Raw genomic sequence first — 72,089 nt, forward strand, 5'->3', positions numbered from 1 at the left:
ATTGTACACTTGTAGCTTTGTTAGTTCCACTTCACCCCGCGGGACTTTTTAAAAACAAGGGGTGAATGTGGTAAACCACTGTAATGTATAGTTATCTGATCAAGCATACCTATTGGCCGGTTGTACCTCTGGCCCCTCCCCACAGGCTCCCATATAAAGGTGACTGTTCCACAACCCCCCTACAACTCAATGCAGGACAACTGAATGGCAGGGACATGCTATGTTTTCAAATGAATTTAAGTCTATTGGTTTCTCCACAATAATCTCCTGAGTGAATGATGGGGCATCAATAAGTATGAGCACTTTGTCAAGGAGTACAAAATAATATTTACTTCTATCTTAAAAAATCTTGGCTGTCAGATAAATCTGTAGAATAGATTGTAGATATAACCTATGGTTTTGTAATACACATGAAGTGCTTAGGAAATGTTCACTAATGGAGAAGACATAAAGGAACATGAATAGGTCAGCAATGGGATCGGAGGAGAAAATAAAGAAGATTATGGATGAAGAGTTTGGGTTGTCAAGAGTTTATTGGAGAGGATATTGTAAGCAAGGGGAGCAAGTGGGATGAAGGTGATTGGATCGAAGGTTATAAGTATGGGTGGCGACTTTAAACCTCAAATCGGGTTGGTTTCCCATTTTGATTTTTTAAAATCCTTTACTCCTGCTCTTGTTGAGAGCTGAGCCCTCTCCCCCTCCTCTCATGTCTGCAGTACCCAAACCTCTGTCTAATGACAGGGGAAGTGCAGTTATAGCACCTGAATATGAAAGGAAAAGTAAGACTTTTTGGACTCTTAAGCAGTCTCAGAAATAATAATGTTTTACTGTACAGAGCTTCCAAATAAATCAACAGAAAATATTTATCTCATTTACATGAATATAGTTTTAGACAAAAGAAAATTTTTCTAACATATTAATAGTTGAAAGTAACAATTAATAGCTATTGCACAACTAGAAGCAAAAACTAAAAAAAATTTGTTCAATGAGATTTTCTTAGACCCATTACAAATGAGAGAAGTTAGCCCCCAGCTCATTTGCAGCCTGAATTCATTAAAATTATGTAGCATTTCATTTAAATGCACCTGAATATGTAAATTTTATGGCATGTTTGGTAAGACTTTAAACTTTAAACACAATGACAGCACCTGCTGGAATTGGTTCTTCATTTGTCTCTGAGAATTTCTGTTAAATGCTCCTCTTCCCAGAATCCGCTTTCCTCTCCACTGCTAACATTGGATTGAAAATCTGTCGTTCTAAGAAAAAATTATGATAGTTTTCATATTATATGAAGAAAATGTTCTTTCTGCGAATTACTGATGTTTTCCAACAGATTAAAAACAAGATTAATCATAAATTGGTGAATAATTTCCATTAATGGAAATTGGCTGCAGTCCTCAAGGTGAAATGTATTTTTGGCTCTTTTTCCTTTCAGTGCTTTGTTAGTCAATAAAATTAAATCCATCCTTATTTAAATCATAAACTCATGAATCTAGCACCAAAATATCTGATTCACTGAAAAAGCTCTTTGCGATTATCTGGCTATTCTCTGATCACATGTATATTTCCAAGAAAAGATTTTACTAAAACTTGGGATTATCAGCTAACCTTAAGATTATCTGCATACTTCAAAAATCGAATATATTTAGGTCCTTTACACAAATGTTTAAATATCTATATCCCCTCAAAAATTGAATAGCTAATGATGCCTCATAAGGCAACATAATTTTTTCCTGCCTATATCTCACTGATAGATTAATTTAAGTACAGTCAAGGTCAGATATGGATAAAGAAGAGCTTTTGAATTTTGAGTATCACATACTTAGATATGAAAGGTATCTTTGTCATCTAACTGGCCTCACATAATATGGCACAGTAATTCAGATAATTATATTCAATTACATTTTTGGAGAGGAAAAGATTGCCATATAAAATATCCACTTTCTCTGTCAGCTCATCTACATTTAGCTCATGTATTTAGTAATTTAATTATGGGTGTAATATGATAAAATATTTTGGCAATGTCTTTCTATGGCCAGAAGGAAATAGAGTGATGATAGCTGTTTTATAAACATTTCAGATTTCAGATTTATTGTTAGAGTACATACATGACATCACATAAAAAATCCTGAGATACATTGTACTGTGGGGGCAGGCAGAATTACCACTAATTGGTAGTCAAAAAAACTGTACACAATGTACACATGTAAACAAATAAAGAAATGTAAAATGGATAATGAATTTAAACCAAATTGCAATCCAGAGAAAATAAAAATAAATCAATAAAGTGCAAAACTTAGAGTCCTTAAATGAGTTCTTGATTGAGTTGAGGTGTCTGATGGTTGAGGGATAATAGCTGTTTCTGAACCTGGTGGTGAAAGTCTTGTGGCACCTATACCTCTTTCCCAATGGCAGCAGTGAGAACAGAGCATGTGCTGGGTGGTGTGGATCCTTGATGATTGCTGCTGCTCTCTGACACCAGCATTCCCTGTAGATGTTCTCGATAGTTGGGAGAGTTTTGCCTGTTATGTCCTGGGGCCTGTCCACTACCTTTTGGAGAGCTTTATGCTCAAGGGTATCAGTGTTCCCATATCAGACTGTGAGGAGGCCAGTCAGTGCACTTTCCACCACAAATGTGTAGAAATTTTCCAGGTTTTCTGGTGTCATACTAAACCTCCACATAGGTGTTTTGTTGGACCCCAGCTTTTAGGTACATGTAAATCGTTTATTTTCTTTGATGTGTTGAAGAATTTTCAGCACCAAGAATGTGATTTTTGGTTAACTTAACTCCTGAAAAACAATGAGTAAATGCTGCAAATACTCAGCAGGTCAGGCCTGCATCTTTGGGAAGAGAAACAGGGTTGACGTTTCAGATTGGAGAGCTTTCGGCAGAATTGGAAGTTTTACAAATATAAAAAAAAACAACGGTTGAGAGGCTAGTTGACAGGAATATCAATAAACAAAAATGACTCTTTAAGAGACTTCTGAGTAAGTAGAGGTGCTCAAGTGCTTTCTTCACGATGCCATTCATGATTTGGGTCCAGGAAGATCCTCCAAGATAGTGACTCCAAGGAACTTAAATTTGCTCACCTTCTCCATCTTCGATCCCCCAATCTGGATCGTATACCTCTGATTTTACATGAAACGTGATTATCTCACTGATTGCCTTGCAGATTGCATTTGTCCTTTTTCATCCTCCCACCCTCTCACAACCACCTCTCTGCTGCCATATAATTAATGTCCTCTCCAATCATCCTCTCATTTCCTTGAGCTGTTGATGTCAATAATTATTTTCTCCTAATTTAATATCAGATGAGTCTGCAGATTGTTGGATCAAGTGCATTCCAAGAGATTGAAATCTAGGCAACCCTTCCAGAGCATAATCTCTGTGGATTGTCATCTTGTTGTGGTGGAGAAGCTTGTGAGGTTGTGAGATCCTGAGAGCTATGCTCCTGATAGGGCCACCCATGGTTGTAAGGTTGAGGGTGAGGTCTCTGACAAAGAACAATCCAACCAAGTCCTCAACAGTGGAACAGGCAGATGAACTTACTTCAAACTCAATGGCTGTGAAGGCAACAAATCCATCAGCTCCAATCATCATGGTTTCTATACCATTGGAATTAGTTGATTGATTTTTAAAGTATCGTGTGCTTCTTGGAGCACAACGTTAAACAAATACACATGCAGGCACCTTCGCTCCGTGGACAATGGAATGATGTCTATCATCCTCAACCCCGAGGGATAGCCATGACTGACCATGGTATATTGAAGGAGTGATGCAGTCTTAGTGGTGCCCATTGAGATCGTTCAGGAGTTTAGATATTTTGTATGTGATAGAGAGGGGTATAAAAGGGGTGAAGTGTAATGAAGGATTAAGGAGAATGCCAAAGATGCATATCTTAGAGCGCTCATCCAGTGAGGCCAAATGGATAAAATTCAGAAATAAATAAGGTGCAATCAGAATGATGGGACAATACCAGAGGTCTCCCAATAGTCAGCAGGAGTGTGAGGAAAAGACGTACAGGCAGCTCTGGAAGAATGTAAAAAATGGGATATTTAAGGCAACAATTTTAACTTCCCAAAATTGACTGGGACTTGTTTAGTACCAGGGCTTTAGATGGGGAAAAATTTATTTGGCATATCCTTTTCTTTTTAAAATATTTTTATTGATTTTAATAACAAACATATACAAGAAATACAATTCAATAAAATGGTATGGATAGTTACTCAAACTTAAGAAAACATTAAATATATCAAAACATACATACATTTTGAATCATATCCATAGTTCAAATTCCAAATGGTATATATTAAAAAGAACTAATAATAAAAAAAGCAAAAAAAAGAAAAGAAAAGGAAAATAATAGAAAAAAATCAAAATTCCAGCCATTTGCTATATATGATTAATATTAATATAAAAACAAATATATATATATATATATATATACATATGTCTTTATATATATATTTTTTTAAAATAAGTCAGACAATTTAATTACATTGAAGTGAAATTGTAAAGTAAGATAGTGAGTCATAAATGACTCCATAATGTCTGAAATCTTATATCTGAATTATTAACTGAAAAATGAATCTTTTCCAGATTCAAACAAGACATGATGTCACACAACCATTGATCATGAGTAGGCAGGGCAGCATCCTCCCGTTTAAGTAAAAGTGCATAACTCACCAAAAGAGAGGCAAAAAAGATAGCATGACTCAGAACCAAAGACAAAGAAGAATCATTCCCTCCCACTGAACCAAAGAGGGCCACCAAAGGGTTCGGTATTAAATCTATATTAAAAAGTTTTGACAAAGTATGGAAAACCTCTCTCCAGTATTTTTCTAAACAAGGACAAGTCTGTAACATATGATTAATGATACTTCTCTGCACTTACACCCGTCAGTACAAGAACTCATAGCAAAATAAAAATGAGACAATTTAACCTTTGACATATGTGCTCTGTGTACCATTTTAAATTGTAATAAACTATGATGAGCACAAAATGAAGACCTATTAACCAACAAGAATTATGTCCCAATCCACATTTAATATAGTCAAATTTAAATCCCGATTTAAACATAACATAGTCTCATAAATAAAAGATATTCATCCTTTACGAGAAGACATTAAACCAAAAAAATCATCATAAAATTTGATTCAGACTCTCTTGTGAAATCAGATAATTGTGAGTCAAGAAAATGCTAAACTTGCAAATATCTAAAAAAATGAGATTTAGGTTGGTTAAATTTAGCAGAAAGCTGCTCATATTATGCAAAATATCCATCAATGAACAGATCCTTAAACCTTTGAATACTCTCTTTATACCATCTCTGAAAAATAGCATCATGTAAAGAAGGCTGAAAAAAATGATTGGATAAAATAGGGCTTGAAAGAGAGAAATTATAAAATGCAAAATATTTTCTAAACTGTGCCCAAATTCTCATAGAATATTTAACAATTGGATTATCTATTAATGTAGTTGAAAATGGAAGTGAAGACCCAAGAAGCTCAAAATTATAAAGGTTTTGGAGGTAATTCAGCTCCATTGATACCATTAATGGGCAGGCAGAATGATTATGAAAACAGGACCGATACATAAGACTTTGTATAATGACTGTTCAATAGTAAAATCTAAAGTTAGGCAGAGCCATTCCATCATCTCTCCTAGATTTCTGAAGAAGAACTTTATTAAGAAGAGGATGTTTACTCTTCTGTATGTAAAATGATATAGCCAAGCCAATAAGTAAAAAAAAAACAATTTTGGAACAAAAGTTGGAATAGATTGAAAAAAAACCCCAAAAAATAGGTTAAATATTCATTTTAATAGAATTTAAACATCCAACTAAAGTTAGAGACAAAGGTGACCATTGGGTTAAAGAATGCTTCACTTATTTAAGAATAGCAAGATAATTCTATTAAAAAGATGTTTATGATTCTTTGTAATTGTAATAGCGAGATAGGTAAATAAACTTTTAACAATTTTAAAAGGAGAACCATCAGTCAATGCTGCAGAAGAAGTTCACTTTTATGCACATTCAATTTATATCCTGAAAATTGACTTTGGGAAACTAATAACATCATATGGGGGAGGGAGACAACTGGATCCGAGATGAAAAGTAAAAGATCATCTGCATGGAGGGAGACCTTATGATCAATCCCTTTCTTCTGTATCCCAAGATGTCCTTACTGTCCAGAAATGCAATTGCCAATAGTTCAAATGCCAGATCAAATAATAAAGTACTTAACAGGCATCCTTGATGAGTGCCACATTGCAGATTGAAAAGCAGAGATTTTTGTAATTAGTAAGAATTGTGGCAGATGGCCATATAACCTATGTAATAAAATCAGAACTAAAATTAATTTTTTCAAGGGTTGTAAATAGAAATGCCCATTCTATTTGATCAAAAGCTTTTTCTGCATCCAATGAAAGATTACATTCAGGAGCATTTTGTGAACAGTGATCAGCATTCTGTAAGTTTTACGATAGTTATGGTGAAGGGGAGAGAGAACGGATGTGTATGAGAGCAGTTTGCTGTTCTCAGTGTCAGATGTAGGAGGTCCTGGAGTGTTCTAGCCTCCTGGACATCCACGTCTGCACTAGGTGTGCTGAGCTGCAGCGTCTCAGGGACTATGTTAGGGAAATGGAACTGCAGCTCAATGACCTCACTCTGGTCAGGGAGATCGAGGCCGTCATAAATAGGAGTTATAGCCAGGTGGTCTCACCAGGGCCATGGGAGGAGTATCAGTGGTTAAGTTGGGAGAGGGAAGGGGAAAAGACAGCTACAAGAGAAGGCCCTTGTGTCTGCAGCACTCAAAAATAGGTACTCCTCGAGGAGTCACGTGATGGAGTAGTGGCTGGTCGAGTAGAACCGGTCCTTTCCAGAGAAAAAAAGTTTTAAAAAACAAGCTCATTAAACATAAAATACAGAAGTGAAAGATAAAGTTACAGAGAAGAGACAGAAGATGGCACCCAAAAAGAGAGAAAGTAAGAATGACAGAGAAAAAGGAAGAAAGAAAATCACCGGAGAAGAAAGAAGAAGGCCTTACCTGCACGTCGGAGCAGGGAGCCACCGTGGAGAGGAGCAGCCAATATCCAACGTTGGTGAGTCCCCGGAGGTGCGGTGTCCTCCCATCTGGTGGACTTCAAAAATGGCTCTCAGAGCCAAGCAAAGGTGCACAGTGTGCAAGTAAAAAGAAGGTTAATGGCGGCGGGAGGGGGACTCAACTGAGGAGCGGCCAGCTGAGAGATGCCCAGCATTGGGGCATTCGGCTGGGGGAAGGAAACAAGAAAGAAGAAAAGAAGAGTGGTGAGAAAGAGAATGAAGGGCTGGGAGAAGGTGAACGGCAACGGGGCGACCTGCAAGGGGATGACCTGCAGCAGGGGGCCCAGCAATGGGTCAACCTGCAGCAGGAGGCCCAGCAGCAGGAGGCATAGCAGCTGGAGGCCCAGCAAGGATACAGAAGCAGCTCATCAGAGAAGGATGAAGATACACAGATACAAGATTTATTGTCACAAAAAATGACGTATTGGAAAACTACAGTAGGCGAAACAACATAAAAATAGTGGGCCTGAAAGAAGGCGATAAAGAGTCAGATATGAAGAAATTTATAAAAGGATGGATCCTGAAGGTTCTGGGAACGACAGATTTACATGAAGAAATAAAAATCAAAAGGAGGCATAGAGCACTAGTATTGAAACCGCTACCACGTCAAAAACTGAGATCCATATTGATAAAACTTCAAAGATATACGACAAGAGAGAACATACTAGAGCAGGCAAGTAGGAAAGTTAGAGAAGACAATAAGCCATTGGAATATAAGGGACAAAAAATATTTTTACCCGGACATAAGCATCAAACTTTTAAAGAAGAATAAGAAGAAATTCAATATGGCAAAAACAATCTTATGGAAGAAAAGTTACAACTTTATACCCAGCAGTACTCAAAGTGTTTATTCCTGGGGAACAGAACAGACTGTTCTCAGACCCAAAGAAAGCCCAAGAATTTACTGAACATTTGCAGGACCAGCCCTTACTGAAGAGAGAAGAAGGAAGACTGGAAAGAAAATATGCAAAATATGTAATAATAATATGAAGTAATGTACATATAAAGATTTAAAGATGGAAAAGAAAAGGGGAAGGAGGGGAAGAAGGGGAGAAAAAAGAGAGAGAGAGCTTTGTTATATGTATAGGAAAATAGTGTTCTCTGGGGGGACTGGGGATGGGAGGATAACGGTCACTGCGAAATCAGTTGACACTTGTGAGTAACTTCACAAACCAAATAGAAAGGGGAGTTGTGGTTGCCCATCAAGGGACAAGGGGCAACCTAAGGGAGGGAGGTGGGTTCATTTGGGGTTAAAGGGTTATTGCTTGTGGGGATTGTTGGGGTATTTCATGTCTTAAGTGCATTGTCATATATTGAGATTAAAAAGGAAAACTTAAGGAACAGTAATGGAAAAAAGGGGATGGAGGTGGTGAAGAGGTGGAAAAGAAGTGAAAATAAAGATATAAGATGGCCACGTTGAACTATATGACTATAAACATTAATGGAATACTTAACCAGATTTAAGTGTATTCCATTGGAAAACATCACATATAATTTAAAAGACAAAGTTACAATGTTTGAAAAAATCTGGGAACCATACATGGAGCATAACAGAAAGGGCCGGCCTCGGACCACCACCACCTAAAATGGTAAGAAGGCAAACACGGTCAGATTTAATGTGTATAAGTAGATGACACATCTTTTTTGTTTGTTTTCCTTTTGTATAAAGATGTTGTTTTATTGTATTTTATATGTTCAATATTCACTGTTTTTGGAGGGGGATGGAAGGTGGGAGGGAGGGATGGGGAAAAAGAGAAAATGTCATTGTGTATATTTAAAGAGATGCATATGTAAATATTTTGGTAGATATGATTCATAGTGTGATAAATAAAGAATTACAAATCAAAACAAAAAAAAATAGGTACTCCTCCTTGAGTACTGCTGGGAGGGGACAGTCAGGCTGGGGAAAGCATTCGTGGCTGTTCCCCTGGCACAAGGTCAACCTCTGTAGCCCAGAAGGGTAGGGAAAGGAAGAGGAGGGCAATAGTTATAGGGGATTCAATGGTCAGGACGACAATAGGGGATTCTGTGGATACAATAGAGAAAAGCAGTGGTGGTTTACCACCCTGGTGCCAGGGTCCAGGATGTAACTTCTCATGTCCAAGACATCCTAAGGGGGGAGGGTAATGAGCCAGAGGTCGTGGCACATGTTGGTACCAATGACATAGGGAGGAAGAGTTCAGTGGTCCTAAAAAATGAATATAGGGAGTTAGGTAGGGAGCTAAAAAAGTACTACAAAGGGAGTGATAATCTCGGGATTTTTTTCCTGAGCCATGCAATAGTGAGGGCAAGAATACTACGCAATAGTATCAGGTGGAAGAGGGGTGGAGTAAGGGGCAGGGATTTGAGTTCTTGAATCACTGGCACCTTTTTTGGTGGAGGTAGGACTTTACAGAATGGATGGGTTGTATCTGAATCCCAGAGGGACCAGGATCCTAGCAGGGGCATTTGCTAAAGGGCTACTAAAGGAGGGTTTCAACTTGTACGGTTGGGGGAAGGGGTCCATATAAAGGAGAACAAAGAGAAGGCTTGTCCGCAAATAGAGAAGGCTTGTAGACAAAGTTTGGGGGTGGAGACAGGTGATTGAGAAGGAAAATAATCGGTGCAATATTGGAGAGTGATGATGGCAATAAATAATAGAGTTGTCGGTAAAGATAGGGACAAGCAAAAGGAAAGATGTGGGAAATCTCTGAAATGCATTTACTTTAATGCTAGGAGTATTTTAAGGAAGGTGGACAAGCTGAAGGTGTATGTCGTGGTAGCAATTAGTGAGACATGGTTGCAGGAGAGTTGTGACTGGCAGCTAAATATTCCGGGATTTCACTGCTTTAGGTGTGATAGAATTGGAGGGGTAAGAGGGGGTGGTGTGGCATTGATTGTCAGTGAAAATATTACAGCGGAGCTGATGCGAGAGAGATTGGAGGCAATATGTGTGGAATTAAAAAATGGAAAAGGAAAAGTTACAATTATAGGGGTGTATTATAGACCACCTAGTGGGGAGTGAGAAATAGAGGTGCAAATGTGTAAGGAAATAGCAAAGATTTGTAATAAGTATAGGGCAGTATTGGTGGGGTCTTTAATTTTCCTAATATAGATTGCGAAACACATTCTGTCAAGGGGCTGGATGATTAGAATTTGCAAAATGTGTGCAGGATTGCTTTTTGCAGCAATACATTGAGGTACCCACTAGAGAAGGGGCAGTGTTGGGGAATGAGATAGGGCAGGTGACTGAGATGTGTGTTGGGGAGCACTTTGGATCCAGTGATCATGGTACCATTAAGTTTCAATATAATTATGGAAAGGGATAGGTCTGGTACAAAGATTAAGGATTTTGAGTGGGGAGAGGCCAGATTTGAAGAATGAGAAGCGATTTGCAAGGAGTGGTTTGGCTGATTTGTTTTATGGGAAGGAGATAGAGGAGAATTTTTGGTCTTTTAAAGGTGAGATTTTGAGTGTGCAGAATTGTTATGAGAGAGCCGTGGTTTTCAAGGGAGATTAGAAAGTTGGTTTGAAATAAAAGGGAGGCCTACATTAAATATAAGAAACAAGGTATAGACAAAATGTTTGGAAAATCCATGGATTGTAAAAAGAAGCTTAAGATAGAAATTAGGAAAGAGAAAAGAAGGTATGAGGTGGCTATAAGAAACAGGATGAAAGTAAATCTGAAGGGTTTTTAAAATACGTAAATAGCAAAAGGAGAGAGAAGGATAAAATTGGTCCTTTAGAGAATTAGGGCGGACAAATGTGTGCGGGAATGAGATGGGGGAGATATTGAATGAGTTCTTCTCTTCGGTATTCACTAGGGAAAAGGATATGGAATTGTGTAGGATAAGAGAAGCAAAAGCGGTGATTATGGAAAATGTAGGGATTAGGAAAGGGGGGGGGTGTTTGAACTTTTGAAGCAGTTAAAGGTGGATAAGTCTCCGGGTCCCGAGGACCTTGAGGGAAGTCAGGGAGGAAATGGTGGAGGCTCTGAAAGTGATTTTTCAAAAGTCACTGGAGAGGGGCATGGTGCTGCCGGATTGGCGAATCGCCAATGTGGTTCCTCTGTTTAAAAAATGGTACAGGTGTAGGCCCAGCAATTATAAGCCAGTAAGTTTGATGTCAGTGGTCAGTAAACTAATGAAAAGAATTCTTAGAGAAAATATGTATAAGTATCTAGAGAGGCAGGGATTGATCAGGGACACCCAACATGGGTTTGTGCAGGGAAGGTCATGTTTGAAAAATCTTGTTGAATTTTGTGAGGAGGTGACTAGGAAGGTTGATGAGGGTTGAGTAGTAGATGTCGTCTATATGGATTTCAGTAATGCCTTTGATAAGTTTACACATGGAAGGTTCAGGTGCTAGATATTAATGTTGAGATAGTTAGATGGGTTTAATGGTGGCTGGAAGGTAGATGCCAGAGAGTCATGGTGGATAACTTTCTGTCAGGATAGAAGCCGGTGACAAGCGGTATGCCTCAGGATTCAGTATTGGGACCCTTACTGTTTGTCATTTATATTAATAATTTGGATGGTGGAGTGGTAAATTATGCGGACAATAAAAAAATAGGGGGAGTTGTGGATAATGAAGATGGTTTTCAGAGACTGCAGAGGGATTTGGACTGCTTAGAAGAGTGGGCTGAACGATGGCAGATGGAGTTTAATGTAGATAAGTGTGAAGTGCTTCATTTTGGGAAGAATAATCAGAACAGGACGTATGCAGTGGAGGGGAGGGTATTGAAGAATGCAGAGGAACAGAGAGATCTTGGAGTAAAGGTTGATCGTTCTTTGACAGTGGAATCTCATGTGCTTAGAGTGGTAAATAAGGCTTTTGGTATGCTGGCCTTTATAAGTCAAAGCATAGAATATAGGAGTTGGGAAGTGATGTTAAGACCGATGGTGAGGCCGAATTTGGAATACCGGTTCCCAAATTATAGGAAGGATATCATAAGGTAGAGAAGGTTCAGAGAACATTGATTAAAATATTGATTGGATTGCATTATCTAGAATACAAAGAAAGATTGATTAGACTGGGTCTTTATTCATTGGAGTGGAGAAAGTTGAGGGGGGATTTGATAAAGATATTTAAAATTATAAGGGGGATAGATAGAGTAGATTCAGATAGGCTCTTCCCCTTGAGGGTAGGTGAGATTGGAATGAGGGGTCATAAGTTAATGGTTAGGGGGCAAAAGTTTAGAAGTAACATGAGAGAGAGCTTCTTCACTCAGAGAATGGTGGCAGAGTGGAATGACTTGCCAGAAGAGTTGGTTGCAGCAAGGTCAATTCTGTCATTTAAGAACAAGTTGGATAGGTGCATGGATGTGAGGGGATTGGAGGGTTGTAGGCAGGGTGCAAGTAAGTGGGACTAGAGGAGATCACTTAAATCAGTACTAGAGGGGCCAAGTTGGCCTGTTTCTGTACTGTAGTTGTTATATGGTTCTAAGAACAGGACTGGGCCAAAGATGAAAATGCTGAATTTGGGGAAGGTTGATTCCAACAGTATTAGGCAGGAATTGGAGGAAGTCAATTGGGAGTCAATGCCTGAGGGTAAATCCACATATGACATGTTGGAGTCTCTTAAAGGCTAACTTGTTAGAGTTCAGGACTAACATATTTCTGTGGGAATGAAAGATAAAGATAGCAAAATTCTGGAATTGTAAGTTCAGCCAAAGAGTAAAAGAACACAGATAAAAGGTTTAGAAAGCTGAAAATGGACATGGGCTTAAAACATGTCATGAAGGAAAGAACATAAGCAATTGTCTAGAAGGGCTAAATGGAACCATAAAATGTTCTTGGCATAATGGAGTAATAAGAATCATAAAGTATTTTATAGGTAAATTAAAAACAAGAGGGTAGCTTGGGAAGTGCAGGACAAGGAAGGAATCTCAAGGACAAGGAAGGAACCTATGTCTGGAATGAGAGGAACTGAGTGAGTCATAAATGTTTAACTCACATTAGTATTCACCAAGAAGGACAAGGATGATGGTGAGATCAAGGCAGAGTATGTTGATAATGAAAAGTGTGATGATTTAAAAAGTAGGGGGTGTTGGGTCTCTTGAAAAATTTTAAGATGGATCAGTCCAAAAGCCTGATGAAGTTGATTCCAGGATATTGAAAGCAAGAAGGGAGTTTGCTGGAGCCATGACCAAGATCTTTGAAATCTTTATAGGCACAGTGATGTCCCAGAATGAAGAATAGCCTGTGTCATTTATTTGTTTAAGTAAAGCAACTGGACAAATCAGAAAATGATAATTAGTAAGACTTACATCAATGGTTGGGAAATTATTGAAGAGGATTCTTTGGGACAAAATTTACTCACATTTATTAGAAAAGGGCTACATGGATTTATGCAGGCAAGATCCTATGATGTGAGTTTGAATGCAGTACTGTCTGTAAGGAGTTTGTTTGTTCTTCCCGGAATCTGCGTGGAGTTTCCCTGGGTGCTCCAGTATCTGCCTACCCTTCAAAATGTAAGAGGTTGTAGGTTAATTGGGTTTAATTCCAGCCTCCAATCAATCCATCTCCTTAGCCACTTCTGATCCTGAGAAGATAGTTGGAGCCTTTATCTACATGACCATAAGTTAGGTTTCCAATACTATTAACCCCACTTCTCCATTGCCAAGATGACCTTCATCTACATCAGTCACATTGCCTGTATTTATCCCTGTACCCTCTCATCTGCTACTGCAATCTTCATCTCAAGAAAAGGTCCAGACTCGAAATGTGGCTTATTTTTTCTCCATGGATACTTGCTGGCCTGCTGAATCATCTTAGCTTCTCTTTATTTCCTCATTTAAACCTCTGATACCTCTGGACTCAACTGTTTCTAGTCTCTACCAAGCACGTTCATGTCTTCTGCCCATCACAACTTTGAACATCCAAAGCACTGCTTTCTATTCATAAGTGAACACCAATTCCTGCTCACCCACCACCCTGGGCGTTGATCTAAACTGACTCTAAATCCAGCTGAGCCTTGATTTAAAAATAAATTATCCTTATTTCAAAGTAATTTTCTAAGACCCTTTCTCCCTGCTGTTCTCTAAGAAATCTCTTGGCCTTCTTCATTCTTCCAATCAGCTCTTCTGTAGATATCTAAGCCCCAAAGGTTCACCATCCATTGTTTGTCTTCAACTTCTTAGACCTAAACTGTCGAATTATTTCTTTAACCTTTACTACTTTTTTTCTTCTTTTCAGCCCATCCATTTAGCCCACGTCTTCCTATGTATCTTTGTGCAGTAAACAAGTCCCTTTATAGTACTCCTACTAAGTACCCTTTAATCAGTTTATGTTTAAAGTAAGGTACTCTCTCTCTCTCTCCCTCCCTCTCTCCACAACACAAACACACACGTGTGTGAGTCACATTTGGAGGTTGAAAATTTGTTGTGATAATTAAAACTTGCTAGAACCATTTGCTCGAAGTTGGCAAAATGCAATAGATAGAAAAGATGGTTCAAAATGAGAATAAATTGTTACGATGCGGCACAGTGGCTGGGAACCTGGGGCACATAAATCAATAGTTCTGAAAGGCTGCAGTGAGCGATACTGCCTGTAACGGCCAGGAATATCCCCACCTCTAGAGCAGAGATTGTCTCTCGAACCTTTTCTTCTTGTTGTTGCCGCAAGGCAATTATTTGAAGAGGTTCATTTGCAGTAACCACGCTCTGATTAGAAATCGTTTGGAGTAAAGGCGATCGGTCCTCCCATTTCAAAGGGATTTTCCTGCCTGGTAGAAGGATCGCCAGCGTTGACTCGATTTGACAAAAGAAATCGACAGTTATTTCTACACGAGGAGGGGTGGCCGCAATTTACCGCGGAAAGCAGCAGGTGCCCTTTATTTCGAGGAGATCGAGGTCTCCATTCTCAACACCTGCAATCTGTTGAAGAACTGCCGTCCTTCGAGAAGTATGACTGTTTTCTGGAAACAAAAAGGTGAAATCCTACTGGGCAAAGCGGGACGAGACGCGTCCATCCTTCCCAATTTGTGCGTGGAACAAGCGGACCATGGCATACAATTTGCCGATTGAGTCTCACCATTGTGTTGAATTGGTGAGAATGCTTTGTTAAGCGGTCGTTGGATTTCGAGCACAGGGGCACTCGTTCTATTTCTAGCTGGATATTGCAATGAGCTCTTTTTTTTGTGCATTCTGACAAAAATACTCGGAATATTTAGGGCGTGATTATGACAGTTGAAGAAACTATTGCAGTTTCCAGCGAGCGAGACAGGGACGATCCAGATCCTTATTGAACAGTAAACTCTTCATTGGTCTCTGTCGTTTCCCATTTGTTGACCACCGTGAAGGTACGATGTAAACTCACCTTGCATTTGGCGTCTGTGATACAATGAATACGATGAGCCCAGCTTTCAGAGCAAGTGAGCCAGAAAGGAAGGAGAAACCTTCATTTAAAAATATATATTTCTGCTAAAAAAGCGACTTTGTATGAGTGCATCAAAGGAGGATTCAGATATTAATCGGCAAGGGAGGGAAAAAAAATTAGACAGGTCTCTCTCATTCCTGCTATTGGCACAGGGTCAGAATCTGGCCCTGAAAGGTCACATTCTCAAATCCGTTCATGGTGGAAGTATCAATAGATACTGTTGAGTAACCTATTGCGTCACTTCGTGGCATATATATATTCTTGGGGACCAGCTGCATTGCCCGGTCTTCCTGCAATCGAGGTGGCAAGGCTATCGTGGGGTGCGATCAACGAGCGGCTGGGACGGGCAGACCGGAATCCTTGGTCGGAACCTCCATACCCGTAATGTTGAAGCATTTTAGTTGGGCGGTTCTCCTAAATGTGTAGGTTGGTTGGTGGGCCACAATTTCGAAAGCTTTAGTTTGTATTCGCGAAGACATTGTGTGTTTGACCAAATTACACGTGCTAGGGGGCTATGAATATGTTGACCAGATAAAACGAAAGGTAATTGGAATACTACAGTAATTGTTTAGGAAAGAAATGTCACTGTTACATGTCACTTAGTGTTGTAACTGTGTGGTTAAACTTCGCTGGCAAGAGACTGCTTTAGTTTGAAGTATGTCTAACTTTTCAACGCTCCACGCTTTTTCTTTTGGGGTCAAGGGCTTCGACGCAGGCGTTCCCACCACAATCTCAAGGAACTGATGATGAGAAGGAGAAAAAGCTGTGAATATTCGCCCGGAGTATGGAAAGTGGAACCTCGTCGACTTTGCCGCCAGGGCTCGACCCAGCCTACCATGGTGTGACACTGGAGCAGAAAACCACCTTCGCTTTTGTTATCTTCCTTTTTATCTTCCTGGGAATCCTCATCGTCAGGTGTTTCAGGATCCTTCTGGATCCGTACAGGAGTATGCCCACGTCCACATGGGCGGACGGGCTGGACGGTTTGGAGAAAGGGCAGTTCGACTATGCATTGGCTTGAAAAACGATCATTCCGTGAGAGTGACCGAAGGAGATGAGAAATGCAATCTCTACCCTCTCCTTGACTGCAAACACCAAATGCTAATGGGATCTTTCACGAGCGGTGGGAGCGAACTCTCTTCAGAATGTTGCAAACGATTGAACAAGTTGGTAGCGCCCGAATCATTGATTTAATTGATTACTGGCGCGTTTTCAAACCTGGTCATGAGTCGCTGATCCTTTGCTCCAATCACACTGTTCCTTTCTCGCGCCGGAGAGAATTACAGAACTGAAAATAATTCTGCAACAGTAAATGATAAACTCCTGGATATTTCAACATAGCTGGAGCGAGGAGATAATTAAGGAGATTCCATTACGTCGCTATTTAGAAGAGAAAGGCGTGTTACACCCAGGCAAACATTTATTAGCGGGTTTTAACATAAAATTTAATTAACACATTTGATGGGTAATTTAGTCACATTTCCAAGTCCTCCTGAGGCTAGTCTTGAATTTGACTAGTTGTGATGAACCTTCAAACCGATTTAGAATTTGTGTACCCGTTAATGAAGATAAATTATAACTTAATTTCAGTATGTAAACATTGCTTTATTTTGTTCCATGAATCAATAAATATAAAATAAAACCTAACATCAATCGTTCAAGTTATATAAATTCTGCTTTGATTCTGACCTCCAGCTCTTGAATTCTACTCATTAACACACTAATGTTTCCCTCCTCTTTAGTAACTCCCCCCCCAAACAGAAACATATCACCCCATCCAAGCTGATTTCAGGCAGTTAAGGGAGGTTGGCACAGCAAACATTTAGAAACCCTCTAATTTACAATTTACCGTTGATGGCCCGCTAAACTTTGCAACATTGCAGCGAGATTTTTATAACCTGACCCAAAAATAACTCGCCCGGTCGTCCGTTGGTTTTCAGTTTACTGGTGGTCAAAAGCAAGAATCACAGTCTTAGAAGCGTGTTTAAACCTTTGATATTTTTAGCTGTCTGGTTAATCATCAACTATGCCTCAGCCGATAATGTGGTTTAGTACCCCATAGTATTCGCTCTGAAGTTCCATTGTCGTCCGCTATCTGGAGTTACTTTTGTGCCCAAGGAAACCCTATGAATCAATTCAAGGGCAACCCATTTTGCCACCACAACTTCCACAGCCCCATGAAGTCTCTCTCTCATCCCTATGCCATCGGAGCTCTGTGATTAGTAAGGGATATGAGTGGGAAGGGAAAGCAAGGTTGAGAATCACTGCTCTGGATCCAATTGTTAGTGAAATATTTTGTTTCTAGAAAATTGTCATTAGCCCATTTCCTTTGGAGTTATGAAGCCATGAAATTAGGTACAATTAAAACAGTGGGTTTTCAAACTTTTTGTTTCCATCCACATACCACCTTAAGCAATCCCTTACAAATCACAGAGCACCTATGGCATAGGGAATACTTCAAGTGGTATATAAGTGGAAAGAAAAAAACGCTGTAAGGATATTGACTGAACAAACATGAGGTCTGATCATGTGATCAATACTACAATAAACATTTTGGTACAATGTGGGTCCATACCCCGAAACAAACATTCTTTTGTTGCACTGTACAATATTTGTAGCATATTAAAAAAAATCAATTAGATTCAGTCAGAATGATTTTAAAAAGATGTCTAATTGATTTGTTTGAGCAAGTTTCTTGAATTTGACTCCAGCCTTGCAACAAAAACTATTTACATCACACCATTATTATAGCAAAACATCCCATGACATTTCACAAAAGTATAATCAAATAAAAGTTTGCACCTGATCTTGAGATTGGAGCAGGCAGCTGAAGGTTTAAATTAGCCTCTGAAAGGGAAAATGAGAACTAAGATTTTTGGAGAAGTTTTGATATAACCCATAAACTCATGGTCATTCAGCCAATGGCAGTGATTACCTTTGGGAATGAAGGTATCTGGCCTTTTATGAATTACTTTTAAATTCTAGGGATAGTTCCCTGGCCAGAATTTAAAAAAACCCAATGGGAACAAGATTTTCAACAGCCATTTTCTGAAACTACATGGGACTCTTCTGAAGTAAGTGCATTCATCCTCTCTTTGTGCTACACACTCAATTGGCCAAATTCTATTCCAATCTCTCTTCCAAATGTGATAAATGTATGCTATTTTAATGCACAACTGATGGCCCAAGCATAGATCACTCCTCTGTCCTTGCTGCCTGACCCATTGAATTCCTTCAGAAATGTGTTGTGTTCCAGTTTATAACACGTGCTTGTTGTCTCTTTCTCCAAATGTTCTCTGATTTTATTTGAGATTCATAGTAATTTAGTGAAGTCAGCATGCAGACTTTGAAAGAAAGTGAGCCAAGTAGCTTGTCAGAATCTAGGGGAGAGTTTCAAAGAGAATGGACGATTTTTTATTTGTGACTAGAATAAGAATGCACTACATCTGAGTCCATTGATTCGCATCAATGTTAAATCCATCTCCAATAATGGTTTGAAGGTATACTCTAACACAAGCTTGCCTGAAACCATGTATCCAGTTAGAAAAACAAAATGACTGTCATGGAGTATCATTGCCAATGCAACAGGGCAATATGAAATTAGAATGATCAGGTGAAATAAGCACACTGTGTGAAGTAGAAAGCTGACAATAGATGGCAGTAGTGCTTTATTAATGATGATTACTGATTCTATTCAGCAAACACACCTGTTTTTTTCCACTTCGTCCAGGGAGTTCTGTACTCATGTGTTCTGGATTTTTCACAGTGCCGACTCTTGTATTTACATGCTTTTATCCAGATGCATTTGCTCATCAGCTGGTGTCAAGTCCAATGAACAGTGTCCAAAATTGTTTAATACTCAATTGGATTGAGTCGAATGTATACTACATTTCTTCTTCTTTCTTTGGCTTGGCTTCGCGGACGAAGATTTATGGAGGGGGTAAAAAGTCCACGTCAGCTGCAGGCTCGTTTGTGGCTGACAAGTCCGATGCGGGACAGGCAGACACGATTGCAGCGGTTGCAGGGGAAAATTGGTTGGTTGGGGTTGGGGTTGGGTGTTGGGTTTTTCCTCCTTTGCCTTTTGTCAGTGAGGTGGGCTCTGCGGTCTTCTTCAAAGGAGGTTGCTGCCCGCCAAACTGTGAGGCGCCAAGATGCACGGTTTGAGGCGTTATCAGCCCACTGGCGGTGGTCAATGTGGCAGGCACCAAGAGATTTCTTTAGGCAGTCCTTGTACCTTTTCTTTGGTGCACCTCTGTCACGGTGGCCAGTGGAGAGCTCGCCATATAACAGGATCTTGGGAAGGCGATGGTCCTCCATTCTGGAGACGTGACCCATCCAGCGCAGCTGGATCTTCAGCAGCGTGGACTCGATGCTGTCGACCTCTGCCATCTCGAGTACTTCGACGTTAGGGATGTAAGCGCTCCAATGGATGTTGAGGATGGAGCGGAGACAACGCTAGTGGAAGCGTTCTAGGAGCCGTAGGTGGTGCCGGTAGAGGACCCATGATTCGGAGCTGAACAGGAGTGTGGGTATGACAACGGCTCTGTATACGCTTATCTTTGTGAGGTTTTTCAGTTGGTTGTTTTTCCATACTCTTTTGTGTAGTCTTCCAAAGGCGCTATTTGCCTTGGCGAGTCTGTTGTCTATCTCATTGTCGATCCTTGCATCTGATGAAATGGTGCAGCCGAGATAGGTAAACTGGTTGACCGTTTTGAGTTTTGTGTGCCCGATGGAGATGTGGGGGGGTTGGTAATCATGGTGGGGAGCTGGCTGATGGAGGACCTCAGTTTTCTTCAGGCTGACTTCCAGGCCAAACATTTTGGCAGTTTCTGCAAAGAGGGCTGGCGGCAAAACTCTGCATGCCAAACTGCATGAGTTTTTCAAGCTTTGTTGGGACCAAGGTAAACTGCCTCAGGATCTTCATGATGCCACCATCATCACCCTGTACAAAAACAAAGGCGAGAAATCAGACTGCTCAAACTACAGGGGAATCATGTTGCTCTCCATTGCAGGCAAAATCTTCGCTAGGATTCTACTAAATAGAATAATACCTAGTGTCGCCGAGAATATTCTCCCAGAATCACTGTGCGGCTTTCGCGCAAACAGAGGAACTACTGACATGGTCTTTGCCCTCAGACAGCTCCAAGAAAAGTGCAGAGAACAAAACAAAGGACTCTACATCACCTTTGTTGACCTCACCAAAGCCTTCGACACCGTGAGCAGGAAAGGGCTTTGGCAAATACTAGAGCGCATCGGATGTCCCCCAAAGTTCCTCAACATGATTATCTAACTGCACGAAAACCAACAAGGTCGGGTCAGATACAGCAATGAGCTCTCTGAACCCTTCTCCATTAACAATGGCGTGAAGCAAGGCTGTGTTCTCGCACCAACCCTCTTTTCAATCTTCTTCAGCATGATGCTGAACCAAGCCATGAAAGACCCCAACAATGAAGACGCTGTTTACATCCGGTACCGCACGGATGGCAGTCTCTTCAATCTGAGGCGCCTGCAAGCTCACACCAAGACACAAGAGAAACTTGTCCGTGAACTACTCTTTGCAGATGATGCCGCTTTAGTTGCCCATTCAGAGCCAGCTCTTCAGCGCTATACTACATTTAATGCAGTCGAAAATATAGAGGCACAAGAGAAAAACAATATATGAATATTTGTAGTCATTTTGGGAGCTGGTTCTCATACTGGTAAGTGGGTCGCCACATATTAACATAAAGCTACCTTTTCATTTTACTGATTTATTGGAACTTTTTCTAATCGAAATCTCTTTATTTTAAGTAATAAAAGATTTCACATTCCAACATGCCAAATCAATGGAAGATAGTTAGGTATGAACACAGAATTAGCTTCTGGAACCAAATCAATGGCTGGCCATTTCTCTCCATGATGCTGCCTGACATCTCTTTGTTGGCTCAGGACTCAAGCATCTGATATTAGGTGTCAACTTTAGCTTAGTGGCTGATTAATGGGCTTCTGAGACCTAGAATGGTGGGGTCAAACTCCACATAGAGCAGATTATCAATCTTGGTCTGCACTCCTTTCAGAGAAATATTAATGTTGCTAATACCATTTGAAGAAGAGTTTATTCAGAACCAACTAAAAGTAAAAGTCATTAACACCCGCTTAGCCCTGCTGTAAATTAGCTTGCACCTGTGAGGTGATGTGCAATGTGGGTTGGGCAGATGCTGGCAAGTGTTATACAATGAAAGCTGAGACAGGAAACTGAGGAACGGTACCTAACACCTGCCCTGGAGATCTTGCTGCACAGATAGAAAGGAAGACCAATCTCCTTTGATGATTGTAAGAGATTATACATATAAGGTTGAAGATTGAGCCAGCAGAGGGCCATACATCAGGGGTGAAACCCCGAAGAATAGAATACGATTGGATGATAACGATGATGAGAATTTATTGTCATATACCTACACATAATTACAAAGGCCAAATGCAATGAATTCTTGCTTGCTGCATCTATACAGGTATGCCTTATTTTTCAACATAATAAATACCAAAAGATAAATCCATAAACATATATTCACTGTTACAGAAATACAAATAATGTACTGTTTCAATAGTGCAGACAGACCTTTGGAGGTCTAGGAGTAGTGTTTTCATTAGGGTAACACACAGAGATTCTTGTTATGTTTTCCATTGTACACCTGATAGAGATAGAAAATTTGATTACATGCTGAATTTTCACAAACTCTAAGGAAGTTAAGGGATGGCATGGTTGGCTTAGGGGGGCACGCTTGGCGTAATGGTTAGCACAACACCTTTACAGCACCAGTGATCAGGACCGGAGTTCAAATTCCACGCTGTCTATAAGGAGTTTGTACATTCACCCTGTGTTTGCATGGGTTTTCTCGGAGGGTTCGAGTTTTCTCTCACCATTCAAAATGTTCAGGGGGCGTAGGTTAATTGAGTGTAAATTGGACAGCACAGACTTGTGGACCTAAATGGCCTGTTACTATGCCTTATGTCTAATTTTAAAAAAAAATTAAAATTCTGTTCCTCCAGGCTTGTAGTCCAATGACCTCACATGAGTAGTAAAATACAGTGAATACATCTTTCAACATCCTAACAACACCAACACCTGATTCAAGTAGTGATCAATTCATCACATTTCTATCTCCCACATAGAACAGTCTTAATCCATTGGAGTCTATACATCACATTCATAGGCTCCAATTGACCCTAACTGGGCACAGCAACAGCCCTAGTAACCGTATTTGAGAGATAAGTTCCCAGTCTTGACAAGCATATCACCCAAATGCAAACATAAATCTTGCTGAGGTCTCTTGTGCTGGACATTGGTTTCAAATCAACTAATAGAATATGTGCTAGCCTTCACATTGTGAGCCATTTCTGATGCTGCTTTCAACCAAATTATTGAAGAAAATGCAAAGGGAACTCCAGAACTTAAACCTGACCAAAAATATAACAGGAAAGTTTGCCACAATTAAAGAAAATTAAGCTGTTCTAATCATCCATGTAAATATGCTCCCAGAATAATAGAAATCCTTGCCACCACACATCCTGTGGTTATCTTGGGTCATATGCAAACTTTGAAATGATTTGGAACAATACAGTATTGATGCCACCATTACTAGCAGACATTTCTAATTACTTCCCTCTGAAATATGAACTCAGTCAACAGCTAAGGAAAACAGTTTTTAATTTACAGTGTATTACTGAATACAGTTCTGTTCTCTTCATGAAAATAAACTATGTGCTAAGTTTGTCATTTTATGTCTATGGTCCTAAATTTATTTTAATCCAGAAATTGGTAGCCTTAGAGAAAAGGAAGTCCACAATAACTAGATGTCATTTTTAATTATGCTACATAATGGGCCCATGGTGCAGCTAATTAAAGACAAAATAAAAATGTTGCTCAATAACGAATGCTTTATTTTAGAAAGTTTCACAATTGATGTTTACTTCTTTGCAACTGAAAGAAAATAGAAATTTAGTATGTGCATTGACTATAGATTTTCCATTATTATCCACATTATACGCAAATGCTTGTGAAAAAATTTAATGCATCTGAGGAAGTATGTTACATTGGGACTGTGAAGGATTTTGCAACATTTGAGTGGGTCCTCCAAACAATAATGCACTGCCATGCATCAGGTCCTATGCATTACATTACATCCAATTGGTCCAGCACAAAGGAAGTGGCGCAAAAATCATCTCCCTAAAATTCTCAACATTGCTGAAAGTGGAGCTCATAGATTTGTGTAGAGGTGGAAGGGGATGTTATTAATTTCAAAATGGATTACAAGGATGGGAGTGCAGGAACTAGATACTGCCTTGGATATTATTTGGGGTAATGATTGGGTAGTTGTCGATCAGAGAGACTCTCAGGAGTTATTGGGAGATGATTTCAGGGGAGTTAATAATCATGGCAATGTCAAAGATATATATTCAGGAAAGCCCCTTCACTATTGCTGTTGGCTGAGGGTAGGAACAGGTGAGAAGGTGTGTGTGTGTGTTTTAAAAGGGCACCTATATGGAAGAAGATGGGTTCCCTTGGTTCGCAGTCCCAAGAAAGGTAGGACTGACTCAATGATTAAACCCTGGTTCTGTATGAAAGTTTCACCTCATAGAACATAATAACATAATCAATAGTAGCAGGAGTCGATTCTTTAGCTTCTCATACTCTGTTGGCTATTCATTAAGATCATGGCTAATCTTTTATCCTAAGTCAGCTTTCTGCCACCAATACCATGTTACTTAATTCCCATAATATCCAAAAATCTATCAACCTCTGCCTTGAATATTTTCAGAAAATCCCAGTGATATACTGACCTGTCTCCTGTACCCATGTAGTAAATTTATGATTTGCATACAAGACCATCAAAAAAAAATCCTGTTTCTTTTTCTTTAAAACAAAGTGGATTGTTTCAAACTTTCCACATTATATTTCAGATGAATGCCCTCATTCATTTATTTAACATTACCATATTAACCCAAAACCTTTCTGCATCCCCTTCAGAGCCCAACTACTTCTCTGGACTATGTCATAGGCAACAAAAAAAAATGTGGTCTAGCCCTCTCATCCAAATCATTGATATTGATTATGCACAGTAGGGTCTGCAACCCCCATTCCTGTGATATCCCATGAGTCACAACCTCTCAACCAAGAAACATAGACAGCCGATACTGGAACCTCAAGTAAACAATGAATTGCTGGGAGGAACTCAACATGGTGTTACAAGATCAAACCAGCAACCACAAAGAAGGCATATCACACAGGGGTAAAAGATGAACAATTACTTTATTAACAAAAATTCACCTTCAAACTTTAATTCAAAATCCCCCCCTTTATAACAATATAGTAACCCTCTGGTTACTATGCAAATTTCTATAACAGTGTAAAACTAATAAATTCCCCAGCCTAAATGTAACATATGTAATTAAAGTAAGTTATATTTCCAACCAGCCCACAGAAAAACAGACACAAAACACACAAGACTCACAAAACTTCGATCCCAACCAAAGCAAAGATCATAAACAAAATTCAGTTTGTTTGGTAAATTGAAGCCAAAAGATCTTTGTGAGAGAGAGAGAGAGAGAGAGAGAGAGAGAGAGAGAGCACAAAATTCAAAGTTGTCTTGTGTTGCTTGCAGAGAGGAACAACGGGCTTGGTCCAGATCCTTCTGGCTGCCTTCGGAATGTTCATCCTTTTTGAAATCCCAACATTCAAAACTGTCTTCCAGACAATGACTCCTGCTCTGGGCCTTCTTCCACTTCACAGCACCCCCAGTGGTGGTTTATCATCCAAGACCAGAAATTTTTAGATCATTTTCTGCACATGCCCAGTCCATCTCCCACTCTCTCAGCAGTCCACCTTCACCTTGGGTCTTCAAGGCAAACTGTCACTTTTTAACATAAAACCACACAGCACATAGGTCAATACACAACACAGAACTCTGCAACAATGGAGACTCTATAAAGGGTTCAGACCCAAAATGTTGACTCACCATTTCTACCCATAAATGCTGAATTCCTCCAGTGATTCTTTGTTTACTTTTCATTTCTACACTTGGTTATCTGTTTGTAATCAGTCTTCACTCCATACCAGCTTACTATCCCAAATCAGTTTGCTTTAATTTTGTTTCAGTTGTGTGGAACACTGCTTGAAGATCTAAATATTCCATATCAACAGGACTGTCATGATCTATTTTGTCAATTTGTCAAAAACGTTGGCATTTTTTAACATGATTTCCAATTGTAAAGACCTATTCAAATCATATCATCTCTTCAATAATATATTCTAGCATTTTCCCTACTTACTGATGTCTCCTCACACAACAAATTCATCATCCTATGAATCAATCAGGTAAACCTTTGCACCACTCTCTGTCACAAGTAGTTCCTTGTTTTGTCATGGTATGTGGTTCCCAGGGCGGCACGGTTAGCGTAGCAGTTAATGGAATGCTGTTAGAGATTAGCTACCAGCGTTCGAATCCGACACAATCTGTAAGGAGTTTGTATCTTCTCCCTGTGTCTGTTTGGCTTTCTTCCCACCGTTGAAATTGTACTGGGGGTGTGGCTCAGACTCGTGGGCCAAAAGGTTCCATGCTGTTTGTCTAAATTTAAAATTTAAAAATCTTGCATAATGATGTCACATCAAGCTTTGAACAACATTTGGCATCTCTGGCCATACCTAGCAACTCTCATGCTTATCTGGAATTCTCAGAATTGAGCTACTGATGTTTGAGGAAACATTTTCCTTTAGCAATTGTTAAAAAATATTCCATTATATAGTCCATAAGGACATTGCACTACGAAGTTTAGCTCAGTCTTTCTTATATTTCAGCCACTGAAAACAACATCTTCCAATTTATTATAAACTAGTGCCACTGAACAGAGAAGGCACTGAATTATTTCTAACACATTTTATCTGCAAGTTCCAAAAAGACTGAAGGTTAGTTCTCACAAGCAAGGAGAGTATACATAAAAAAGAGAACAGATGGAAAAAAAATAATTAGAATAAGATAAAGCCGATGGACATCTGTACAAAGTTGTTTTTGATGCTCAATGAATATATTTTGAAAAAAATAGGAGAAAGCTCGCTTGAAAATAGAAATATTAGTTTGGAAAATTAAAAGTTAGCCAAATCACCCACAGAATGATTGACAAGATCTAACCATTAATGATTTATAGCATCCCAGCAGGGATGAACTAATTTGCATCACAGTAATATTTTTCATGTTTTTCTTGTAAAATAACATCAGTCTCTGCGACAAATTTGCATTCAAACATAGTGATGACCTGGAAAGGTTGGTGGAAGTAGAGTTTTGATAAGCACCAGAAAAAGGAATATTTGAAGGGTCATTAAAAAAAAAACAGATGGCTCTTCCAAAGAACCCCATAAATAATGGGCCAAATAGCTCACTTCCAAGCTATGTTCTAGATCATAGAACATAGAAATCTACAGCACAGAACAAGCCCTTCAGCCCACAGTGTTGTCCTAACCTAATGACCTTCTCTAAAAACTGCCTAGAATTTCCCTTCTGCATAACCTGCCATTTTTCTCAGTTTCATGTACCTATCTAATAGTCTCTTAAAAGATTCTCATGTACACATTCCATGTGAAAAACATTCTGCGTGAAAAACATAACCTCTTACTTCTCCCTATATTTAATCCCAAGCACTTTCAAAATAGGTCCCTCATGTTAGCATTTCAGCCCTGGGAAAAAGCTCCTGGCCATCCACACAATCAATGCCTCTCATCATCTTATATTAACTCTATCAGGTCATCTTTCATCTTCTTGCTCCAAGAAGGAAATACTATTCTTATAAAGTAGACTCTCCAATCTAGGCAGCATCCTTGTCAATCTCCTCCGTACCCTCTCTATTAGCATCCACATTCTTCCTGCAGTGAGGTGAGTAGAACTGAACACAATATTCCAAGTGAGGTCTATGGTTGTATATAATTGAAACATTACCTCAAAGCTCCTGGATACAATCCCACAGACACCAAACACCTTAAAAACACTATCAACCTGTGCAGCAGCTTGGAGTGTCCTATGGGGATGGACCCCAAGATCTCTCAGTTCATCCACACTTCTCAGATTACTCCCTGATTTCAAGATAATTTGAAGACTAATGTTTATGTCTTAAAATTAATCAGACGACAGTTTTATTGTGTGTACAGATGAAGTTATGCTGTGAAGCATTTTAACTGTGAGGTTCATTTCAAACTTTATGCATGTTAAACAGACTCCCAAACAACTTACGATTGTCTGCAACTTGACAAGTTATTTGATTTAAAAGAAAAAAAAAGACAATCTCATGACATACTTGTGGTTTGTTTGGTTTTTGTATTTCAAAACACAGAGTGCACAGAGAAGCTCAATAATATGTCATCAGCTAAAATAGTCCACAATGACTCTATGGATATTGAAAACACTTATTGAGATTTCACAATTTCAAAGTCAATATCAGGCTAAACTAATTTTCATGGAAGATTCATAAATGAATGTTGGTTTGCTCTTTAAAGCAATTTAGAGAATTTAAAAAATCAAGTAATGATCCTGCATGTATGATGTATTTTTATTTGGCTTCTGCAATTTCAGGGTGTAAATGAGCATTTTATGTGTCCCTAATAAAAGTACTTTAGAGTCACTAGGAGTTAATTTATTATATTCAGGATCTGATTTTTAAACTTTCATTGAAATGATTATGCAGCAGAGAATAAAAATACACAAATTCATTCATAATGAACTTTGTTTATGGGAGATGTAATCTCACTTTGAGTTGAAATCTATCAAAGCTTTGTCTTTCTCTATGACAGTAGAGCATTACAGCAATCATCGAACTGTATTCCAAAATATTGGTGCAGGAATTGGTTAAATTGTCTATTGATTGCTTCAGCAAACAATATCAAAGATGCAATTCCACATTGATTACAATTCCATTAGTCTTTTGAGGGACCAAAAATCTCTGCTTTGATATTTTCCAATGATTAATCACCCATAGAGTTCTGGGATGGAAGATTCAAAATATTTATAATTTTTTTGAGTGAAAACTTTCTCCTCATCTTGATTATAAATAGCTGATCCCAACTTTTAGACCTTGAAAGTAGTTTCTTCTCAACATTTATTGTCAACCCTCTAACCATGGTATATATTTTAATTAGATTTCTCTAATTTACAGAGAATATGGACCCATGTTATTTAATCTCTTCATGCAACAGAGCTGTCGACCTAAGACACAATCCAGTTTGCTATGGATGCACGCTGTAAGATTGATACATAACTCTTAAGCTTGAGAACTGCCTACCTAAACCTTTAAACCTTTCCACATTCAAGCATTCCTTCTTTAATCAAACTTATCCCTTACTTTGCTTGGTGTTTTTTTTTACCTTCTCTGCTCTTTTGAAGCATCTTGGTCCATTTTCCAATGTTAGATATAGGTTGATGTGTCTAAAGACATAAACATGAGATATATAGGAAGCCACTTATAATTTGCTGTTCCATCTTAGCATCCTATCAGACAATAGACAGTAGAGAGGAATAATAATAAAGAAAGGAAAAGTCAAATGGAGGAAATAAATTGCAAAGAGAGAAAACAAAATCAAAAGCTGGGATGAGTAAGGAAAATAACCTAGGGATCAAAAGATAAATAAGTATTGGGATAGTGGAGAATTCAAATTTTATACATCATACATATGGGCTGTATTTTGTGGTCGATGGTGAATAACTTGTGCTGGTCCATTTGCAAGTTTGCATCCCCGTCAAGCAAAACCACTTACAAGCATCCCTGGATCGGCACAATGACAAATAACAATAGAACCAACCAGAATGAAGATCCAGAATTCCAGATGTGGGACTTAGAAGTGTCAGAAAATTTAATTCAAGTCCAATCAAACAACACAATGAATATGAAAGGGGTTAAGACAGAGGAAGTGAAAAGAGTCCTGACTGAAAGAAAAAGAGTCCTGTTTCGTAGAAGTGGGGGATTTAAGTCTTAATACTATGTAAAAAACTTACAGGAAATTTAAAGAAAATAGCATGAAAATGGTAGTATTAAAGAAAGCTATAACTTTGCACTGGTGAAGGATCATCTAACTGAGGGGCCAAAGATAGAATCTATTCACTTAAAGATAGGGAAGAAGAAAGGATCTTTACATTACTTAATTCACCAAAAAAAGTACTCAGGAGTTTATTGAACAAATCCACTGAGGAATTCCAGAAGCAAGAGAAAACTGACAAGGAAATGAAATGTAATGAGAGATTTCAATGGCCCTAATGCAGACTGGACATGTTGCTGTAGCAAGGCAAAAAGGGAAATATTTTTTTTGAAATCAGGTGTTTGAGGATGAGACCAGCATTGGATCTAATTTTAGGTGAATGAAGCAGTTTTAATGGGAACATATATTAATCATTATTGTTTTAATATGTTCTGATTTAGAACAAAGATCAAAGCAGTATATAAATAAATAACTGGAGGAAAGATAACTCCATGAAAGAGGCACATTACCACAACCATTAACAACTTTTACAGGAGCACCATTGAAAGCATCCTATGTGGATGCGTCAGAGCGTGGTACGGGAACTGCTCCACCCAAGTTGGGAAGAAATTGCAGAAGGTAGTGGATGCAGGTCAGAACATCACACAGACCTCCCTCCCTTCCATCAACTCCATCTACATTTCCTGCTGCCTCGGAAGTGCAGCCAACATCCTGTAGAACCCGTTCCACTTGAGCCACACTCTCACTTCCTGTTGAGTAGAAGGCTCATGTTTATTAATATTCATTCTATTCAATTTAAAATTATATTTTTTCAACAAGCACCCGTTCAGCTGCAGCAAGTAAGAATTTTGGTGCCTATGTACATTGTACAATGTATATGACATCCAGCACATTCTACCCTGCAGCCATCTGGCTCCTGAATGACCCTTCCGACGGTGATCTCATTTTATGTTTGCTACTGTATTTACCAACTGATCTTTCACTGTGACACTACACCCTGTAATTGTGCTCTTGCTGTTTTATTTTGTACTGCTGTATGCACGTTAGAGCTGGCACAAAAGCAAACCCTTCTCACTCTATAAGAAAATGTGACAATAAGCTTAAAGTTGAAACTTGAAAATAGAAAATGTTTGAAAACAAATCTGAGCCAAGTGTCCTGTAATCAAAACAAAAATCACAGAGGAAGTAATCGAATGACCTTCTGAAATGATGATTTGGGATACAAAGTGGGCAAATTTTCTTAAGTGGAAAGGAATGCATCAAAAGCTAAATTTTCCTAGGTAATCAAGGACATGATGGTAAAAAAAGACTTTATTTGTGTAATACCTATCTAATTTCTGCACAGCATATCAACCAGGCAAATCAAAAGAATCAATAGAGAATCAATGAGTAGCTTGTCTCATGCATAGAGCAAATGAGAGACTGCCGAATCAGTAGAAGACTAGATTTGTGCAGATCATGTGGCCAGGGCTGGATTAAACAAGTGCGGGGCCTGTCGCACATGCTGTAATGGCCCCCCTCCCTGGCCTTAAATTAAAAAAAAACTCAAATATTAAAACATCTAGCAGTTTAAAAGAGAGAACAAATAGGACACAAAATGCCAGGGGAAGCTAAATTCAGAGGAGAGAGATGAACTCAAAGCGATAAAACATTGCGAATGCAGCCAGTAGCCTTGCGCATTTTATGAATGGATACAAAGTTATGTGGGGTGTTGGTGACTTGAGGACATAGGTCCTTCAGGCCCGGCTTTCTTGCCACTTGGAGAAAGTTTGCTGTGGTCTAGTCTAAGCACGGGATGGCAGCGTAACAAACGGTGTGCTATTGTCTTTTTTTCGGATTGATGGAGTGAGGGGGTGCGCGTGCGCTTTAAGTCCGTCAGGCAGCAGGCAGATAAATTGTTTTCCCTTAGGGGGGGAGAGAGAGAGAGAGAGAGAGAGAGAGAGAGAGATAATTAGAATGTAACTCATCCAATTAAATTCCTTTTTTTTTGCAAGTTTTGATTTGTGTGGAATCTCAATTATTTTTATTTTGAGTCAACATTGATAAACATTTTTACTCACCCAACCTTGCCAACCTCATTTATTACCTCTTCAAAACAGTTGAACTTATTCTTAACAAAATGATGCTAGCTTTCTCAGATAACTTTAATTGAACTGTATATTCAGTGATTACATCATTGATGAAAGGTTATAATAATTTTTGTTACCACCCCTTTAAGCTTTCATACTTCCCACCCATCCCCCAACCCAAACAGCCATTATATAATATAACACTGATAGTATTACTTACACTTTCATAGAAATATATTTTAATATACCCTACACCATCACATTCATCCGCTGATAACATGAAAGTGGAGCATTGTGGTACCTCGTAGCTTCTGCGCAAATTATTTAACCAGTAAGCAGCATTGTCAATATGACTTGTCACATGTGATTTTGATGGATTGACATAAAAATGGAGAGGAGTAACATTTGAATCAGCAATGATTTTCCAGGGAAGGGGGTTTGAAGGATGATTTTACGTCCATACACAGGCTAGTCTATACAAGCAGCCTCTTCATCGCCTTCTTAATAGCTCAGCAAATCGATTAGTTCATGGGGCAATAACAAATATCACTGAGCCGATCACTCTTACACCCCTCGAGCCAATACATCTCGTGATGGTTCCTTCAGGATTATTCTGCTGCTTGTTTGCAAATGACGGTTTGAGCTTGAGAGAAATGAGCAAAATTCCAACACACAACCGAGAGTGTCCCCGCGAATCCTACAACACTTCATCATCGCCTCACTGATGTAAGCATAAGACTTCAATAGGTACTTCTCTGGAAGAAAATAGTATTGCTGTGAGAATGAAGGATAGGTTTCAGGAGAATTATACAGTCTCCACCACCTCCCCCGGGCAATGTACTCCAGGCACCCACTACATTCTGAGTAAAAGGTTTACCTGTGACATCTTCCCTAAACATTCCTCCACATCTTAACCAGATGTCCTTTGGTGTATGCTATGGTCACTCCAGGCAAAAGGTGTAGGTTTTGCACTCTATCTAAGCCTTTCAAATCTTAAATACCTCTATTAGGTCATCTCTCATAGTCACTCCAAAGAGAAAAGCTCCAGCTCTGTCAACCTTGCATCAGAAGACATGTTCTCCAATCCAGGCAACACCCTGGTAAATCTCCTCTGCATCTACATTCTTCCTGTAATAAGGTGACCAAAACTGAACACAATGCTCCAAGTCTAACCAGACTTTTATGGAGCTGCAATGCAAATAGGAACATAGGAAGTAGGAACAGGAGTAGGCCAAAAATTGCCCATCGAGCCTGCTCCGCCATTCAATACGATCATGGCTGATCTAATTTATGACCTAACTCCACCTACCTGCCTTCTCCCCATATCCCCTAATTCCTCTATCATGTAAAAATTTATCTAACTGAATTTTAAATATGTTTAATGAGGCAGCCTCAACCACTTCCCTGGTTAGAGAATTCCAAACATTCACTATTCTCTGGGAAAAACTATTTTTCCTCATCTCTGTCCGAAATCTACTCCCTCGAATCTTGAGACTGTGTCCTCTCGTTTTAGTTTCCCCGGCCAGCTCAAAAAACCTTCCTACATCTATCCTATCCATACCCTTCATAATCCTATATGTTTCTATAAGATCTCCTCTCATTCTTCTGAACTCGAGTGAATACAATCCTAGACGATTTAATCTTTCATCATAAGTCAACCCCTTCATCCCAGGGATCAACCTAGTAAACCTCCTCTGGACCGTCTCCAAAGCCAGTATATCCTTCCTCAAATATGGAGACCAGAACTGGACACAGTACTCCAGGTGCGGTCTCACCAGTACCTTATACAGTTGCAACATTACCTCCCTACTCCTGAATTCAATTCCTCTAGCGATGAAGGCCAACATTCCATTTGCCTTCTTAATAACTTGCTGCATCTGCAACCTAACTTTTTGCGATTCATGCACAAGCACTCCCAAGTCCCTCTCCACAACAGCATGCTGTAGTTTTTCACCTTTTAAATAATATTCAGCTCTTTTATTTTTCTTGCCAAAGTGGATAACCTCACACTTACTAACATTGTATTCCATCTGCCAGACGTTTGCCCACTCATCCAGCTTAACTATATCCCTCTGCAGACTCTCCACATCCTCATTACAATTTGCTCTTCCACTCAATTTGGTGTCATCCGCAAACTTGGCTACACCACATTTTGTCCCCTCCTCCAAGTCATCAATGTAAATGATGAACAGTTGTGGGCCTAACACTGACTCCTGCGGCACCCCACTTACCACTCTCTGCCAACCTGAAAAACTCCCACTTTCCCGACTCTCTGCCTCCTGTCAGACAACCAATTTTCAATCCAGGCCAATATACTTCCCCGGACTCCACTTTCCTGTAACTTACTGATAAGTCTCTTGTGCGGCAATATAAATGAGCTAAGTGAACATTTGAGAAAGTGGAACAATGAAAAATGTAAGCTAAGGCAGGTTGGTTGGAAAATTCAATATTTTTGAAAACTGGCGAATGTTGAATTTCTGTGTATAAGTTCACGTGGCACAGAATTTAACAGCTGTAGTGATTAGGCAAGCCAATAGTCAGTCATCTTTAATTTTATTTTTCCCCTGATACCAAAAAAAAGTTCTATTGTAGAAAACTCCTGGAAAAAGTCAACAGGAGAGAAACAAAATAAACATTTCAGGTCATGAAGAGTTTTTGCGACACATGCTCAGGAGCTAGTTATTTTATTCTGATGGGATCGCTAACATTTAATTCACCCAAAGGATTGCTTCAGATCCAGACTTCTACTGCTTATGCAGTCCCAATTTTCCTCTACGCAGGAGATATGCATGGGACAATTAGGCTATTCTTCACACACATCGATTGATTGATTCTTTTGATTTGCTTGTGGTTGTGCACTGCAGAAATAAGATGGCTATTACACAGTAGGCTTTGTGATACTTTAAATATCTCTGAAATGAGAAAATCACATTTATGTGAACAGCATGCCATGTGATATAGAAATTCTGATCGATGCTTTCTTTCAGATAAAATGTTTGAACTTCATGCAGACTGGAACTATCTGACAAACGTCAGAACCTGAATGAAATTTCAAGAGACAGAATAAAAAACAAGAACATTAGCAAAAAAATGTTGCCACTGCTTTTGTAGAATTTTATTAATGTAAAATTCATCCAGTTTCTCCTTTACTGTGTACCAGAAGAGATATTTTCACATGCTAAGCATACTGCATATCCACAGCAATCAAGCTAAAAGGATAAAAAAAATCAAAATACAAAATAGACAGAGGGATCAATTGACCACTTAGATTTCAGTTTATGTAGTGATGTTATGCCAATCCTACTTTAAATTTCAACATGAATTAATTTAAGGTTGTTTGTTTTTAGCTTTAAAACACATTGTCTACAATGAGATCAAAATCCCTTTAAAGTCAGGTGTACAATTTGAACATCTGTTGTGATTAAAACACCACTTCATGTTACAGTTAATTATGATAATTAGTGGATGCGGATTGCAGATGAAGGGCAGACCTTGCTGCTTTAACTGGCATTGCTTGTTTGGGCAGTTGCCAACAGTGACTCTAACATTTTTCAATTCCCATTAAACTCAATGGAAAAGGCACAAATGAATCATGAAAGTTGTTGATCTAATAGTTGATATTGGATTACCTGATCAGAGAGAAGATATAGCTTTGTCATGGAATATTAATAATCTGGCATCTTATTGTACATTTCAGGGTCAGAATTTTTAGAGCTCTGAATAATATAAACATCTTCCATTTATTGTCAGGGTATTTATTTTATAATATGAATATGAATTTGAAATTTGTTTAAGAAACGTTCATATTTTAGCATTCTTTTTGACTTGTAATTGGTGTAACTCTATTCAAGAATCTATTCAGAGGTATCTAACATTTACTGTACTCGCAACACTTTCATAACATAATTTTGACCAAATCTCCTCCTGAATTTGCATGTTTAAATCTTTCTCCCATCACATTTTTGATGTATTTAATTTTTTTTTGTAATTTTATATATATATATATACATATTAGTAATACATTTCTTAACAACAAATGTATCTGTTATTATATCTTCAAATTGACTTTGTTTAGGGAGTCTCAAATCTATTCACAGTCTATTTTTCAAATACATTTTTAATTGATAATATGCAAAAATTGTATGATTTTTGTATATTATATTTATCTTTTAATTGATCAAAAGTTAAGAAAAAAGATCCTAAAAAACAGTCATTTATTCTCTGTAAACCTTTACTACACCAATTATCAAATAAAGAATTATTCAAAGTAAAATGAAAAAGTTGATTTTGTTTTAACAACATTTTTGGTCATTGATAATTTTAAATTCCTCTCTCAATATGAATTCTATTTAATATTTTTAGTATATGTTTCAATACGGAAAAATCTTTAGTTCCTTTAAACAACTTGCTATTCCATTTATACAAAATTAACTCCGGAAAAGTTTCACCAATTTTATTCATTTTTATTTGAATCCAAGCTGGTTTTTCATCCCATTGATAACAAGAGGACAAAAACCTCAATTGAGCTGCTTTAAAATAATTCTTAAAATTTTGTAGTCTTAGTCCACCTGATCAAATTTCCACATTTAATTTTTCTAAATCAATTCTTGACATCTTACCTCTCCAAAGAAATTCACTTATTATTTTATTCAAATTTCAAAAGAAAAATTCTGGTACTTGAATGGATAATGGTGAAATAAATATTGTATTCTTGGAAAAATATTCATTTTAATACTTGTCCTTTTAACATTGTCGATAAATCTTTCCATCTTTTCAAATCCTCTTTCAGTTTTTTAACAATGGCAAATAATTTAGCTTAAACTAATTACTTATATTTCTACTAATTTTAATTCCTAAATATTTATTTGCTTCTTTTTGCCATTTAAAGTTTGTCAATCTTTTACATTGAGAGTAATCCATATCCACATAGGCATTATTTCACTTTTATCAATGTTAACTTTGTAACTGAATACTAACCCATATTCTTTTAATCTCTCATTCAACTTACTTAAAGATATTTCTGCTCTCGTTAAATATACTATAACAACATAATCGACAGACATCTTCTACAAACCCAGAAACTCCCACAATGACCTTGACTACACCTCTTCATACCCTGGCTTTGTTAGGATTCCATTCCCTTCTCTTAATTCCTCCGACTCTGCCACATCTGCTCCCAGTATGAGGATTTCTATGCCAAATTATTGAAGATGTCCTCCTTCTTCAAACAACATGGCTTTCCCTCTACCACCACAACTCGGCCTTCACCTGCATGTCCTCCATTATTCATACATGTGCCCTGGCCTCTTCTTCCCCCACATGCAACAAGGACAGGATTCTGTATCCAACATACCCTCATCCTCCATTTCCATCCCCTATTATGTGATCCCATCACTGCATTTCATTGTGTTTTAACTTTCAAAATCAGGACTGCGAGACTGAGAAATAATTTCTTCCTGTAGGCAGTAAGATTAACGAATAGCATTCTGTCACATTTGGTCACATAAATGAAACTGAGTAAATTATTCCAGAATTTTTATGCATATTTATTTTATATTATAATTTTATGTATATATGTGATTATTATGTGTTGAATGTTATGTGTGTATATATGTGCATTGTGGTCCGGATAAATGCCATTTCGTCTGGTTGAAAATGTACGGCAGATGAGAATAAACTTGAAATTATAATGTGGAGAATCAAGCAAGAGAAAGCTATTTCCATGATGCCATATATTGACATGTTTGAAAAATTCCTAAAATTGCCAGATAAATATTTCCTCATGTATCACATTAAGATGTGCTAATATTAAAGAAGTGCACTAGTAATTTTCAATTCAAATCTTAAACTATTTTGCAAAACCAACTTTTTATATAATAAATTTTGAAAATCATTTGTTATCAAAAGATAATGAGGATCAAATGAAGAAAAATATTGTGTGCAAACTTGCCCTGTATACTTGTTTTATTATTCATGAGAAGACTTGCGAAAGGATGTCTCTGGTAAAGTACGACAGAGTCTATTGAAATATTTTATGCAAATAACATTGATCGTAGGAACATTTTGTTGCATCCAAAAATGATTGAAGATCATCGAAGATTGTGGAATTGAGCAACTTCCAAAAAGGAGAAGAAAAGTGAAGGGAGCATCAGTCCAACTCAGTAACAGTTATTTTTGTGGAAGCTGATTAAGTATCCAATCCTGATGGAAAAGTAATTATTGTAAAATCAATAACTTTAATTAGTCTGAGGCACATAGGCACCCAATGAAAGCATATAGCTTCATTTTAAGACTGTCACTTAATTGCTTTTGATTTGTAGCTCCTTAACTGATAGGATTTCTGCAACACAAAGCCCCTGACAAATGTTTTACTACGTTCATCATGGGAGGTCACACTATAAAGTTATGAATTACTTTGCTATATCTTAGAGGACACATTTACAATTATTGTATTCATTATCAACAGACGAAAGAAAGAATTCTACTTTCTCAGTGCAACATCGCAAATAAACTTTGCCTCTGTCTTTATGCATTTAATTTCCTCTTGAAAATCTAAAGGAAAGAAAAAAAAACCAGCTGTGGTGAATTATAGTATGGTTGCAAATAAACATGGTTATTTATTTGTAGATAAAAAGTGCTCTTTGAATATTGGCTTCTGAAAATGACAGCAGAATATAACAAGGGTATTTTTGTATGAATAATGTTTCCTAGAAATTCATCTCATAAATGAGAGTGATTTCAATGGAACAAATTTAGGAAATGGAGTAGAGTGCATAATTGCAAATGAATTTCAAAACCAAAGTGTGCAAAAATGTATGTTACCCTCAACAGATCCAACCAGTCCCCCTACACCACCACTATTCTTCAGCTAGCAGAACTTGTCCTCACCCTTATGCAGGTACCCACGTCTACGCCTTTCACATCCCACTTTCTCCAAGTCAGAGGTCGCCATGGGCGCCCACAGGGGCCCCAGATATTCCTGTCAATTTTTTGGATTTGTGGAGCAATCCATGCTACAAGCCAATACGGCATGGCTCCTCAACTCTTCCTCCACTTCAATGATGTGGACTTTAACCCTTTTGCTGTCAAGTTCCACCCAGACCTTAAATTCACTTGGTCGATCTCTATCAAAATTCCTCCATTTCTTGATCTCTCTGTCTCCATTTTTGGAGACAAACTCTCGACAGATATTTTCTACAAACCCACCAACACTCACAGCTACCTTGACTACAATTCTTCACACCTGCCCTCTGTAAGGATTCCATTCCTTTCTTGCAATTCTTCTGTCACTGTTGTATCTGCTGCCCGGGATGAAATCTTCCATGTAAGATCATACGAGATGTCCTCCTTCTTCAAAAAAACGTAGCTTCCATTTGGCTAGCATCAACTCCACTCTGACCCACATATCATTCAATATCCGCACATCAGCCCTGGGCAGCTCCGCTCCCACACACATCAAGGACAGAATTCATTCCTGTTCTCATCTACTACCCTATCAGCCTCCGCATCCAACATATCATCCTCCATCATTTCCACCACCTATTATGTGATCTCACACCAGACACATCTTCCCTTCTCCACCCCTCTCCACCTTCAGCAAGGTCCAGTCCCTCCATGGCTTCCATGTCCATTCCTCTCTTCCCACCTATCACCTTCTTGGTACCTATCCCTATGATTTCAGGAATTGTACACTTGCACCCAACTTCTCTCCTCACAATCATTTGGGGCCCCAAACAGTTGTTCCAAATGAAGTAACTCTTCACTTGTGAATCTACATTCTTCCGTTGTGGTCTGCTCTACACCAGAGAGACTGGGCGCAGACTGGGAGATCACTATGCTGTGCACCTCAGCTCTGTCTGCCACAATAGCATGGATCTCCTAGTTATCACCCATTTCAATTCCCCATTCCATTCCCTTGCTGACATGTCTGCCCATGGTCTCATGCACTGCCAGACTGAGACTACTTGCAAAATGGAAGAACACCACCTCATATTCGATTTGTGTATATTCCCACTGGATGGCATTGACAATAACTTCTCTGGTTTCCTTGATCCTCCCTGCCCCCCACACACAACTCTCCCACTGTCTCTCTCCTTTCCCTATTCCTATTTCTTCTTTTGGTGCGCTGTCATACAGAAAACAGACACAAGACTTAAAGACTGATAAACAGGCTTTATTCACTTAAAGTCCCTGCTGCAGTTAGCTGTAGTTAGCTGTGCTGGCTCCATGTGATTGACCTCGAGGGGCCGGATGTGGCTTATATCCCGCTGGATGGTAGTCAACCGGGTGGGGCTCGGTCCATTCAGGTTGGCTGATTGACAGCCAGCCAGGTGTTGACTTGTCCTCCAGTGTTCTTCCTGCAGGTACACAGGTCGATCCCTACAGTAGGATGGTGGTGCATCACCACACACCTTTCCTTTGGCTCTATCTCTCTCTTCTTTTCAGTTTCCTTCCCTCCAACTCGGCATTCACAGAACCACCCCTCCTCCAATCAATTCTCACCTTTCCTCTCCTTTTCTCCTACCCATGATCAATTATCACCTTTTGCTTGTTGGACTTGCTCCTCCCCTTGTCCTCTTTTCCCTTCTCTCCAACCTTTTAAATCAGGTGCCTCCCTACTTTTTGCTCATACATTGAAGAAGGGCTCAGGCCTGAAATTTTGCTAACATATCTTTACCTCCTATGGATGCGGAACTTGCTGAATTCCTCTAGCATTTTTGTGTCTTTACTCTTCTCCTTTCTTTGGCTTGGCTTCGCGGACAAAGATTTTTGGAGGGGTATGTCCACGCCTGCTGCAGGCTCGTTGGTGACTGACAAGTCCGATGCGGGACTACAATTTTTACTACAATTACAGTACCTGCAGACTATTATGCTATGTTTCACTCCAAAAATGAATCCGATATTATATATTTCCAGATTTCTCTGAAAATTTGAATCCAGCTTCAAAGAGAAATAATATCTAAATGCATGAGAATCTTATAAATTAAAGAAGCATCAGCACATAAGGTTATCTTTACTGTCCAAAATTAAAACAGTAATTTTGCCAATGTAGGGCTGCGACAACACAGAAACACACCACTGAACTTGATGGGGGTTTCAAATGAACTATTTATTTGAATTTCACGTGCGCCCCTTTAAGGGCAACAGGAGTTCCCATCCCGCTCAGCGGTGACATCATCACGTTGCCCAGGGTGCAAGCTGTGGCCTAAGCCACGAGGCAAGAGCAAGCCCCGACTGCACCATCTTCTGCAGCTGCCCTGCCAGCATGGCGGGACAAGCGTGGCCAGTTTGCTCAGAGAAATGTGCGCTGCCGCACCACATATAATAACAACTAGGGAAACTGTAAATGCATGTATCTATCTATCTATCTATCAATCTATCTATCTATCTATCTATCTATCTATCTATCTATCTATCTGTCTAATCTATCTAATCTATCTAATCTATCTATCTATCCATCTACCTACCTACATTTACTCTATCTATACCCCTCATAATTTTAAATATCTCTATCAAATCTCCCCTCATTCTTCTACACCCCAGGGAATAACATCCTAATTTTTTTAACCTAGTTATTCCCAGAATGGGTGCTGCTGCCCCCATGTGGAAAGTGGAAAGATCCAAGGGGGCGGTGAGGGAAAAGGGGGTGTTCTAAACATTCAGTATTTTTATTATTCAGTTTGCTGCAAAGTTTAATGAAGAAGCCAGGGCAGTAATTTTCTGGCCAGACTTGGGGTGGCAGTCATGAGTAAAATAAATAGCAACAAGGTGTTCTTATGAGAGCTGGTCTTAGTGGCCACCATGTTGTACTGGCGTCACTATACCCCCTCCACCCTCCCTGGAATGCAACAATCATCCCCTTTTCAGTGCCACCACCACCCTCTCTCAGTGCTGTCACCACCCCCCCCTCAGCACCGCCACTACTCCCCTCACTCAGCACAGCCACTAACACCCCCACCCCGCTCAATGCCACTATTAACCCCTGCCCACCCTGCTCAGCACCGCCAACAACCCCCCTCAACCCAGCTCAGCCCTACCACTACCCCCTCCCTCCCAGTGTCATTTTATGGGGGGGGGGGCGGTCGCAGGATGCGGCCTGGAGGCCAAGGGGGCGGCTGCCCGAAAAAGTTTGGGAACCACTGGTTTAACCTTTCCCTGCAACTCAGTTCCTTAAATCTGGGCAACATCCTAGTAAATCTTCCCGACACTCTTTCTATCTTATTGATATCTTTCCTGTAGTTGGGTGACCAAAACTGCACACAGTCCTCCAAATTTGGCCTCACCAATGTCTCACACAACTTTACCATATCATTGAAGAAGAGTCTGCTTGTTGATGACAGCTGGCAATGTAGGTTTGTTTAGGAGACAAACATGGTGGAGAACTCAGCAGTTATGAAGCATAGAAAGGAAGTAAAATAGTGGCTGTGCTCCACAGGAAAGGCTCAAGCTGAAACCATTGACTACATTTTAGTTGCTTTGGATGGTGCATGACCTGCTGATATTTTCCAGCACTTTTGTTGACTGCTCAAGACCCTAGCATCTGCAGATTTTCTTTTTTTACCTCATGTAAGTTTGTGCAAAACTCTGAACTGGATGTAGAAAACTGTAGGAGGTGCAGAAGTGCTTTAAATTACATTCACAGAATGCAAGTCATTTTCACCTACCATTTCCCAAATTCCTCAATCATGACCAACTTCTTCCTCAATCATAATATAAGCTGCTCATTAATTTTCCAGAATTCAACTTTATTTTGCAGCATGCAGTATGTTTAATTGCTTCATTTGGTGCAGGGAAAAAACAGAGCTGGCCTTGCTTCTAAGCTTTTTATCACCTTTGGAGTCTATAGTTGCCATTTTGCAACATGATGCCAATGGAAGTCAAAGAAGCCATTATGGGGCTGAAAAAACCCCACAATAAAACATTAATAGATGTTGCCCAAACCTTTGGATTACCAAAATCTAAAATTTGGATCATCATCAAGAAGAAAGAGCGCACAGGTGAGCTCAAACCACTGCCGATGACAGAAGAATTCTCTTTATAATGAAGAAAAATCCTCAAACGGCTGTCTGTAAGATCAGAATCACTCTTCAGGAGGCAGGCGTGGATGTGTCAATGGCTACTGTTTGCAGAAGACTTCATGAACAGAAATACAGAGGCTAGGATACAAGATGCAATCCACTAGTTGGCCACAGAAACAGAATAGCCAGATTGCATTTTGCCAAGAAGTATTTAAAAGAGTCTGCAGAAATCTGGAAAAAGGGTCCTGTGGACAGATGAAACCAAGATTAAACTGTATCAGAGTGACTGAAAGAGCAAAGTGTGAAGGCCCAATATCCATAGCATACAATCTCCTCTGTGAAACATGGTGGTGGGGTGTGATGGGCTGGGCATATATGGCTGCCACAAATACTGGCGCACTTATCTTCATTGATGATATAACTGCTGATGGAAGTAGCAAAATGAATTCTGAGATGCATGGATACATCTTATCTGATAAAGTATGAGCAAATGGCTTTAAACTCACCATGCTAAAGCAAGACAATGATGCCAAACATACTGCTAAAGCATCAAAGGAGTTTTTCAAAGCTAAAGAGTGAAAAATTCTTAAATGGCCAAGTCAGTCACCTGATCTAAATTCAATTGAGCAAGCCTACCATATGCTGAAGAAAAAGTTTAAGGTGACATGCTTCCAAAACAAGCAGGATCTTAAGATGCCTGCAGTAGAGGCCCGACAGAGCATCATCAGGTGAGATATGCAGCACCTGGTGATGTCTATAGGGATATGCAACAAAATACTAAACATATCCAATTAACACCTTTCTGTTGGTCTGGACACCTTCCCCAGCCTGAGATTTCCAGTTTTTTTTCCCCTCATTCTGCTTATTCATTGTCTTTGTCTCCGATGGATGCTGAAAGACTGACTGTCCCTCCAGAATTTCAGTGTTTTTTGTTATGAGGCCAAAGGACCCCAAAACCCAGCAGCAATAGACATTCACCAAGACAAGTAGTTACTTAAACAAAAGTTGTTTTTAATTATCTTTAAACATGAAAACAGAATCAAACTTTAACTTATCTCTATACTTAACTAACCCAAATTAACCCCCTTCTAATTCTAAGCACACATATACATAATGTGTGTGTAAATTCAATCTCACTTCTCCTTCTTCCAAGTTCACTGGATGCAGGCAATTCTTTTACTGTGTACAGAATTTAACATGTATAAAGTTCACCAGGCTTTGGTGCTCAAAAGGTAAATGTTTACTGCTCAGGAAGGTTCTTGTAGGGTTTGCAGAGAGAAATTTGTTGTTCCAGGATTTCCACAACTGAGGTACCACCATTAGTCACCTCACTGTCTTGCTGGTGAAACTTGCCCTATCAGGGTTCTCCAGAAAGTAACCTCTTTCTTTCAGGCTAGCACAGAGTTCTGTTCTGTTCTGCTTATTCCAAGAGAAACGTCAGTCAGATAGCACTTCCAGCCATCCACTGCTCTGGAACTTTCTGTTTCATCAAGCTTCCTGGCTTTCACTGTTTCATTGCTTTGAGTGTCATGAGCTGAGAGAGCTTGTTGAACTTGTCTTCACTCTCTCTCTCTTTCCAACTACCAACTGCCACTCTCTCTCTCACTTGCAAAAAACCCCACCTTCTTCAGCAAAACACAGGAGTTCTCCTCTCTTGGTCAAGCTGTTGTCTTAGGTAAACAATACCCAGGAGTGGCCCTTCTGTGAGCATTTTGAAGAAAGGTCAGAAGCCTTGTAGTTATCCAACCATCCAGCCTGTCTCCAATTCCAAACAATGGTCTATTCATTTCATAACATCATTTCAATTAGCACCTACTTGTAAAATGTGCATAAAAGTCTCCAAAGTTTCTGCAATGTTCCTGAATATGAATTCTTCAGTCTTTCAAATAAGATCTGTTTTAAAATGTGTGTATGTATGTAACCCATTGTAATCTTACCAAATTCCTCCCAATATTTATCCATTACAGCTTTTACTTCAAAGTACTAAGCATGCTGACTTTAATATACATACCTTTACTATGTCCCAAATATTATAATGCACTTACATGAGGGGACTATATAAAAAGTGTTGTAATTTCAAACTAAAATCTACATAAAATACCTTGAATAAAATCTAGAATGTGCACTTTAATCACATGTGAATTGTTTAATTACAAATTTACAACTGCGGAGCACAGGGGCAAATAAAGGAAAAAAAAGTGTCTGTCCCAAACATTATGAAGACCACTCTACTAGTAGACTCAAAATATGACAGGAAATCACAAAAATAGGTTATATCTAAAAGAGCAGTATGTGTTGGAAAATGTTAAGGTGATATTCATGATCAGTAGCCCAAGATCCATAAAATACACCCAAAACTGTTCAAGAAGCAAAATCTTCATGTCCAGTGTAATCTGATGTAAATAGAGTCTCAGGAGGCTCATAAATTATCACTCTTCTTGTGGTTCAACTTGGGTTTTATGAGGAGGTGTTCTTCCCATGAATCTTCCTGAGAAGACTGAAGTGGTCAAGGCTACTGGCCACCATTATGTCAGCATTCTGTAGGAGACAGACCATCCTGGCCGGCTGCATCACAGTATGGTACAGTTGCTGCAGAGAAATGGATCAGAAGTGAATCCACAGGACCATAGGAGAGCAGAGAGAGCATCAATGGAGTCTCCCTCCCCCTCATCAATTTGATCTACTGGGATTGTTGTCTGAAGAGGGCGGGCAAAATCATTGAAGACCCCTTCCACCTTTCACACAACATCTTTCAGCTGATCATGTGGGAAAGAGATACAGAAGTATCAGAGCCCGTACCACCAGGATGAAGAACAACTTCTCCCAAGGGCAGTGAGACTGCTGAATGACCAAAGGAACTGCTCACACTAACCATTCAAGATTCTCTTATTCATTAAGCAATATTTATTTATTTATTTATTGGTATAGATTAATACTTGTCCTGCATATATATTGTTTGTCTGTTGTGTGTTAGTGTGCTTTGCACCGAGGACTGGAGAACACTGTTTCATCAGCTTGTACAATCAGATGACAATTAACTCCACTTAATTTGATCTTCCACAGGAGCCTGCTGCAATCATTTAAATAGGAATCGTTCTGAAAATAAGTTAGTCTCTAATAATTTAAGGGATATTTTTGGATAAAAAGTGAATACAAGATGTGTGTGATTGAGGTCAATTGATTAGTTACACTTAAGGAGTGCAATGCGTTCCTGGCCCACTCACATCTACTACCCACTGGAATAGTTAGTATGGCAATGAAATTAAGGACAAAACAATTTAGATTAGTTCTTGGATTAATTAGTCCTTGCAGGATATTTGGAAAGCGGAAGGTGAACAGCCAGTTGCTGCATTGAATTTAGGTGGCAACAATATAAGTAAATAAACAGGATGAGGAGTTAGGAGCTAAATTATAAAGTCAGACCTCAAAGATAGTAATCTTAGAATTGCCTACCAATGCCACATACCAGTGAGAGTAGAAATAGTAGGATGGTTAGGATAAATATATGGCTGGAGCAGTGCTGTCAAAGGAAGGGATTGAGATTCCTGGAATTCTCACAAAGCCATTGGCTTCATATAACCATATAACAATTTACAGTACAGAAACGGGCCATATCGGCCCTTCTCGTCCGCACTAATTTACGTGAAACTCCACTAGTTCCACCTATCCACTCCCATGCCCATAACCCTCCAACCCCCTATCATCCATGTACTCATCTAGCCTCCTCTTAAATGACAGAATTGACCCTGCCGCAACTACTTCTTCCGGTAGATCATTCCACTCAGCCACCAGTCTCTGAGTGAAGAAGCATCCTCTTATATTACTCCTAAAGTTTTTCCCCCTAACCCTTAACTTATGACCCCTTCTATCAATCTCCCCTACCCTCACGGGAAAGAGCCTATTCACATCTACTCTATCTATTCCCTTCATAATTTTAAATACCTCTATCAAATCCCCTCTCAGCCATCTACATTCCAATGAATAAAGTCCCAATCTACTCATTCTTTCTCCGTATTCAAGATACTGCAATCCATGCAACATTTTTGTAAACCTTCTTTGCACCCTCTCTATCTTATTTTTATCTTTCCTATAATTTGGAAACCAGAACTTCACATAATATTCCAAATTTGGCCTCACCAAAGCTTTAAACAGTCACAACATTATCTCCCAGCTCCTATATTCTATGCTATGATTTATAAAGGCCAGCATACCAAAAGCCTTCTTCACCACCCTACATCTAAATGGGAATCTACCATTAAGGAACACTGAACCATTATTCCAAGATCTCTCTGTTCCTCCGCATTCCTCAATGCCCTCCCCTTCACTGCATACGTCCTATTTTGGTTATTTTTCCTAAATGAACCACCTCACACTTATCTACATTAAGCTCCATCTGCCACCTTTCAGCCCACTTTTTCAAACAGTCCAAATCCTTCTGTATTCCATGAAAACCCTCTTCACTATCCACAACTCCCTATATTTTTGTATCATCTGCATATTTACTCACCCTTTTTTCAACCCTGTCATCCAAATCATTAATATAAATGATAAACAACAAAGGACCCAATGCCGATCCCTGAGGAACACCGCTTGTCACCAACCTCCATCCTGACAGACAACTGTCCACCATGACTCCCTGGTGCCTATCTTCCAGCCACCTCTGAACCCATCTGACTATCTCTATATTAATCACAAGAGATCAAACCTTCTTCACTGACCTTCCATGTGGAACCTTGTCAAAAGCCTTACTAAAATGCAAATAGACCACATCAACTGTTCTACCTTCATCAATCTTTCTGGTCACCTCTTCAAAAAATTCAACAAGATTTGTCAAGCATGACTTTCCCCTCCCCATGTTGGGTGCTCCTGATCAATCCCTGCCTATCCAAATATTTATATATATTATCCCTAAGAATTCCTTCCATTAGTTTCCCCACCACCGATGTCAAAATTACTGGCCAACAGTGGCTTGGCCTATACCTTGTGCCCTTTTTAAACAGTGGAACCACATTTGCAACCCGCCAATCCTGCAGCACCACACCCTCCTCCAGTGACCATTGAAAAAATCACTGTCAGAGCCTCCGCTATTTCCTCTTAAGGTCCTGGGAAAAATCCCATCAGGATCAGGAGACTTATCTACCTTTATACACCCCAGAAATTCTAAAATCCCCTCTTTACTAATCCCTATCTTTTCCATAACTAACCCTTTTGCCTCACTTATCTCACACAATTCAATATCTCTTTCCTTCATGAACACTGATGAAAAGAATGTATTCAATATCTCCCCCATCTCATATGGTTCCTCACACATTCCTCTGCTCTGATTTTCCAGTGGACCTATTCTATCCTTAACTTTCCTTTTATTATTCAAATATTTGTAAAAACCCTTCGGATTTGCCTTCATGCTATTTGCTATAGCCCCCTCATACCTTCTTTTTGCCTTTCTAATTTCCCTCTTAAAATTTTTCCTACAATCTATGTATCGTTCATACATCTCATCAATCCTGATTGGTGGCCTCTTGTATTTAACGTAGGCCTCCCTCTTATCCCGAACCATCTTCCTAATCTGTCTAGAAAACCATGGCACCCTTGAACATTTTGCCTTGCCTTTTGTCCTGACAGGAACATAAAGATTTTGCACTCTCAAAATCTCACCTTTAAACGCTCCCCAATTCTCCTCAATGTCCTTTCCAGAAAAAAAAAAGATGATCCCAAACTACTCCCTGCAAATCCCTTCTCATCTCCTCAAATCTGGCTTTCCCTCACTCAAAGACCTTCATCTTCAGACCAGACCTATCCCTTTCCATAATTAAGCTGAAACTAAGTCCTATGATCACTGGATCCGAAATGCTCCCCAACACGCACCTCCATCACCTGCCCTATTTCATTCCCCAACAACAGATCTAATACTGCTCCCTCTCTAGTGGGTACCTCAAATATTGATGCAAAAAGTTATCATGCACACATTTTACAAATTTTAAACCATTCAGCCCACTCACTCACTGACTTCATCTCCCAATCTATGTTAGGAAAATTAAAATCCCCAACTAACACCACCCTGTGCTTACTGCACATCTCAGCTATTTCCCTACACATTTGCTCTTCTTGTTCCGTCTCCCCATTTGGTGGTCTATAATACACCCCTATAATCGTAACCTCACATCTCTTATTTTTTAATTCCACCTACACCGCCTCCCTTGATGAGCCTTCCAATCTATCATGCCTCATTACCGCTGTAATATCTTCTTTGACAAGTAATGCCACACAACCCCAATTCTATCACACCTAAACAGTGAAATCAACAGGAAAGAAAAATGAACACATTCATAAAATTTGTCTTCCCACACAAAGTTGTCACCCTTTTCCAAGAACTTTATGTTGTTATGCCACCCAATTCTAAGCCAATCTCAATGAAGATCTGTGTCAAGCAAAATCATGTCATCACTCCAACATTTTTATTGAACTCTTTTGCCATTGTCATTCACTGAACCATGTTTGTACAACCAGGAGATGGCAGCACTGATTTGAATTGATAGCAATTCACTTGTTCCAAAGTGCTGCTTATCAGTTATGATACGCTGGTGGTTGCTCTCAATGCGATTATTAATAACTTGGGACCTGAACTGTCATCTCCCAATCATGTCTGCAGATATATTTAGTGCAACCTTTGCCAGCCACAGAATACTCATTCTTAAATTTTACTGGAATACACGATATTGTCCACTTTCACTGAACATACAGCATTGTTTGATGGAACATTTCCTTGAAATATAATGGCGAGCAGGGTTCAGTTACAGATGCCAGCACATCCATCATGGGAACAGAAACTATTGCAGACATCAGCCCTTTCCAAAGCTTAGAGATAAACCAAGGGTGAAGCATCAGCAAGTGTAAACAATTCACTTCTGGCACAGAATGGGTTACCACACAAAGACTGTAGAGGGAGTTTCCTGCAGGGAAACCCACCAGTAGCACTGATGGTTGTCGTGGGAAATGAAGATGACTCACATCAATTCCCATAAAAGTTTGTGAGAAATTTGGAGCAGCAGAGTAAATAAAATTCAAAAGAAATTATGGAAAAAAAAACTGTCAGAAGTGGTCCTAGGATTGTCAACAAATCTTTTTTGATTAACCTTCCTGCCTTAATTCTGTGTGTAGCTCAGTATCTATTAATTATTGCTTTTAATATTTGGGGTTGAAAGTATAAGCAGATTTGTTACCAATTGAAACTATATTATCATCGTTTCAATATTTTGACATTAGAACTTAAATAAACTGACTAAAAATCTTAGTGGCTGTCTGGTGGAACATAAATCTGTCTTACAATCGCTCTCTCTCATTACCTTTAAACAAGTTCTGACGTAATGGAAGCCCAAATCAGCTCCACATTCTTCCTGAAGTCTTAGCCACCTATTCCTCTGACTGCTAATGTTTTTTGAAAAATAAATGTTATAATAAATGTTGAATAAATAATTGTTATTTGTACTGTTAATTTTAATGCAAGAAAACACAAGGAAATAAGGAGGGCTAAAGAAAGACATGAGGTGGGTCAGATAAGGCAAAGAGATAGCAAGGGACAAAATTTATCTGATTGAATCCAAGAGTGGTCATCTATGCATGGTGCCAAAAGAGATGGTGGAGATTTAAAATTTTTTTTTGCTGTGTTGGAGGGGGGATGGACACAGAGTCTAGAGAAGTGAGGCAAAAACAAAAGTGAGGTCATGAATGCTAAACAGATGAGAGAGAAGGAGGTGCTTGAGACAAATAAAGATGGATAAATCCCTGGCGTTTGACAAAATAGCCCCTCAACCTTGAGGGAGGCTCATGCAGAAATTGTAGTGGCCCAAGTAGAGGCATTTAAAACATTCTCAGCAACAGTTGAGGTGCCAGAGGATTGGAGGCTCCAAGAATAATCCAGATAATTATAGGCAAATGAACCTGACATTGGAAGGTATCTGAAGAGACTAGATGTATAACAACCTGGATAGACTGTGGATGATTAGGGATAGTTAACATGGTTTTGTGCATGGTCTAACCAATCTCATAGAGCTTTTTGAGGAGGTTATCAGAAAGTTGAAAGTAGATATTATCTATATGAACATTAGTAAGGCCTTTGACAAAATCTCGCATGGGAGGTTCAATCACTTGATATCTAAGATAAGGTAGTAAATTGAATTAAGTATTGACATTGTGGGAGAAGCTAGAGAGAGCTAGGAGATGATTGCCTCTCTAATTGGAGGCCTATGAATAGCAGTGGATTGTTTTTAGGTCCTTTTATATCTGTGGTATGAATGTTTTTATATTAGTCAAATGTTGTATTACCTTTGTAAATCTACTTGGAACTGCTTAATCCTATTCTTTTCAAGATTTTCTGATATTACATTTTTCATTATAGTTTCTAACACTTTTCCTACCACTGACCAGGTTGGTAGTGTCCTGTTTTCCCTCTCAATCCTTTCTAAATTAGAGGAGTCACATTTGCTACTGTCCAATCAACAGAAAGAAAACAGGAACAAGAACAATGTATAGAATCTGAAAGATGATAAGCAGCAGATTCAACATATAACCATGTTTTATAACAGTGGAATGTAAATCATTTGGTCCTTGGAAACCTTTGGTTTTAATCTCACCAACTTTTCCAGTATATTTTTTTAACTTCTACTTCTGTGCATTGGTTTTTATTTCTCACTTAGTGCCTGGTTCTCTGGTGTTCCTGTCAAATTTTTCTTCCATAAAGTAATTGTTTAATACCTTTGCCATTACCTTATTCTCCATTATACATTTTTCTATCTCTTTCTGCTTGCCTTTTCAGTTAATGACATGGACCCCATCTGATGTATGGTGATGGGTTTTCAAAGATGACTGTTTATCTAACCCATTTTTTTGTATGGCGGTGTTTAATCCCAGATCCTGTGTTGAATCCAACCACGGAATTCAGTTTTGATGTCTGACATCTGACTTCCAACTCATTCTTGAAATCTGCCCTCCAATATACAGGTGTGGAAATCTCAGCTGATCTACAAGGGGGATGTTGTCAGAGGTTCTCCAATGAATCAACCGCAGATGGATATCTGAGTAAAACGTGGAAAATGCTGGAGATTTTGTTTGTTCTTCCCAATATGTTATTGCATGTATTTTTATGCAGTGGGATTGCTAAAAAATTGTTTTTTTTTTACTGAATCCAGGGGGAATCGTATAATGATTGGGAGTTGAGAAGTTGCTTAAAGAGGACATGGATTGAAGTTAGAGCCACAATGTCAAGTTGATTTCTCAACTTGAGGCATCACTCATGGTGATTACACTTTGGGAGTACGATACTAGTGAATTTACCAGTGCAATCCAAAACTAGAAGTCCATATAAATTGCAGAATAAACACAACAAAACATAACAAGTGGATATATCAAACAAAAGAGTAAAAAGATTACGAATAGTTGAAAAAATCATTAAGTGAATCTTGAAAGATTACCAAGATCAACAACAGCTATACACACTTGAACACCAGAATTGCTCTTGGCTATGTTAAAACAGCAGAGACAATCAATCATGAGTCAGTGGTCAGTGGTGCAAAAAATGCTGTGGAGCAGGTTCATACACTGTGTATGGCATTGTATCCTTTGCTTTCAAAAAAACCCCAAATGCAATTGCTCGCAAGGTAAACATGGCCTTCTTTGTCTTTACATTCTCCTTGAATGTATATATTAAAAATATCTATGAATTACCTTTGATTAAACCCAGAAATGACAAGCTGCCCTCGTGATCAGTCATTTCCAAACAGACAGTGACAAGATGCTTTATGAAGAGACCTCGTCACCACTGTTTGATTTGCAGCTGTCTAGAAATGGCCATGTTCAAACAAAACCAAATTATACTTGCCACTGTTTAAAAGAATTAGATGCAATGCCATGGGTAGTGTGAGAAACAGTTTCTCTGCTTCTTTGCGTGACTGAGCTGGAAAATACATCCCATGATTATCTGTTTCTGCATATGATGTTTTGTGGTCGATAGATTCTTTCTATTGGTTTTCATTTAAGACCAACATTGGCATTGGTCATGGAAACCGCCACTATAAATGGCATTCTGCTGCTTAGTAAACTCTGATTTGATTACAGTATTTATCACAATATATTTTTTCAAATGGAAAATGAACCCAGAGATTACTTTATTCTAAATTAAAGTAACAAACTGACAAAGTTGTTAAAGTAACAAACAATAAGAAAAATGAAAACACCTACTTTTTAGGTTTTAGTTTGCTTCATCTTGCATTATCTCCCATCCCATGCTACTTTTTATTATTGTTCTCTACTTTCTACAATTTTCCATTTTTGTTTTTTTTCTTCCCTGACATTGAATCAGGAGTTGCTGAGATAAAACCACCACTGAATTTTGACATGATATACACACAAGTACATCTTTGTACCTGGCTGTTGCAAGTGGCATTCAAATCATTTGGGTGTGGTAGTTGGTAACACACTAGTGGCTTAAAACACCTATACTCCTTCTGAACTGTTAATAAAGGACCATTAGAGGGACCCCCTCCATAAATCCATAAATCCATAAATCTTCGTCCGCGAAGCCAAGCCAAAGAAAAGAAGAAAGAAAGAGAGGGACCCTGCAAATAAATGTATGGACATATGGTAAAGATGATGAATATGAATCATCATCAGATGTGAGTAGTATCCTTAAATAGACCTCTGGAGGCCATTGCCATAAAAGGCAAGAGACTTGCCTCTCATCTCATTTATGTGCAATAGTCGTCCCTCAGGTGCTACAGCACTCTTGGACTTTGCTGTGGAGAAGCAGATGCCCATTCCCATTCTTGCCACTGTTTAAAAGAATTACACATTTAAATTACACAGCAGTTAAATTTCTACACAAGTAATTCAGAAACTCCAACTGGCAATCCAGAGACCTCCTTTCAAAGGTCATGATGGCAGTTGTGGAATTTAACCTTGTTAGTAATCTGGATGTTTGATAAGCAACAGCTAATCTTGATAACATTGGGCATAAAAACTCATCAGATTCACCAATGTCCCCAGTGGAGACAATCTGCCAGACTTCTAGGACTGCCCTTCATGTGAGTCCAGACCAAATTCAAATGTTTACTCTGAAATGGCCGAGAAACCCTGTAGAACTATTACGGCTCCAGTCAAACCTTTACTTGTGTCAGCATGGCTTCATGAAACCTCCAAGAAGCTCAACATCATACAGAATAAATGAACTCTTTTGATTCATAACTCATCCACATCCTAAAATATTTATTCCCTCCACCAGTGGTTGCAGTGTGTACCATCTACAAAATTTTCTCTGGTTAATTGATCCAGCTTCTCCAATTGCACCTCTCAAGCCTGATGCGAGAGAGAGAGCTGTTTAGAGTCTTAGGGGTATACAGAGTGGAAAGAGAATCTTCAGCTCAACCTGCCCATGAGACCAAATTGCGTATGTGAGCTCATTTCATTTGCCAGCATATCCTTCTAATCCTTTCCTATCCATGTACCTGTCCAAATGTCTTTTACATATCTGAATTTTACCCACTTCTACAACTTCCTCTGGCAACTTGTTGCATATACCCACCATCCTTTGTGTGAAAGAGTTGCCCCTCTAGTCCCTGTTAAATATTTCCCCCTCGCCTTAAAACTTTGCCCTGTAGTTTTTGCCCTTTTCAACTGCCCTTTGAGGTTCTAGAGTTTCTGTATCAGGTTGCTCCTTCAGTCCATGCAATGATCTTATGCTCCGTTGGATCACTTTGTCTGCATAAACAATCATAGAAGTGTGTTTCTGTAAACGCTCTTGGCAGTAAACCAAGTTCATGCAACGTGTCATGCATTGGAGCTAAGTCCATCGAAACTGTTCTGAAGAGAGTCTTTTCAAATGACCTTCATAGGTTTTTCTGTCACTCCCAGATCTTGTTTCATTCTTCATTGCTTTTTCAAAATGAAAACACAGTGCTTCATAATTTTGCCACACTGTTGAATCTGTTCGAAATTGGTACCCAGAACGTGGCCTATTTTGCAAATTTGTTGTTCAAGTTGAGAGGCACATTTAGATAGTTCTTTTGATTTAGGGGTGATCTACTGAAAACAGAGTACAATTTGTCCATAAATGATTGAAAATTATTAATTCCATGATCTTCTCTCACTGAATCATCTACTGGTGTAACTTACATCCCATTATTTTGGAATAGAGAAGCTCTATTTAGTAACTAGAGAAAAATGATCTTATTAATTGAGGAGAGAGCAAGAGCCCAAGAAAATGAGACATGCATTTTCACTCCCTAATGAACAGAGGCTGCTGAGCCTTTTAAAGATCCCAAAATGCTCAAAAGCAAATACTTGTTTTCACAAGTTCGATCTCATTGTCATGCTTGCTTTAAATTTCCGTGTTTTAAGGTGCTCCATTCGCCTTTGTGATATGTTCCATCTGAAACAGAAGCAAAACAGTCTCTAACTCCTCACGAAAGTTCCAGGAACAAGTCAGCAATAAAAGCTTGATGTGAGACTTCTGCCGATTTCATCTTTGTTTTACAACATCAGCGAATCATCGTGCAATTCAATGTGAAGTCTGTGTTCACTGAGTGGTCACTGAGGGCCATGAGTCTTTTAGAAGACTAAGTGAGGATTCAGTGTGATCATGGCATAGACTGAATGAGCAACCTGGCACAAAAACTCTAGAAGCTCAAAAAGCAGTTAAAAAGGGGAAGTTCGGAGAAATCTTAACAAGCAACAACAAAATTGTCTCCATTAATTTTCTGTAGTTTCTTTCTAATCTTATAAACAATTTGCAGCACCGTATTTCGGGTCTTTCAAGTACAATATCAGAAGGTGGCAGTTCGCACTCGTTTCCTATCCGTTGCATGCTGACTGTGTATAAATGTTAAACAAAATGTCCCTGATTCCCTCTTTAATTTAGCAACACCTGGAGCAGAACCAAAACTAATCCAAAAAAGAAAAGTTTATCAGTGTCTGCTTAACATTACCATGCTGTAAATAGAAAGAGAGCCATTCCTTCAACTTGTGTTCACTGTAGGGCATTTTATTTACAGAGGTGCTGGAGTAGTGCTCTGGACCCCTACACACACACACACACACACACACACACACACACCCACACACACACCCACACACACACACACACACACACACACACACACACACACACACACACACACACATAGACAAGTGATATATATGCAGTATATACAGGTATGTATATAGGCACCACCTACGGCTCCTAGAACGCTTCCACCAGCGTTGTCTCCGCTCCATCCTCAACATCCATTGGAGCGCTTACACCCCTAACGTCGAAGTACTCGAGATGGCAGAGGTCGACAGCATCGAGTCCACGCTGCTGAAGATCCAGCTGCGCTGGATGGGTCACGTCTCCAGAATGGAGGACCATCGCTTTCCCAAGATCGTGTTATATGGCGAGCTCTCCACTGGCCACCGTGACAGAGGTGCACCAAAGAAAAGGTACAAGGACTGCCTAAAGAAATCTCTTGGTGCCTGCCACATTGACCACCGCCAGTGGGCTGATAACGCCTCAAACCGTGCATCTTGGCGCCTCACAGTTTGGCGGGCAGCAACCTCCTTTGAAGAAGACCGCAGAGCCCACCTCACTGACAAAAGGCAAAGGAGGAAAAACCCAACACCCAACCCCAACCAACCAATTTTCCCCTGCAACCGCTGCAATCGTGTCTGCCTGTCCCGCATCGGACTTGTCAGCCACAAACGAGCCTGCAGCTGACGTGGACTTTTTACCCCCTCCATAAATCTTCGTCCGCGAAGCCAAGCCAAAGAAGATACAGGTATGTAAAATAAATATTGTTTAAGAAATAGTAGAGTCTTAGAACAGTAATTGCCAAGGATCCACACCACCCAGCACAAGATCTGTTCTCGCTATTACCATCAAGAAGGAGGTATAGGCGCCACAAGACTCACACTACGAGTTTCAGGAATAACTGGTACCCTTCCACAGTCGGGCAAGGATTCTTACTTGTGCACTTTATTGATTTTTAAAATTCTCTCTGTATTCCACAGTAAGTATTTTACATTTGTTATCTGTTCACAGTTCTTTATTTATTTACATGCGTACATTATGTACAGTTTTTTTTTACATTACTGATAAGTGGTAATTCTGCCTCGCCCACAGGAAAAAGAATCTCAGGGTTGCATGTGATGTCATGTATGTACTCTGACAATATATCTGAAATCTGAATCTAGTATGAGCAGTTCATTCAGTTGTTCAGTAGTCTCACTGCTTTTGGGAAGATCTCTAAAAGGTTACCTTTCAACCTCCTACTCGCCAACAAAAGAATTCTCAGCCTATCCAGCCTCTCCTTATAACTCAAGCCCCACAGTCCTGGTAACAACCTCATGAATGTTATGAATATTATCCTTATGATGAACTTAGAGAGCATGGATAAGTATGTGGCATTACGATGATGAGCATGGATCAGTATGTGGAATGATATTGCAGTTTGTTACAGAGACCTACTAATGCAAGGAAAAGATTAGCTGATGCAGATACCAGTGTTTAGATGTTTTAAGAGTGATTGGAAGGGGGATAAAGGAGGGAGGAAGTAGCATAGAAATATAGAAACATAGAAAAATAGGTATAGGAGTAGGTAATTTGGCCCTTCAAGCCTACACCGCCATTCATTATGATCATGGCTGATCAGTACCCGGTTCCTGCCTTTTCACTATACCCTCTGATCCCCCGAGCCACAAGGGCCAAATCTAACCTCCTCTTAAATATTGGAACCAGCCTCAACTACTTTCTGTGGCAAAGAATTCCACAGATTGGCAAAGAATTCCACAGATGATCAGGGATTGGATTACAGAAGTAGAAAGGGAGGAATTTGTGAAGGGATTGTCTATTGAGCCACGACATGTGGAAGTCACAAACAGGAAGGGAGCAACCACTGTATTGACAGTCTTCTATAGGCACCCAAATGATCCTTGGGACATTGAGAAGCAGAGAAGAGGGCAGATTTTGGAATGGTGCAGAAATAACAGGGTTGTTGTTATGGGAAACTGCAACTTCCCAAATATCAACCAGCCCCTCCTTACTGCACACCACTTTCGGGGAACTGTATTCCTGCACCCCTTGGTCTGTTTTAATCTTAGATAATCTTCTTTATTGTCCACCATCCAGTATATTGTTGGATATAAATCCTAGAACTCCCTACACAACAGAAGTGTTGGGGAACCTTCACCAGATGAACCATGACTGTTCAAAAGTGCAGTTCACCATCACCTTCTGAATGGCAATTAGGGATGGGTATTAAATGCTGGCCTTGCAATTAACAGCTGGATCCTGAAAAATGAATAAATAAGAATAAACTTACCCCACTCTACTCTGTCAGGTTGGTCATTCTAACATTGCCGTTATGCAGCTGATTTTTAAGTATTTGCTGCTTCAGAGTAATGTCTTGATTAGGCCTTGGACCCAATTTGGGGTGAACCACAGGCTACCTATTCAGCTGCAGCCCACTGCTCATCCTGGCTGCCTGTATCACAATTGATAGGAATTTTATTTTGCTTAGCAACTGATGATTGCATGTTTTGACATATGAAGAGATCAAATATCATTCTGGGGAGAGGAGTTGATGTTCCTATGTCGAATCTGAAGTAGCTGTTGAATGAATAAACATCAGCCATGCTGCCAGATGGCTGAACTCCTGATGGTGATCAGTCAACTCAGGGATTTTATATTCCAACCCCAGGGTTCCTTTCATACCTGTGAGTTGCCTCCTGCTGCCCCCTTTGGTGAGCAGGTACACGGTAACACATGCACCCATACACACATTTATTTGTATGATCTCCCACATGGTTAGCGTTCCACATATGTCCAGCCAAAACTCTTTTAACCCTGCTCACACCTCCAATTGTTGTATTTGGAAGCGTATCAGGTTTGGTGGGTTCACAGAGAGATAAGTCTGGCCACAAGTGTTATAATTAGAGGTAACTTTATTGAACACACAGGAGACAAACAGGGGAGAATGATGCTCAATTCTTTTTCTTTGGCTTGGCTTCGCGGACGAAGATTTATGGAGGGGGTAAAAAGTCCACGTCAGCTGCAGGCTCGTTTGTGGCTGACAAGTCCGATGCGGGACAGGCAGACACGGTTGCAGCGGTTGCAGGGGAAAATTGGTTGGTTGGGGTTGGGTGTTGGGTTTTTCCTCCTTTGCCTTTTGTCAGTGAGGTGGGCTCTGCGGTCTTCTTCAAAGGAGGTTGCTGCCCGCCAAACTGTGAGGCGCCAAGATGCATGGTTTGAGGCGTTTTCAGCCCACTGGCGGTGGTCAATGTGGCAGGCACCAAGAGATTTCTTTAGGCAGTCCTTGTACCTTTTCTTTGGTGCACCTCTGTCACGGTGGCCAGTGGAGAGCTCGCCATATAACACGATCTTGGGAAGGCGATGGTCCTCCATTCTGGAGACATGACCCACATTACTAAACAACTTTATAGGCATTCACATCAGACCCAGGATGGACTCCGATACCAGTGGCCACCTATGCTCTACATGCACACAGACAGGGACTGCAGCAGACACTCCTGATACCTGTACCTCAGGGTGCGGATCACTGTTAAGTAATATACAGTTTCTAACAAGGGAGGGGTTTCAGATGACGTTCTGGATCCCTGTACCTAAGGTGTCTGCTCTCTGCAAGCACTGATCTCTTGCACATCTTACCCGTGACATTTCCAGCAATGTCCACAGCAGCAGCTTGGCATGGAGCAATATCCAGGTCTTGGAACACAAGGCAGAGAGAAAGAATGCACTGTGCATCAATGTTTTATACAGCTCTGATCTTGGTATTTAGCCAATAATGACTCTAGGTGAGCTATGGCAAGGTGTGCACTAATGGGTTGCCCGAGTCCAACCTTGATTGACAGGTGATGTAACTTCCAAATAAGTTTCAGACAGGGACGAGACATAACTACCCACAATCCACAATATTCCAGACAGGCAGGGAGGCCATATGTTTCTCCACAACCCACATATAATCTTGGAAGTCACATTACTCTGCAATCACTACAAAGACAATCAATAACTTCTTTCTATATAGTAAACTCCATGTACATGTTATAACTATATATATAAAACAAAAGAGAGAAAAAGCATGTTTAAAAATTATGCAAATCAAGTGGATCAATATATAGACAAGGCACATAATCAAACTCAATGAGAATACATCAGCAACTCCCCCACCCCTCCACTGACCAAAGAGGGTGTTGTGTACCTGATGGAGTAAGGTGCTATGGGAGCTGCTCCTCAGTGTCAGAGGGGAGGGAAAAGAAAGAAAATTGTCTGGTCACTGATTTACATGCCTGGTTTCTTTGGCTGAGCTGGAAAATGTGTGCACCTTTACCACCAACATCTTTGAGCAGGCAGTGCAAGATCATCCATCAGGTACCAGAGCCTTCTCTTGGCTCATGCATCTGGCACCTTGGCTTCACATTTGGGTGCTCCCTAAGCACAGAGCTGACATGCCTGTCAGTGTGCTTTCTCATGGTGAGGCAGAGGGTAGGCCTACATTCAGGATGTACCCATATCTCCTGGGAGTGTTCCATTTTTCTGGGCTGTTGCCTGACACCAGGATGCCGTTCCTGCTAGCGTTCCCTTTAAACGGGTATCACAAGTGCTTGTGTTAGTTCCCTGTAACAATAGCTAAGAGAAGTCAGGACTGAATGTTGGCCAAATTAGTAGTTTTAAATAAAAGCTCCTGAATCAGTGGCATAATGGGAAAATAGCGCCTATGACAAGCACTGAAATTGCACCCCCTCCATTAAAACTTATTTACTTCAACCCTTCACCCCACAACCATCCCACGCTGCCGCCACACCATCAACTTTGACTTCCCTACCTGTTCTAGCCACTATAGAACCCTAAAATAGTCATATTCAACATTATGTTGGATATATTGTGATATTGGAAAATAATCTGCACCTTAAAAAAACATGACAGTCATTTCAATTACAAAAAAAAACCTCTGCCTACTTCAAAGGGCAGCATTCAATGAATGAAAGCAGCAAGCAACATTCCCTGGGCTGGAGTGGAGTGGCCAGATTTAAAGAAGTGGCTGTCACCATCCATGCAGGTGCCTTCTCTCACCTTCGGTGGAAGGTGACTTTCAATGACAAGCATCCTGTGGGAGAGAAGCAGGAAGATGCCGAAGCCCATGCTCAAACATAATCTTCAGCGCACACCCTCCTCAGCTCTGGGTTCAACAGGGGACAAGGGAGCATTAGGAGTCAGCATCGGGAGCTCCAGTCACCAGGCTCTCCCCTTGGCCTACTGCACACTGGAGCACCCAACACTCGACTCTGAAACTTCCCTTTGGCCTACCGTACACCGGAGCTCCTGACGCCCAAGTCCGAACTCTCCCCTCGGCAGTCAGCCTACATCCGCACACCTGAGCTCCTGATGCCAATTCTGAACTGTCCCTTCAGCCTACAACTGCACAAGCACACCGGACTCCAGTGTGCATATGCGGTAGGCTGAGGGAAATGTTCAGAGTTGGGCATTGGGAGCTCTAGTGTAGATCAATGCTTGCTCATCCAAGAAACATGATAAAAGACACTCACTGACACCATTTATATTTTCTTCACAGGATTACTAGATTCCCATGTGGAAATAGTGATATAAAGCCTGTCATTCCCCTGTATCCCAGCTGTAATGCACCAGGTTGAAACGGGAGCCGTTAGCTGTTAAAGATGATACAGTTTAATTTTGTGCTTTTGCTTCAGTTTGGATTGGCACTTTCTGGGTCCTCGCACCAGTATGATGCGCTATTGAGAAGAAAAGCAAACACAAAACATAAAATCTGTTTAACAGGCTTTATTCCACATAAACTTCCACAGAGCTGGCTGTGAGAGTGGCTGTGCAGGCTCTGAGACTTATCTCGAGGGGCTGGATCTAATTTATATCCCAGAGGGTAATTGGCAGCCGGCCAGGTGTTGCTTTGTCCTCCAGTGCTCTTCTGCAGGTACACAGGTTGCCCCCTGAAGTAGGCTAGTGGTGTATCACCACACAATCTTAAGAAAGCAGTTATTGAGAAAAAGAGAACCACCAAGCTTAACGCCACCACCAACAAAACTGTATATGTCCAGATGGTTTTTTATTGTGCCCTGAGCTGTCTGTTACCTATCAGGAGTCAATGGAGAGTTTTCATTGACAATGAAAGATCTTGCATTTCTGGTTTCCACTGAAACCTGGTAAACAATTCAAACCATCTACCACTGCCACGTCATGAGTTAGATGGGGTGGGGGGGGGGGGGGCGTCGGATGGCCGGGAGAGGCAAGGACAATGGCACCCTGTCAAGTGGCACCCGGAGTACATGTTGTGGCTGCCACACCCTACATGCACCTATGTCCTCTGGGAAGTGATGCTCGCAGGCGCCCACATAGATACCATGATCAGCACCCGCCCCTTCAGGTATTTGTTTCTGTTAATGGAAGGGTTGGTGGAACACTTTCACTGCTGAGAAATAACAAAATATATACAATATTTCTTTGGTAGTATTTGATCTGTAACACTGTACTTATAAACTGTGACAGTGATAATTAACTTCAATATCCTGAGTGTGCCACAGCTCAGGGTGCAATTAAAAAGAGAGAGAGGAAAAAAAAGTCCATTACAAAACCTGCACTCAGAATGTGCATAACAAAAGATATGGTTGTTATTGATCTCAAGCATCCAGTGCTGAAGTTCCCAGGGCATCAGCTGTCTGCTTGAGAGTTCAGTGCATAAGTGAAAGCAACACCTTGCTGGTGAAAGAGAACAGGAAGGATGTGAAGTCCTGTTGGGGAATCACAGCTGTCTGTTTTGATGAGTTTTTCATAGGGTGGGGGCTGTTTGGGAGAGCTCCAAAGATAGATTAGTCAGGGGCCACCTCCAATGGTAGAGGACTAGAGGGGATGCTGGTCAAATCTCCACGGGGCTTTGTTTACCCCCCCACCGCCCCCTGCAATGCTCTTTTATATGTCTCTGTGAGTCACAGGCGAGAGGAGGAGACCACCAGCGTGAGTCAGGCAGGCAAGGGGGAGGGGAGACAGCAGCGCGACTGGAAGGGGGTGGGGGTGGATATGGCAGAACAATTCGGGAGGGCTTAAATCTGGCTTTCCGAAATCTGGAAAAATCTGAAATTCAGAACACATTGTCCCCCAAGTGTTCTGGATAAAGGATTGTGTACCTGTATAACAACAAAACACAGAACTTTCTTTCTCTCTGCCTCATGTCCAAGCCCCGGACATTGCTCCATGCCAAGTTGCTACTTTGGTCATAGCTGGAAGTGTCATGGGTAAGGTGTGCACTACACTTAAGCTGACCTGCAGTACTTACACAAAATTACTCTCCCGTTGTTACAGGGAACCAGCAGTGTGCATGAAAGTCCCTGCATGTAGAATGTATGAGCGCTTAGAATACAGGCAATTACTTGCATTGGAGTCCAACCTGGGTCTGATGTGAATGTTCTTACATTGTTTGGAACCAGAGAACACTACAGTGCAGAAAACAGGCCATTCAACCCTTCTAGTATGTGCTGACCATTATTCCGCTAACCCCAATGACCTGCACTTAAGATGTAGTAGAGTAATTGAGTACCATTTGACATTCTTCCCTATTTGTCTCTAGTGTTTTCATTAAAGTTACCTGTGATTATAACGCTTGTGTTCAGACTCATCTCTCTATGATCCTACCGAACCTGATACTCTTCCAAACACACTTGTGCATTTTATTTTGCCCTCAATACTAATTGTTTAAGTTTCACTTTTCCTTGTGCTAAGATGTTATTTCTGGACCCATCTGAGTCATTTATATTACTAAACAACTATATGGACTTGGTGTTTGCAAGCATGTCACGTCACAAGTATCCTTTTCATATGAGAATGTCTGTCATAAATAGATATGATTTGTTAAATAGAACTTTCTTCTGCTATCTTCAATTAAGATCTTTTTTAAGAGATCATCTAGGACCAGCCATGACCCTGCCAATGTGTAGATTAGGACCAGCTGTGACCCTGCCGACGTATAGTGATGTGGAGACTCTTCTTCCAAAGGGGATCACAAGTAAATTTATATCTAAGATGTATTTCCTATTACAGAGCAATAGCCCAAAACGGGCTTGTACACATCGAGGGAAAGGGATTCAAGAACAATATGGTCAAAAATGTGCTCTTATAATATGACATCATTTATTAATGTCAGATGTAGATTGGTACAATACAATTTTATGCACCAATCATATCTTACACTGCAAAAATTACATGGTTTAAAATCTGAAATTTCTGACTCATGTTTTAGGTATGGTATAGAGGTTGGAACATTTATACATTCAACCTGGCTATGCATGTGAGAATGTCTGTCATAAATAGATATGATTTGTCAAATAGAACTTTCTTCTGCTATCTTCAATTAAGATCTTTTTTAAGATCATCTAGGACCAGCCATGACCCTGCCAATGTATAGTATAGGACCAGCTATGACCCTGCCAATGTGTAGTTTAGGACCAGGCATGACCCTGCCAATGTGTAGTTTAGGACCAGCCATGATCCTGCCAACGTGCAGTTTAGGACCAGCCGTGACCCTACCAATGTGTAGTTTAGGACCAGCCATGACCCTGCCAATGTGTATCTTAGGCAGGGTCATGACTTGGCAGAAATTTTGACAAAAATTATAGAAGTGGATTTTCCATTGGAACTGGAATTGTATTTATCGAGCAATCTTATGGACATTGGCACAAAACTATCAAAATATCAAATTCAGTTTGTGAGGATTGCACTAGCCAGGAAATACATAGCTGTTATGTCTTCCCCCCTACTTATTAATCATTGGAATATGGAAATGCAAAGTTATGCCCCCCTGAAAAAGATAATTTATAATCTTATAAAGAAATATGATGTGTTTGCTAAAATATGGCAACCTTATTTGAATCATATTGGTTTAAGGATATAATTAACTTCCCCATTAAGGTTTAAATAATATAGTTAGGTTAATCACATTGAATTCCTGAAGATCAAGATATGGATCAATTAATGAAGGCATGCTCAACATCCCTTCCTTTTTGGACAATTTTATATTTAATGTTAGCAGTTGGGGGTGGTGGGTGGAGTTTTGGGCAATCATTTGAGACTCTGTAATTTTAAAATACTACTTATATAACGTATGTAATAATGTTCTATATGAGCCAGAGAAAATTTAAAATAAAATATTCAAAAAAGAGAATGTCTGTCATAGATTCTAGTGCCTTTTAGCAACTGTGCTACATTCCTCATTCACATCATATTTTTGGGACTGACCAACGTCAGGGATGGGCTGATCAATATTACATTGTTCCCAATGTCCTTTGTTGTAAAATCTTGGCCAAACTGTTATCTTTGACCTGGGTATTATAGTGCATTCACATTTCATTTGACACCTCTCACTTTTTCAGTGGAATAATATTGAGTAATGGTGAAGAATTTAATAGTCTAGTGAAAATCAAAAATACTGTTGACGCAGGAAATCTACAATAAAATAGAGAATACTGAAAATACTCAACAGGTCAGGTCACATCAGTGGGAAGCAAAATGGAATGAATCCCCTCATCAGAACTGGATTAACCAGCTAATTTTGTTCCCTGTCCCCCTCCTCGTTCTGACAAAGCATTTTCATCCTGAAATGTTGACTCTGTTTCTCTTTCCACTGATGTGGCCAGACTTGCTGAGCATTTTCTGTTTTATATTAATAAATTGGCTGAACAATCAACCTGAAATTGCAGAAAAAAATGGAGATTCCAAATGGGAAAGTATTAATCAGCAGATGTTGGTCAGTCCCCAAAATATGATGTGAATGAGGAATGTAGCACAGTTGCTAAAAGGCACTAGAATTCATTTTTAAAAAAACAGGCTGTTTTATTATATGCTTTCCTACATGGATAAGATCAGAGTATCAGCCCTGCTGCAGTGCTAACATTCATGGTACAGGGATTAAATAATTTAGTCAGCCAATTCAGAACAAAATCTTTGGATGAAAAGGTGAAGCCACATCTGCACTCTCATTTGCATGCAAGATGTCCCTTGGTAACACTAAAGGAAAAACAGAGATGATCTGCAGGTGTCTCAGCTAATACAGTATTTATCTTGGAAACAAATCACCAAAGCAGATAATCTATTAATTTCCTCAGTGATAAATGGAGAAAACAGTGATGCCATAATTCGCTATATAATAATTACCATAAAATAATCTTTTGGAAGTGGTTTGGCAGGTTGTGAGAGTAACTATTTAAAGGAAATGTGTTGTTATTTTAGAACTTTACAAAGCACATTTGGATACAAGCTCAAGTTTGTCTAGCAGTGAAAGGAAATAAAGTATCTTCAAATCCAGTCACACCAACATAAAAAAAAATCATCAATGTGACTTCTTTTGAACAAAAGGTAGCATGACAACTGCCTATATATAGAACATGAACTGGAATAAGTACGTCACTGTTGTCTGAACTTTTACCCATAATTGTTCAAATTATCTCTTCCACTTCCTTACAATTAGTCTTGAATTGTTGCCAAGAATTAGTTTTACTTCACATTGTTATGCCTGTTGAATTTAGTTATTTTGTTTTCCTCCATGTGCATCTTACTTTAATTTGTGGTTTAACTTTGATATGCGGACTTTTGATGCAATATGCAGGCCCGAAATAGAGCAGCTGATTCCTTAGGCAAAACTTTAACTGCTCACATGCTTGGAGCAGGGGTTAAGAAGTGCATTTTCTGCATTGCCATTGTTCAAGCAACCTTAAGCTGGCCATGATACCCATGTTTCCTGGCAAGTGGGTTGAATGGGCTTGAAGGTGATGTGCATGAGACAGTGTCTGTATTGGAAGGCACAAGCCCCAGACGGTGGCAAGCCTGCCTTAGGATTCAGTGATGCTTTTGCCCATGGAGCCTCAGAATTGCTTCATGATAGGAGAAAGAAGCCTGTCAACAGCATCAAGAATAAGAGGCTAGAGATGGTGCAGAACTGAGTGGAACATTCCTCTTCTGTTTTTTTTTGTAACTTTTTATTTATTGCATTATGAACCATATCAACAACAATATATACAAATGTTCTTCATTAATTATACACAGTGACATTCCCCCCCCCTCAATTTTTGAGAGCAGTTTAATGACATCATCAGATCAGAAATGGTGAGAGGAGTGTATGATCATCTCTACACAGTAAATCCCCTGTTACCTGAAATTCAAGCAATTGGCAGCCTCAAGCAACCAGTAAAAAAAAATCAGAAACTAAATAGGTAAAAAATATGGAAATTTAAAATTAGCGTGCCTTGCTGTTAGTTTGCCAGTCACGCACTCAATCTCAAACAACCGGAAAATTAATTTATCTGGCATCTATCAATCCCCATGGGTGCCGGATACCAGGAGTTTTACTGGATATGTATTTCTTCATAAACCTTTCAATTGTCCCTTATATAATGTAAAACAATAATATTCAGCTTGCAGTTGACCCAGCCTAAATACCTGAGTACTTCCTCAGATCCTCATCAGTCCAGCCATCTTCATGCAACGTCATGCTTCTCCCTCACAATCAGCTCTTTGTTAGCAGAGAAAGTTCTGTGTGAACAAGGGAAAAAGAAGCAGGGGTATACCACTAGGTCCCCAAAGCTCACCCACCATTCAATGTGATAATGGCAAGGCTGTGCTGCTCTCAGTTCCTCTTGCATGCTAGTTCTCCATTATCCTAAATTTCTCAATTTTTCTAATTTCCACCTTCATGAAAAGGATGATTGTGAAAGGGCATCTAGAAATGGAGGCTCTGCTGAAAGTAAGTTTGCTCTAATTTGTTTTTGCCCACATCCACTCACTACTGGTCAGTACTCCCATTGAGACCCATGTACCTTTTGTGTCAAGGAAAGATATAGCAGTCTATATGATGGCTCTCAGTAGAAATAATAGGAATGCAAACTGTCTGAATGTGGATCGTAACAGCTTGCAATACTTTTGATAGGGTATCAAAGGTTATGGGGAGAAAGCAGGTGAGTGAGGCTGAGTGGGAGAATGGATTGGCTCATGACGGAATGGCAGAATGAACTCAATGGGCCAAAGGGCCTACATCTGTCCCTATATCTTATGGTTATATGACATGCAGTGCTTGTAAGAAAATAAAGTTTAAAAATGTAACTACAAAATTTGACCACGTGCTCTTTTTTCCATAAGACCTAAAAATGATTTGCTATCAATATTTTTATTTTTTGCTTGCAGCTTTTTTGGCTTGTGACAAGCAAGTGCTCTTTCATTTATGTATGCAAAATGTTTGCTGAGGCATGGATTGTCACTGAGCATTGGGGATAGGGTTGGTAATGCAGATGTGGCTCCTCATAGGATGGGATGGTTTTGAGAAAGGTTATGCATGCTTGGCAGCAGCAGGATGAAAACATCATTGCATTGGCTTAGGCCCAAAATGTTGGTTATATATCTTTGCCTCCTCTGGACGCTTCTCCAGCACTTATATGTATCTTTGACATTAGATTATGCAGAATTGTCTTGTTCATCTCATACATCCAATGATTGACACTTTGCATTGCCTGGTCATCAGCAGAGATGAATGCTCAATTTTCACTTATTTGGGCTTGTCAAATAATCAAAACTGGAAATTGGTTTCCCTGGCAATGAAGGTATCAGATACTGTCTATTTGTGCAAGGCCATTTGTGACATTGTGGGGCGAGCGGTGATAGTGCCAGGGGAACAAGTGAAAAACTACAATGCTCAGTTAAACTTCTGGATTCCTTCAGGAAAGTTGGCGAAAGTTAGGAGGAATAACTTGTCAGATCCAGATTACTTGCCCCTCAGGCTTATTATCTTGACCATATGAGGGAGGAAGCTGCCCTGTTTCTTAGCTACATAGTATCATCACTGGACACCTCCAGTACAACTGGATGTTACCTTCAAACACCTGGTCGAGCTGGGGCCAACCTGTCAATTAATCTAAGGACAATAGTCTTTGGAAGACTACACAAAAGAGTCTGGAAAAACAACCAACTGAAAAACCGCACAAAGATAAGCGTATACAGAGCCGTTGTCATACCCACACTCCTGTTCGGCTCCGAATCATGGGTCCTCTACCGGCTCCTAGAACGCTTCCACCAGCGTTGTCTCCGCTCCATCCTCAACATTCATTGGAGCGACTTCATCCCTAACATTGAAGTACTCGAGATGGCAGAGGCCGACAGCATCGAATCCACGCTGTTGAAGATCCAACTGCGCTGGGTAGGTCACGTCTCCAGAATGGAGGACCATCACCTCCCCAAGATCGTGTTATATGGCGAACTCTCCACTGGCCATCGTGTCAGAGGTGCACCAAAGAAGAGGTACAAGGACTGCCTAAAGAAATCTCTTGGTGCCTGCCACATTGACCACCGCCAGTGGGCTGATATCGCCTCAATCCGTGCATCTTGGCGCCTCACAGTTCGGCGGGCAGCAACCTCCTTTGAAGAAGACCGCAGAGCCCACCTCACTGACAAAAGACAAAGGAGGAAAAACCCAACACCCAACCCCAACCAACCAATTTTCCCCTGTAACCGCTGCAAATGTGTTTGCCTGTCCCGCATCAGACTTGTCAGCCACAAACGAGCCTGCAGCTGATGTGGACATTTACCCCTCCATAAATCTTCGTCCAACAATTAAGGGGGAAATTTTGAACTTGCCCCTCTCCTTCCTCTATCACTTTCCTATATTTTCAAACCTATATTTTAAGCCTTCCTTGCTGGTCCTCCATATCTGCTGCCTTCCAGACATACAAGCACAGAATGGATCAGTGTCAATTTTCACAATGTGTGCCATACTGCCATAACAGCAGGATCGCATCCCTACAGATTTTCCACTGTATAATTGTGATTGAGGGCAAATACAGGGTAAATTATACGTCTGTTTTGCCAGTGGACATAGATCTCACTGACAACAGAGAACCAGAGAATTATCATTTTTCATACTGAAAACATTAACAATCAGCCTGATTGTCTCTGGTAATTTTACAGAGCAAGCATCTAACAACAAGCATTTCCAAAAAGATTTAAAAAATTATATGGAAGCACACAGACTTGCTATTGGAGAGGAGAGAGGAATATGTCGTCCTTGAACTGTCCCCACATTATTATCACGGCAAGAAAATACTATGGGAGAGAAAGTCATGCAGCTGAATGGACTTGAAATTCAACTGTTCATTCAACCAGCTGGTGGAGCCGCAGTGTGCCTATTGCTGCAGGCTCATTTACCAACCCAGCTCAATAATAACACCTGCACATCAGAGTGCAAGCAAAGGTTAGGAGTGGTCATTTTTAGCAGACAACCTGACCTCAAAAAGGTTTCAAAATTACAAAGGTTAATACCATCTTAAGAAGCAAAGAGATTGCAGGATCCATTTGGAACTTTGATTTTGATTTCATTTAAAAATGAAAAGGTAGTGAGAAATTTTGCTTCATCCTTCAAACTGTTGTCCTAGGAAAAGTAAATAATATGAACTAAAATAGACTTGGAGCTCAAAAGGCATCCAGCTTAAATTAGAGAACCAATGCTCCATTAGTCTTCCAGTCAATACCTGCAGTAAGGCTAAGTTTCCTTGTGAGTCGCGCATACTCAATTTTAGAGGTTTGTTTTAAATTCAATTTTAGTAACAATTTACTGGAGCCTGTTAGTTATCTTCAGTAAAGGGAGTATTTCCATAATTTCATCATGCAAAATGTTATTAAAATAATGAAATGCATTTTCTTTAACTTATTATTAAAAATAAATGTTTTAACTTAAGTCTAAGTAAATCTCAATTCACTAAGCACCATTAGGAAAATGGGCAAACATGGAGGAAATATAATTTTCACCTCTTGTGGGCATTTTATTTAAATGTATCAGTATTGGCCATTTTAGACACTTGATTTACAATTTTTAGTATATTACAATGAGTTTTGTTTCCCCGAATTCTTACTTTCAATACTATAGAACTCACTTCACTGAGTTCTTGCAATTTTGTCTCTCCTTGACAAGCATGTTTTTGTTTCATTGTATTTCCCAGAAGCTTCAACATTAAGACACCCCAGAGCATATGGGCAGCTGCATTGATTGAGCATGCGATGACAGTCTCTTCTGGTAATTGGACTGCGTCTGTTATTTTCAACATATTCCCTGCAATATAATGGCTGGTCTTTGAACCTATCTGCTTCTATTTCTTTCTCCTCCTTTAATATATACCTTAAAAGTTACCTCTTTGTCAAGTGTTATTTGGCTTTATTCATTGTAGTTGTTCAAACATGGCATAAATTAAAAAATATCAAAAATATTTGATTTTAATGAAAAGGTTTAGCTTATGGGCAATCACCAGATTCACAAAATACAAGAAATAAATTTGCATGACACTTTTCATATCTTCTATTATGTCAAACCTCATATCTTAAAATAATTCAGTGAACTTTTTTGAAATGTGGGTACTGTGCATATTGGCTAAATATAAAGACAATTTAGATGGAGGTAAGAAAGTAATAATGTTGAAATGAGCAAAAAAAAAAAATTGGAATTGCTATGAAAATTCCCCTATTTCCCACATAATAGCATCACTTTATCATTGTATTCAAAAGATGTCTCCTGTAATAGTAGGTCCTTCCTGGTACACAGTGATGCCAACTCTAATTATGTGGTCCAGTCACAAAGCAGATGATATGTTGTCTAAAGTCTTAATATGGAAATACAGAGAGCAATATTTATGAAGATTGGACCTTTAGGAGATGTCGGAAGGTCCTCCTACTTGCCCACTGCCAACATGAAGAAAAGAGATACAAGAACATCCAGACAAATCTAGTTTGGTCCTCCACTTAAAGCCTTCTCCAACTTAAAAAAAAAGTTATTTAATGCTGACTATCTGAAATAAAACAGAAAATTCTGCAAGTATACAACTGATAAAATAGTATTTGCAAAGAACATTAATGTTTGATCATCCACTATCAGAATGTTATGCAGATGTTTTCTTCGACATTCAACCTTTTGTTAAATGATCCATTGGCAGGCTTCAAGCCAACTTAAGAGATTGTCCCCTGAAGAGGTTTGGAAGTACAATTTCACAGTGAACTGCATGTCTTGTCAGATCATAATATTGGTCATTGCTCATGGCTTTTGAACAAACAATCGAAAGAGACCCATTAACCTTGAGAGAGAATTGGAATTAGTAGAGAAATATGGTCTCAGATACTAGGATTAGAGAATGACACTGGACAGAAAAGGACTAATTGGCACATTGTACTTGGTAAATGTCTTCGTATGTACAAATAGAGTTTTAGTGCATTTTTTACCTACCATGTCACTACCTCCAGGGCCATTTCACTTAGATAGAATACATTGAATGAATTCCTGAAGATATCACATCACCTTATACCTTCAACAGACTTGCTCCTCACTCTTCCCTCAGTAATCACCCAAAAGCAGAGCACAAACCTTTACAGACATTTAATATCTTTTGGGAATTATTCTTTTGCCTCATGGATGTATGTGGGTTCATATCTCACCCCAGAGACAAGCACAAATAAAATTTAGTGCAA

The 72,089-nt window shown here is 39.6% G+C and overlaps 1 protein-coding gene and 1 long non-coding RNA gene across 2 annotated transcripts; one reads left to right on the plus strand and one right to left on the minus strand.

The window, feature by feature from the left end:
* Positions 1-1,177: 1,177 nt before the first annotated feature.
* On the minus strand, positions 1,178-58,000 carry LOC138736967 (uncharacterized). The gene is made up of 3 exons (XR_011340699.1): positions 57,886-58,000; positions 28,846-28,906; positions 1,178-1,256 (listed from the first exon to the last, which is right to left on the minus strand). It is a non-coding gene; the product is annotated as an uncharacterized lncRNA (long non-coding RNA).
* On the plus strand, positions 16,213-16,983 carry LOC138736928 (cortexin-3). Its single transcript, XM_069887185.1, has one exon. The coding sequence runs from the start codon at positions 16,246-16,248 to the stop codon at positions 16,480-16,482; it is 237 nt and encodes a 78-aa protein (XP_069743286.1). The 5' UTR covers positions 16,213-16,245; the 3' UTR covers positions 16,483-16,983.
* Positions 58,001-72,089: the final 14,089 nt, after the last annotated feature.

This window comes from Narcine bancroftii, chromosome 1, assembly GCF_036971445.1.
Source record: "Narcine bancroftii isolate sNarBan1 chromosome 1, sNarBan1.hap1, whole genome shotgun sequence".
NCBI lineage: Eukaryota > Metazoa > Chordata > Chondrichthyes > Torpediniformes > Narcinidae > Narcine > Narcine bancroftii.

Excerpts from the sequence above, each read along its gene's own strand:
- LOC138736928 (XM_069887185.1), top strand. The coding sequence starts at position 16,246 with ATGGAAAGTGGAACCTCGTCGACTTTGCCGCCAGGGCTCGACCCAGCC.